The sequence below is a fragment of the Papio anubis genome, chromosome 8 (genome assembly GCF_008728515.1).
Source record: "Papio anubis isolate 15944 chromosome 8, Panubis1.0, whole genome shotgun sequence".
Classification (NCBI taxonomy): Eukaryota; Metazoa; Chordata; class Mammalia; order Primates; family Cercopithecidae; genus Papio; species Papio anubis.
The window spans coordinates 96,734,037-96,806,125 of NC_044983.1; the positions used below are offsets into that span (position 1 = coordinate 96,734,037).

General features: G+C 41.5%; 1 protein-coding gene and 1 pseudogene across 1 annotated transcript; one reads left to right on the forward strand and one right to left on the reverse strand.

Annotated features, from left to right (window-relative positions):
- Positions 1-34,896: 34,896 nt before the first annotated feature.
- LOC101023053 lies at positions 34,897-37,110 on the reverse strand (annotated as a pseudogene).
- Positions 37,111-38,205: 1,095 nt separating this feature from the next.
- On the forward strand, positions 38,206-39,038 carry LOC101023413 (nascent polypeptide-associated complex subunit alpha-like). The gene is given in 2 exon segments (XM_009213447.3): positions 38,206-38,784; positions 38,787-39,038. Coding segments are annotated over 2 exon segments (642 nt in total). The 5' UTR covers positions 38,206-38,276; the 3' UTR covers positions 38,921-39,038.
- Positions 39,039-72,089: the final 33,051 nt, after the last annotated feature.

Consider the following 72,089-nt stretch of genomic DNA (forward strand, 5'->3'; position numbering starts at 1 on the left):
AGATCTTCAGCATCTTGAGGCCTACCCACAGGGGTACTCTGCTGCCCACCCCATGCCAGTTCTCCCAGACCAGGGCCCCGTGAGTCCCCAGGAGTACCCTGCCCCCTCAATGCGCTTTCCTGCTCTCTATGAACCCGGCTGAGGCCTGAGGGCTCTGCCTTGCATGTCGACCTCATACCATGAGAATCCGACTGCAGCCTCACTGGGGCTCTGAGATGCAACCAACTCCACCAGTTTCAGTCCTTTTGAAAGTTCTTGGCACCTAAGGTGTACCCCTCACACGTGCGTATACACACACACATACCCCCTTCAGTGCCTCTCCAGGTGGACAGCAGTACCATTTGCCTACAGATATTCTGAAAAGATTATATTAGATTGAACTTTTAGAACTTAGCTACTATTTTCCTATGAAGTTTCAATAGGTTAGAGATGACCTACCTTTCATTTTTCATTACTTTCCTCATAATTTAAATGTTTCTATGCAACTTTAAGTTGTAAATATTAAAGTGACTAACTACCATTAAAGGAAGCCTTATTAGAGAGTCACGCGATTACTGACCCCTTGCTTATTTATCTGTTTGACAGTATTGCCTATGAGCAGGGTTGCCTGCCTTCTAAGTATAAAAGAATGCTGGTTTTATTTTATCACGAGTAGTACACAGCGTCTAGAGGAAGCCAGCCAATACTCACATTTTGAAAATTCATTTTTGGCTAAGTTGCTATGGAAACTCCTCCCCTCCCCATTGTGCCCTCCTGGCTCCATCCGTCCCTTCACCTGGGGTCCCCAAAGCACATCATGTATGGGGAGCACTGAACCCCCAGCACACCACTAGGGCTCTGTGATCTTGGACCAGACACACAGGACCCACTTACCCCTCAGGCACAGGAAGACCACGCCTAGGGCCCACCACACTCTTAGGAGCCCATAAAAATATTATTTTTTAAATTACAAATATATACATATATATAACTTTAGGTCTAAGAAAATGTTTTAATACATATCAATGTATTTGTCTTTATACCAATGCAGTCAAAAAATAGAACTGGTAATATTTTTGATGGAGGAAGGGCTGGGAAGATCGGAGTGCACGTAGACACACCTTCTCTCTAAGCCCGGTTCCTCAGGGGGATGGTGAGTGTGATCGTTTTTAGTCCCTGAGGCTGTTGTAAGGATTCAAGGAGCAAAAAACTGGATGCATGGTAGGTGCTCAATAAATGCTGCTTCTCTCATATCCTCTATCCCTTTCTGAGCTCCCAAGAAACGCTCCCAGGCCCCACCCTATGAGTTAGGCATTCTTTCCATTTAGGGGATAAGGAAGCGGAGGCTGTGAGTCAGAAAGTCCAGATTCATCCCTCTGTGTTCTACCCTGTCAGACATGGAGGTCCTTATATAAGAAATATTTTTGACTGGGCACGGTGGCTCATGTCTGTAATCCCAACACTTTGGGAGGCTGAGGTGGATGGATTATCTGAGGTCAGGAGTGTGAGACCAGCCTGGCCAACATGGGGAAACCCTGTTTCTACTAAAAATACAAAAATTAGCCAGGAAAGGTGGCGGGTGCCTGTAATCCCAGCTATTCAGAAGGCTGAGGCAGGAGAGTTGCTTGAACCCAAGAGCTGGAGGTTGCAGTGAGCCCAGATCATGCCACTGCACTACAGCCTGGGCTACAAGAGTGAAACTCTGTCCTCCACCAAAACAAAATGAAAGAAAGAGAGAAAGAGAGAGAGGAAGAGAGGAAGAGAGAACGAGAGAAAGAGAGGAAAGAAAGAAAAAGAAAGAAAGAAAGAAAGAAAGAAAGAAAGAAAAAAGAAAGAAAGAAAGAAAGAAAAGAAAAGAAAAGAAATATTTTCAGGCTTGAGGATTGCCTGAACCTGGAAGGTCAAGGTTGCAGTGAGTCGTGAACATGCCATTGTGCTCTACCCTGGGTGAGAGAGTGAGACCCTGTAAGGAAGGAAAGAAGGAGGAGGGAAGGAAGGAATGAAGGAAGGAAGGAAGGGGGGAAGGAAGGGAAAGAAAGAAAGAAAGAAAGAAAGAAAAAAGAAAAGAAAGAAAGAAAAGAAAAGAAAGGAAGGAAGGAAGGGAGAAAAAAAATATTTTGTACCACCTTCCTCCCCCATTTTACTAGGTTGAATTAAAATTAATAGATAATAACCTAACTATATGCCTAATTTCAAAAAATCAACACAATGCCCTAGAGAAGAAATAAAAAGACAGTAACTTCCAACAAAAGCATATGTATTTCAGTAGACAGAAGTGGAGGCCCGATTTTGCCAGAAGCCAACAGGAAGTAGGCAAACACTTGGCCCCCTACATGGAACCCCACAAATGGAGCGGCTGCACATGTTAACCTCAAGTTTCTTTGACATAGTGAACAACTCCCAACAAAGCTCTGAATAAAACTAAGCCTAGTCTTTTCCCCAGTTTGCATGGTACTTGCATTGCTGAAAAATTCAGTGTGCATTAAACCATGTGAAAAATACTTTGTTTACATCCAAATTGAATTAGCTTTTGTGCTCAGAAGTTTTTCAGCAGGTGGTTCATGTACATAAAATTTCAGTGGGACATTCCAGAGTCATGCAGGAGAAGGGACAGTTTCGCCTGGCAGGACTGTCCTGCACATTGCACGGTGTCCAGCAGCCCTGGCCCGGTGAAAAGCCAGTAGTGCTCAACATCATTAGACCAGCCACGAGCAGCCCTGAAGAGCACTGTGGACAGAGCCCACAGGGAAGCAGATCCTGGAAACACCGCTTCCTGTACGGAGGATAGAGTGAGAAACTGTAGAGCTGCCAAAGGGGGCAGCTCTGAGGCTGCTATAAATGTCTAAATTTTTTTCTAAGCTCCATTTCTAAGAGTATTTCTTACCATTAAACCAACTACAGATCTTGATCCTCTGATATAAATCTTGATGCCTATTAGCTGGTTGCACTGGTGAATGCTAAATGAGTTTTAGATTTTAATCCTGTAACATTCAGTCCTCTGAAGACCTGCTTTGTACTGAGACCTTATATGCAGAAATTTACCTACATGCAAATGGACACATCTGCTGAAGCCACATGCAAAGCAACCCTTCAGACACTCAGAATCAGCAGATCCTTGCCCTGGGGAAATGCTATCCGATTGCTCTCTAAGCCAAGGCGTCTTCTGGTACTTTCTCATGAGATCCCTGGTTTGTTTATTGTGCTTTCCTATGTGCGACTAACCTCACATTTGCATAGCTGATTACCTACATTTCCAGTGGGCTTATATTCCTCTGGGGTTTTGAAGAGCCCTTAGAATTTGTCCTCTTTGGAGCAAGATTTTCAGGCCACGAGCAACCGGGAGCTCCCAAACTCGCCACTAGGGGACTGCTTTCCCCGGGCCCTGCTCAGCGGCAGGTCTCGGAAGTTGTGACTGCGGAGGTGCTGGCTCCTTCCTGCTGGGATTTGTATCAGGGCAATCAAGGTCTTTCCTGCCCTAGTCCTGCCACGCTCTGGACTCCCACTCCCTTCTGTACACTGCCTCCCAGAATCCTATCTACACAGACCTGAAAAATAAAAAGCAGTAAAAACTCTTGGTTTTTGTCCACTCTGATCTTTCTGCTGCTTTTCTGTCTGACAGAAGCTTTCTCCTGCTTCCAGGCCTCAGAGAAGCTGTGCTGGCCCCAACCCGGTAATACTCTATCGCATAGCGCAGCATTTAATATACAGCCGGAAGTGGGATCGGTTCTCCGCTTCTGCCTGCCTTCCTTTGGGATCAGGAATAGCAGCTGCTCACAAGTGTCCCTTAGCACCCTGGGCATGAGGTCCACCGATGCACTTACTTTGCTCCACCACAGTGGTCCCTTTGTCACTGGCCAGGCTAGGAGCTTCTGGAGAGTGAGACCATGCTTTTGTTTGTTTTTCTAGTTTTGTGGCTCCTATCTTTAGCAAATCACTGTACAGGTAATATGCACTCAACTACAGTTGATTGAATTAATAAATTACCACTTTCGGCGCTAAAAGATAGATCACCTACTCTATGGATCATCACGGGCCCAGAGAAGCATAACCACTTGGCTAAACTAAACCAGCAAGTTGTGGTTAGGACTAAATCAAGTTCAGTGAGTAAATACATTGTTTCAGACCCTTGGTTTTTAAAAATGTAGCCCTGTGCACAAGAACTTTTTTCCCCCGTGAGAAACACCGCAATCCAGTAAGAACTAGTGCTCCAATGATGTTGCAGCCAACTGATACAGTTTTGATATGTGTCCCCACTCCTCATCTCATACTGAAATAGAATCTCCAGTGTTGGAGGTGGGGTATGGTGCAAGGTGATTGGATCATGCAGGTGGATTTCTCATGAAAGGTTTAGCACCACCCCCCTTGGTGCTATCCTCTCAATAGTGAGCGAGATCTCTTGAGGTATGGTCGTTTAAAAGTGTGTAGCGCCTCTGGCTTTGCTCTCCTGCTCCCGCTTTTGCCACGTGAAGTGCCTGCTTCCGCTTTTGTCTTCTGCCATGAGTAAAAGCTCCACGAGGCCTCCCAAGAAGCAGATGCCACCATGCTTCCTGTACAGGCTACAGAACCACCATGCTTCCTGTACAGGCTGCAGAACCATGAGCCAACTAAATCTCTTTACTTATAAATTATCCAGTCTCAGATATTTGCAGCAATTCAAGAACAGACTAATACACCAACCCTCAGCAAAGGTTTATTGAATGAATCAAGGAATTGATAGAACAATGAATGAATGAATGACTTATCTCTTTGTATTAAACTCTTTAATATGAAGAAGACACACACAGAAAAGCACACAAGTTATAAGTAAACAGCACAAAATTCCCACAAAATGAACACACTTAACGATCACTCATGTCTGGGCAGGCGTAGTGGCTCACACCTGTAATCCCAGCATTTTGGGAGGCAAAGCCGGGCAGATCACTTGAGGTGAAGGGTTCGAGACCAGCCTGGCCAACGTGGCGAATCCCAGTCTTTACTAAAAATACAAAAATTAGCTGGACGTGGTGGCGTGAGCCTGTAATCCCAGCTACTTGGGAGGCTGAGGCAGGAGAATTGCTTGAACCCGGGAGGTGGAGGCTGCAGTGAGTGAATATGGCACCACTTGCTCTCCAGCCTGGGCGACTGAGCAAGATTCCATCTCAAAAAACAAACTAACTAACTACCAACCATGCCAATAAATGAAACAACACCAGCACCCCAAAGCCCACTTCACACCCTTGCCCAATTACTGCCTATTCCATCCTCTCCACAAGCAACCATTTTCCCAACTTTTATCATAGATATGTTTTGCCTGTTTTTGAGTCTTTATGTAAATGGCATAATACAGTATGATTTCTTTATGTTTGGCTTTATTTTTTTGGCTTAACATTGTGTTTAGGAGATTCATGTATATTATAGTATATTAGTTGTGGTTTGTTCATTTCATTGCTAAGTAGAATTCTACTGTATGATTACAGCATAGTTTATCCATTCTTCTACTGATAGATATCTGGGTTCTTTCTGGTTTGGGGTTATTATAAATAATACAGCCTGTGAACATTCTTGTCCAGAGATTTGGACATGGACATATAATTTGCACTTGAACAATATATTTCCCCCAAGAATATTCATGGGCATAGATTTGCTGTCACAGGGTATGTATGTGTCTAACTGTAGTAGATAACGCCAATCTATTTTCCAAAGTTGTTGTATCAGTTTGCATGCTCACCAGAGTGTGTGAACATTCCCATTGGGTCGCATCTTCACCAGCATTTGGTATTGCCAGTCATTTTTAACTTCAGTGATTCTAAGGGGTGTGAGTCATAACCATTGTTGTTTAACGGTTTTTCCTTAATTACTAATCAACCTGTTTACTGACCATTTGAATATCCTTATTTTTGGAAGTTCCTGTCCAAATCTCTTGCCTATTTTTCTATTGGTTGTCTGTTTTTTGTTTTAATTGATTTCTAGGGACTCTATATAATTTAGGCACTGTCTCTTTGTTGCTTACATATGTTGTATCTTTTGTTACTTAGTCATTTGCCCTTTTCACTCTTCTATGTTGTCTTTATGAAACAAATTCACATACAAAAATAGAGGAAACTAGCATAATAAACCCACATATTTCTATCACCCAGTTTCAACTCAGGCCAGTCTTATTATTAACCCATTTCCTACCCTCTTTCCCATCCCCACTCCCACAACTGCAAAATATTTTGTAGCAAATCCTAGATACCATATTCTTTCATGTGTAAATATTTTAGTATACATCACAAGGATGTAAGGACTCTTAAAATATAACAACAATACCATTATCAAACCTAAAATTATTAACAAGATTTCCAGCCAGGTGTGATGGCTCATGCCTGTAATCCCAGCACTTTGGGAGGCTGAGGCAGGTGGATCATGTGAGGTCAGGAGTTTGAGACCAGACTGGCCAACAGGGTGAAACTTCGTCTCTACTAAAAATACAAAAATTAACTGGGTATGGTGGTGCACACCTGTAATTCCAGTTTCTCAGGAGGCTGAGGCATGAGAATCACTTGAACCCAGGAGGTGGAGGTGCAGTCAGCCGAGATTGTGTCACTGCAGCCTGGGCAACAGAGTGAGACTCTGTCTCAGAAAACAAAAAGAAAAAATTCATAGTATCTATCAATGAATGCCAGTTCATTTTCATAATTACTTGATCATAGTTTTTTTTCCCCCTCTGTACATTATTATTTTGCTTCAGAATAAAGAATTTTCTTTCCTTTTCTTATTACACTGAATAGCTCTTCCAGTACCATGTTGAATAGAAGTGGTGAATGTGAGTAGCCTTTAGTATTCAGTTTTTATCTTCACTATTGGCTTTCTAAAAAGTGACTGCTTTAGGACTTACAAAATGTATCTTGAACTTTGTTTTCTGTGCTTTAGTTTGGATAAGTTTACATTTTTATGTCTTCAAGTTCAGGATATTTTCTTCTACAATTTCTAATATGTTATTAATCCCATCCAATAAAAATTTCATTTTAGATACTGTATTTTTATTTCTAGAGTTTCCATTTATTTTATAAATATCTTCCATTTTTCTCCTTACTATGTTTATGGTATTCTTTATATCTTCAAGTATATAAAACATATTTACATAGCTATTGTAATGTTCTTGTCTGTTAAATTTATCATCTCTCTCATTTCTGGGTCTGTTTCTATTCACTAGCTTCCTCTTGCGTGTGGCTCACAGTTTTTGGCTTCTTTATAGGTCTACTGATTTATTATTGGATGATGGATACTGTGAATCTTGTTGTGGATAGATAGATATTGTTATTTAAAGAGTGTTGAGCTTTGTTAGGGCAGGCAGTTAAATTCATTGAGGATCTCTTTGATACTTTAGTAAATTATGTTGAGCTCTGTTCTTGGCGATCAGTATCTAGAACAGTCTTCACAGCTGTTTTAGCCCCACTACTAAAGTAGGAATCTTCTGCAGTCTATAGAATGGTGCATATATTCAAGAAGACTTTTCCACTCTGGTTGGCGGGAGCTTGAACATTCCCTGGCCCAATGTGAGCTCTGGGAATTAGGCAAGCTTTTACAAAATTTTCACTTAGTATTTCTAATTTCTTGAAATAAGAGAATTCAGGGAAAAGTAGAGTACGTTTGCCAAAAATCAGAATTTCTTGTTTATGAGATTTAACAAAAAAAATCTGAAAAATATCCCTCCTCCTTTTCTCCTACGTATCCTTCACATTCAGGCCTGTAGATTCTCTACCTTAATATTTTTCAGATGCATTTCTTCATCTCCATTCCCACCACCACTAACTTAGTTTGAACCCAAAACTGCCTGGTTTTAAACACTAGCTTCACCACATAATACGTTTGTGATTTTGGATAAATTGAGAAATTTCCTGTGCCTCAGTTTCTTCATCTGTAAAATGGGGATCATACTAGTGTATAATATAAAAAGGATTATATTAGGCTCAAAGGTCTACTCCTTGATTTTTTCCCCCAAATACCCCAACTTCAGGGAGATGCACCTTGCTTTTTAAAGTTAAAAAACTTGTTTTGGCTATTTTTACTGTATTTGTACAGATGTTGCACAGATCCACATTATTTAAGAAATGGGCTCTCTCTTCCTTTTTCTGCCATCATGGCATGTGCTTGACTCCACTTCTTGTCATGTCTTCTCACAAGACTTTCAGGATTAAGCATTTCCTGGTCAAGTAACAATAGCAAAGTCACCTTATTCCCCAGTGGATTTAAATGAAAACTGGTAATAAAATCAGGTACAACTCCAAAAAGAACCATTGGAGAAGAAGCAAGCTGGGTCTCTAAGGAATTGCACATGAAATGGCACACATTTATGCATGACCATCTTACCACAGCAAGCTGAAAATGTCACCACTATCTGGACAGTTGGACATGTTTTATTGGGACTATATATTTTCTCTTTTTTCTTTGTGTATGTGTTGTATGTGTGCTGGTAGGCTTGGTTTAGTAATAAATATGTGAGACCTTTAGTTTCAAAAAAAAAAAAAAAAAAAAGAAAGAAATGGTTACACAGCATTCCACTGCATATATCAATCATAATTTATTTGATAGTCTCTTATTGAGAAGCATTTTAGGTTGTTGACAAATTTTGGTATTATAAACAATGCAAGAAGTATTATAAATAAACTTTACTGTCCTTTTGCAAACATATTTTGTGTTAAATTTATAGTAATATATCACCAAATTAAAAGGCATGTGCATTTTAAATTTTGATCAAATTTTTCTCCATAGAAGGGTACCAGCTTACAACTTCAGCAACCACATGTGAGATAATCTGCATTCTGATCAACAATGTACACTCTCAAACTTGATTTTTGCAAATTAGATGGGTGTAACATTTTGGTCTTAATGTTTACTTTTACATTTTTAAAATTAGAAGTTGAGTGTTTTTACGTGCTTACGAGCCATTTGTATCTACTTGCTCTTACTTTCAGCTTGTTTTTCTACTGGAATGTTTTTCAGTTTTATAAGAAACTTTAAAAACTCTTTGTAAATTACAAAAGCTTATAAATTAAGGAAATATATGTGTTGCATAAAGTTTCCTCCAAGCTTGTCATTTTACTATTTTAAACATACATAGTTTAACTTTTTTTTTTTGAGACAGAATCTCACTCTGTTGCCAGGCTGGAGTGCAGTGACTCGATCTCAGCTCACTGCGACCTCCGCCTCCTGAGTTCAAGTGATTCTTGTGCCTCAGCCTCCTGAGCAGATGGGACTACAGGCGTGCACCGCCATGCCCAGCTAATTTTTGTATTTTTAGTAGAGACGAGGTTTCACCATATTGGCCAGGATGATCTCGATCTCTTGACCTCATGATCTGCCTGCCTTGGCCTCCCAAAGTGCTGGGATTACAGGCCTGAGCCACGCGTCTGGTGTACAGTTTAACTATTTTTTAAGACTTTATTTTTGTAGAGCAGTTTAAGGTTCACATCAAAATTGAGAGGAAAGTATAGAGATTTATCATAAGCCCCCTACCCCTACACGTGCATAGCCTCCCTCATTATCAATATCCCACACCACAGTGGTACTTTTTTTTTTTTTTTTTTGAGACAGGGTCTCACTGTGTTGCCCAGGGTGGAATGCGGTGGTACGATTGATCTCAGCTCACTGCAACCTCTGCCTCCAGGATTCAAGTAATTCTTGTGCCTCAGCCTCCTGAGCAGATGTGACTACAGGTGTGCGCCACCATGTCTGTAATTTTTTGTATTTTTAGTAGAGACAGGGTTTCACCACGTTGGTTAGGCTGGTCTTGAACTCCTAGTCTCACGTGATCCACCCGCCTTGGCCTCCCAAAGTGTTGGGATTACAGGCATGAGGCACCAAGGCTGGCCCAGAGTGGTACCTTTTTCTTACAATTGGTGAACCTATATTGACATACTTATCACCCAAAGTCCATACTTTATCTTAAAGCTCACTCTAGGTGTTGTACATTCCATGGGTTTGGACAAATGTTCAGTGGCGTGTATCCACCATTACGGTATAATAGAGAGTTGTTTCACTGCCCTATAGATCCTCTGTGCTCTGCCTCTCGCTCCTTCTCCCCACAGCCTCCCAACCCCTGGTAACCACTGATCTTTTTACTGTTTCCATAGTTTGGCCTTTTCCAGAATGTCATATCGTTGGGATAACGGAAGCTTTTTCAGATTGGCTTCTTTCACTTAGTAATACGCCTTTAAGTTTTCTCTGTATCTTTTCATGGCTTGATGGCTAATTTTCTTTTTTTTTGAGATGGAGTCTCGCTCTGTTGCCCAGGCTGGAGTACAGTGGTACGATCTCGGCTCACTGCAAGCTCTGCCTCCCGGGTTCATGCCATTCTCCTGCCTCAGCCTCCCGAGTAGCTGGGACTACAGGCACCTGCCACAATGCCCGACTAAGGCTTATTTCTTTTTAGTGATAAATAATAGTCCATTGTCTGGATGTACTACAGTTTATCCATTTACCTATTAACATCTTGTTTGCTTCCAAATTTGGGCAATTACAATTAAAACTCCTATAATCACCCATGTGCAGGTGTTGTTTTGTTTTTTTATTGTTATTTTTAGAGACAGGATCTCACTTAGTTGACCAGGCTGGTGTGCAGCGGCTATTCACAGGTGTGATCAGAGCTACAGCCTCAAACTCCTGGGCTCAAGTGATCCTCCTGCCTCAGCCTCTGAGTAGCTGGGGTTGTGGCACATGTCACTGTGACTGGCTCATGTGCTACATTTTATGTGGATGTAAGTTTTCAGCTCCTCTGGGTAAATACCAAGGGGTGCAGTGGCTGGATTATATGGTAAGGGTATGTTTAGTTTTGTAAGAAACGGCCAAACTGTCTTCCAAATTGGTTGTATCCTTTTGCATAATCAGTAGCAAGGAATAAGAGTTTCTGTTGCTCTACACCCTCACCAGCATTTGGTGTTGTCAGTGTTCTGGATTTGGGGCATTTTGTTGTACAAGTTATCAATACTTGCCTTACGGTTTTGGGTCTTGTATTTCACCATGCCACTCAGATTGTATTTTATTTTTCACGTTTATAGTTTTTTTTTTTAATGTTGAAATCTCTGTCCATTTTATTTGGGATTTATTTTTATATGAGCAGTAGGACAGGAATCGGGCTTTATGTTTTTTTCCAAGGAGCTGGTCAGTTTCCTCACAATTTCTTGAATAATCTAACTTGTCCAACTAGTTTGGAATGCTACTTTTATAAGATAATAAATAAGCATAAGTGAGTTTCTTTGTGGATTCCCTTTTCTGTTCATTGAATCTCTGATTATTTCCTCTCCAGAAGAAAATGGGACCTTATTCATTTATAGGCTTTAATATCTGTTAGAGTCTCTCTCACTACTTACTCTTTTATTTCCCTCAGGAGTTTTCTTTGCATTCATTCCTTTTATTTCCAGTATCATTCTTTAAAATTCCTGCTATTAAAAAATACTATTTTATTGAGGTAACATAAAATATACAAACTAATTTAGAAATAGTTGACTTTGGGAGGGGGAAGGGTTTGCACTGGGAGTTATACCTGATGTAAATGACGAGTTGATGCGTGCTGATGAGTTGATGGGTGCAGCACACCAACGTGGCACAAATATACATGTGTAACAAACCTGCACATTATGCACATGTACCCTAGAACATAAAGTATAATAAAAAAAATTTTAAAAAAATTTAAAAAATTAAAAAAAAAGAAATAGTTGACTTTATATTACTGTTTTCTTTTCCAAGAATAAGATAAACTTTCTGTTACATTACGCAGTCATTTAAAATTTTTCTGTGTATATATTTTCTACATTTCTTGTATATTACCTATTTTTTTTTTACTTGCTGTGGTGTATAAGGTAGTTCTTGTATTATATTTCCCATCTGGTTATTGTCTGTTTATAGTAAAATGATTGTGTATTTTAATTTAATAAAATAACCACTTTTTGATGCTTTCTCTAGTTTCAAAATTTGGGGCTGATCATCCTGAGCTATCTAAAAATACAATTGCAGTCTTAATACATGATGATCATTTTGCTTTGTTTCCAATTTTCATCTCTTCTTTCCCTAACTGTGTTGGATGGTGCTTCTAGAACTCTGGGAAATGGCAGTAGGAGCCTGCGTCCTCAGTCTTGCTTTTTGTTGTTTTGCTCCAGGGTCTTCAGCACTGTGACCAAGTCTTGCTCAGATTCTAACGTCTTTCTCTTTGGTGTGTGGGAAGGTCTGTGGTTGAGTCAAGGTCAGAGCTTCTTTGCCTTGTTTCTAGGCCATTCAGAGAAACTACACCTTAAGGTAAGGGAGTTTTCCACAGGGACCAGTCACCTCCTTGGAGTTATGCCCCAGGGTTTGAGCCCCTGCAGCGATGCATGATGTGAAAAGAGTAGCTGCCTGAGACGGAATGTGGGTATTCCTGTTCTCCCATCCAGGCGGTTTCCCACCCAGTTACGTCATTGCCAAAGACACATTTTTTATGTATTAACTATAACTCATTTGCCATTTGTACCTTATATGTGTGCTTATCCAAATAGTTTGTTTTTCTAATTATAATTTAGGTTTTTAAAATTCTGGCAACAAATTATGTACTTCTATAAACACCCGGTCCCTGGCATAAAGTCTTGCACTCAGTAGATTCTCAATCAATGATTAACTGAACTTAGTTATGTGAGGCACTTCGAAATGAGGAAAGTACACTTCATATAAGACATAAGTTCTTAGTAACGATGAGGACAGTCGTCTTAGTCATCTCTCAGTGCTGTTTCCAGATCAAAGAGATAATGGATGGAAGAAAACTTGGAATATTCGTAACATTGCTAAGGCTGACTTTCCATTCCACATACCATATTGTAATGAAATGATGATTATTGTTTGTTTTCTTAACTAGACCATGAGCTCTTTGAGGACAGGAGCCAAGTCTTATTTATCCTTACATTCCTGGCACCCACTCCAGGTCTTGACATGTAGTGAGTACATAATCAATGTAGAACTGAACAGAACTACAACCCACAGCATGTCTTCTGATATGAGGCCAGTTACACTCTTGTCTGAAGGTCATGAGATACAGCTTCTATTCTAAATGGCCAAAATGGACCAAACACCAAAGATGAGACCTGGCTCCAGGGACAGCAAGCAAAAGTCCTTGGAGCTCCCTAGCTCTAGTTTCTGATGGTTCCTCTGATAATTAATCACATGCTTCTTGGGGCTGTCTCTACTGCTGTTCAATTATTTTATCCTCTTATCTTTTTTTTTCACACATTTAGGTTAGCAACTTGTGGGGACTGGGATATCATTGTATTTTTAAAAAAGATTCCCTTGCTCCCAGTACAAAATATTGTTTCTACTCCTGACCCAGGCTCATCTAAAAGTCTTTTTTCTCCTCTTCTCTTCCTAGACTGATCTCTTTACTTCCTCTGCTAGATTCTTTTTTTGCTACCCTCTGGATTCCTGGGCCAACTTTTAATGATGACAATAATTGCCAGGCACTGTGTGGGGCACTTAACATAGAGAAGGTATCACCACACACATATTGCAGATGAGGATGCATTTGAAAGTTTTCTTTTTCTATTCTCTTCAAGTAAGGCAAGACAGGTTGGCTGCCTGGATTTTAGGAGGTGTGCAGGTCTCCATGGAGAACACTGGTGAGAGAATGCACTGGTAACTTTACCTCATTATGCGAAGAACCTCACTGAATTTTAAACAATTATTAGATGACCTTGGTGACTTATAAGCACTTGGAAATGTGCATATTAAAAGTACCAGCATCTGTAGTTTTCTGAAGTGCAGATCTGCATGTGGGAGTTTTGAAAGCACATCCTCTGCCTTTGCCTTGTCTAGATGAAGACCTTATTTGAAGACCAAACTTTGTGCGAGATTTTATCATCAAAGTCTTCAAGGACCTTGGGGAGGTCCCAAGAGAGCAAAACTATAGTGAGTCTTACTGGGAAGAGTCTGCTTGGGGCTTGAGTCTTAATGGATAGAAGCAATGATTGTTAAACTTTTTGACTTATGTTCCTTATCAGTAAAAACTGAAATTAAGCAACATTTATGTCCTTGCCTCTGTATTTGTATGTCTATTTCAAAATCATACACATATATGACTACAGCATTATATTACATAGGATAGAAAATTTATACAAAAATGGAACATTTTAAAGGATGAGAGAAAACTGAAAAAATAATATTTTAATAATACTTTTAATTATTATCTGTACAAGACCAAATTGTAGTGTAAGTTGTATAATTGAAAGTTTATTATTATTATTATTTGAAAATATTATTTCAACATAGCAATTCAGTACCTGGGCCTAATGTTAATTTAGGTTTTAGTAGCTATCTGAATTTTAGAAAGGTACCTCATAGAGATATATAAAGCTAAGCACAAGAAGTGTGTCATTGGCAACACTTACTGAATCATGATGTTTGCTTTTCAACCTTTCTGTATTGTCCGTTTTCACATATGAGAAAATGAAAGCCCAATGAGGTTTGGAACTTTTCAAGGGCCCCCAGCTGGAATCAGTTCCCAGGTCTCCTAATACCCAGGACACTTCTTCCACATTCCAAGGAAAAGCGTTTCCCAACCCTCGACATCCTGCTTTGCAGATACTCTCATGTCTTTTCACACGTATGTGTGGGCTTCCATCTTTCTTCAAGTAATTGGAGGATTTTTCAAGGCAAGGACCATGACTTTATTTTTTGTATTCCCCCAGTACCTAGTGGACAGTGGTGAGAAAGAAGGAGAGAGAAAGGAATCTGCTTCCACACTTCCAATGGAGAGATTCCACTAACTTTGGATTCCCAGTGTATAGACGTTCTCTTCTTGGAAGAAGAGGTAACTCCCCGCACCAGAGACTTTCTTTTTTTCGCAGCTCTTCCCATCTGAAACTGTCCAATAGATTTCTGGCACCCTGTACCTGGCATATGAATACCAAGTATTAAACTAACTTTGTTTACCTTTTTGGTCATAAACACTGAGACGGTTTTCTCCTTGCTTGCAATTGCTTATTAAATCATACACTTTTCCAGACTGCAGGTCTTTGGTGGTGGTGATGGTTGGGCACTGCCATCTCAGTTGACCAAATTGGAAAATATACTAAAGAGCCTCGGCAACCATGGTTCCCCTGTGTGGAATGAGTCCATCAGCCTTTGGTGCAAGAAAAGAAGAGCTTGGGCCGGTGCGGTGGCTCACGCCAGTAATCCCAGCCCTTTGGGAGGCTGAGGCGGGTGAATCACAAGGTCAGGAGTTCAAGACCAGCCTGGCCAACGTGGTGAAACCCTATCTCTACTGAAAAAACAAAAAAATTAGCTGGGCATGGTGGCAAGCACCTGTAATCCCAGCTACTCAGGAGGCTGAGGCAGGAGAATCGCTTGAACCCAGAAGGCGGAGGTTGCAGTGAGCTGAGGCTGAGATTGTGCCACTGCACTCCAGCCTGGGCAAAGAGCAAGACTCCATCTCAGAAAAAAAAAAAAAAAGGAAGAAAGAAGAGCTTGTAAGTATAGAAGAGGAAAAGAAAAGAAATGCACTTATTAAAACCTAAACCCTGCACAGCTAAAAGTTCGAGAGACAGATTCAAAAGATCATCTATTCAAGTAAAATCTCAGGAACAAGACTAACCAGGATTTAGTGTGCTCCTGCAGGAAGCCTATGAAAAGATCCCCCCAAACATCTTAGGGTGCTGTTTCCTCTATTTTCTGATATTTTTCTTCTTGTTTCTTATGACATGCTGATTCCAAGAATTCATGCGATCACACTTCACTATCTTCCATTGGCCTGAGAGTGGGATTCAGGTAAGGCCAAAGCTTCTCTAGAGACAGAAGAGAATATGGGGTCCAATTCCAGTGGGGCTGGCACAGTTCCAATTCCATTTCAGTTCCACAAAACTGAATTGGAGCCCTGTGGTAGAAAGAAATTGTTTTATTTGCCTAACACTCTTGTTGGCTTCTAGCAAATTCACCTCCTACCATTTTGGGGATAATTCCTCCTCCTCCCTGACTTCAACTGTGCAGTTCTAGTCATGACTGCAATCATCACACTTCAATCGATCACTTCAGAAGTAGGGATGTGACTCAAACCATGCCAAGGAATTTTCTTCCCCACCCCAAGGAGACTTTTGAAGGCTGGAGGTCTTTAGTGGTGGTGATGCTCAGGCACCACCATCTCAGTTGACTAAACTGGAAAATACGCTAAAGAGCCTTAGCGGCCATGGTTCCTCTGTGTGGACTGAGTCCATCAGCCTTTGGAGCAAGAAAAGAAGAGCTTATAAGTACAGAGGAGGAAAAAAAAGAAAAAGAAAGCTGAAAGTTCTTGTTAGCTACAACCTTGGCCTTTCCTAGTTACGTAAACCACTAAATAATGGCTAAAGTAGTTTGAATTTAGTTTCTATTACTTACAATTAAAACTGCCCTGATGATGACAACTGTCCCTTAACATGTACTTGGTCCCATTGCCGGTGTTGAGGAAACAAAGATACATATGATTCTGTATCTGTTCTCAAGTTGCTGAGAATCTGTGAGGAGAGAAAGATACCTCAGCAAATAAGCACAAAGCAATGTGATACGATAGAGGGCATGAAGACAGGGGTAGGTGTGAGGGGGAAAGAGCTCAGGAAATGCTAACACTGAAGATGGAAATTTGAACCAGGCTGTCAGGGCTCTGGAATCAAGCAAATAAGGACTTACTAGAATGAGCATTTGTAACCAGTCCCCTGCACTTTCTAACTAGGCAATTTACTTAACTTCTCAGAGGCTCCGTTCCTTATATGTAAGAGGAAGATCATAGTAGTACCTGTCTCACAAGTTTTGGTGAACATTAAATTATATAATGCTTATACAATGTTTAGTACAGTAACATTTTTGCAAATGTTAAAGATTACCATCATCCTTACCCTCAGGGCAGAGACCATTATCATATATTTTTAGGATTATATTTCCTAAATGTTGCCAGTTAGGGCAGAGCTACTAGGGGAGAAAACATTTTATGCTTTGCTTGACAAATTCACTGCTTCATAAAGAGGAATACTTACATCATCTCCCGTATACACTCAAGGCATATGTACGGTTTCTAGATCACTGGCTTTTTGGAGAGGAGAACCTCAGAAGAAGAGATACTTGCTTGGAACTTCATGAGCTTAGTGTAACATCTGATATAATCTGAAGGGAGATAGAAAGCTCATGAATTTACAACCTTTTATGTATGGTTTTTAATAACCTCCTGCTTGTTATTCTTCACAAAATCCATGGTGCTGGTTTAATTTGTTCAGCTTTGCAAATTAATAAACTATGAATAAAAAAGCACAGTGAGCTGAAGTTTCAAATTTGACTCTTTAATAGCCATTCTCAAAATTCTAAGACCAGAGGAATCTAGTCCTGATTTTTCTTGTTGGATTCTCCTGGAAACTGGAGCCTGAAGAGATTCTAATGAACCTTGGTGACTGGGTGATTAAGTTTTGCATACTGTGAAAATCCAGGTACATGTCTTATGTTGCCAACTATTGTAATTTATCAGAAAGAGAACAGAACTGGAAGCCTGGCTCTGATGACAAGATAGATTGAGCTAATATGAATGTTCCTCCTCCTATAACACATAGAAATGCTAGATACAATAAAATCACCACCTCCTCTAAGGTAATTACATGGTTGAACTGAGAGGAGAAAGGGAGGAAGGGAGGAGGAGGAGAAAAAGGAGAAAAGAGAAAAGAAACCCCCAGGTGCCTGAATTGAAGACGGTGTTTAAATCAAGAGCCATAAATGAAAAACAATATAAAACAACTGTGACAAAATGCTAACATTTATCCGGCTGGTGATTACATAGGTGTCTGTTATATTATTGTATTAATTTTTTCATCATTGCAATATTTTGTGATTGAAAATGGTGATTTTACAAAGAAGAAGAGAGAGGAGAAGAAGGATTTGGATTTGGTGCATCTGAGTCTAATGCCAGCTCTGCATGACCTTAGGCAAATGATCTAACTCCGTCTCCTCATCGGTAAACTAAGGACAATGACATCTACTTGAAACATGATTTCAGTATTAAAAGGGACAACATATAACGCCCAGCACATAGGCTCAGCATCTTCACTTTCCTGTTATCCCTTCTAACCTGAGGAAGAGCCTCATGAGTCACGCTCTCACTGAGTCTTTCTGGGACAAGGATGATGTCAGGCCACTGTGGACACATTGATTGCTGATCTGTAACACTTATGACCGTCAGAGGCCATTGCAGCCTCTTTTCTCCTTTTATGATACAAACATTTTCTAAAAGTCCAGGCCAGTATTATGGAATGCCTTTAAATTTGGTTTGTCCAGTTATTTCCTCAAGGCTAGGGTCAAGTTAAATGTTTCTGGTGAGAATCCAACAAAGATGGCTTTGTATTCCTCTCAGTGCATCCTATCAGGGGCTCCATAAGTTCTGCTCACTTCTTTATGAATGATGTTACATTAGCTCTTTTGGTTAAGGAAATGGCCACTAGATCTCTCTGTTGTGAAGGTAGCTTTTCCCTTTCAGAATTAGTGAAGTATAGATGTGGTTGGACTTTTAGACTAAGTTAATATATTGTCCTCGGTAACATTTCACATGATGGTTTTAACATCAATGAATGATTTTTACATGAATTATTTCAAAGGGGCTGTAACGTTCTCTGGCTTCCTTTTGTCTGATTGCCTGGTGCCTACATAGCTTTCCAGTTACCTGTTTGATTCAGTCCCTCCCTTGAGTATCAGCACTCCCTAATCCTTCACTGTAATTCCGAGATTCATTTACTGTCTTGTCTTCTTGATTCACCTGCTCCTCTTGCCTGTAATCCATGATCTCATCTGGTTGGTGGTGGGTCTCCTGCTTCAGAGGTTAGCATTGTTCATTGTATACCTGATACTTTGACTGGCCTGGGTTGACCTGCAGTCCTTCTCTGCTTAGCTGTATCTCTACTTTGCCAGGGACTGCCCTGCACAATGGGAAATGGTATTTGGGGGACTCTGTCTAGCTTCCAAGCTTTCAAAATAAATTTTTTTATCCTAGCTTCAGAGTAAATAATAAACACATACACATTCGCTCACATTGACCCATCCTACTTGTGATGCATTCTGTTTCTATTCAATTTCATTTTTTAAAGTGCTAGTCAGCCCACTTGATTTCATAAGCTGAAATGGCTGGCAATCTTGTACTTTGAAAAATACTGTGTGAGAGCTTAATGCACCAAATCATCCGAGATCCCCCCTTCCTATGAATACAGAGCGCCCCTTTGGTGATCATTTTGCCCCTGTCTTATTTGAATTTGAATTGTGGAACTTGAGGGCTGGAAGGGTCCTTTAAAAACTCATCCAGCTTCATCACTCATTCGGTGCTTGAACTCCTTCAACAACATCCCTCCTGCTTGGAATATTACCAGCTTCTCTTTGAACATCCAGCCATGTGGAAATTACCATTGTCCCAGATACCCCGTTCCTTTTTTGGGTAAAGTTCCAGATCTTGGTTAAGGTCTTTTCTCTATTTAGACTCCTGGAGGCTATGTAGGACAAACCGACTCCCTGTTCCACTTGAGAACTGACTGGAGACAGCCATCGATCATTCTGAGTCCTCCTTTCTCCAAGTCCTTCAGGGGATCCTCGATGGATACCACATGGTTTCTACATTTGTAGCCACCCTCCTCAGAGCACTTTGTCAATATCCTTCCTGAATTGTGACTCCTGTCTTTGACACATTATTCTAGCTCTTTTCTTCTGTTGTCATGCTAGCTTCATCTTATATTGATATCTAACTTCTCGTGGTTCTATGCCTTATCTGCCTTACTAAGTTCTATCCTTTATTTATGGTGATGGCATTTTGTACAGTGTGATTCCAAAGTAAGAAAGTCTTTATTCCCTAGTCAAATAAAGGTACATGCAAATGAATGATGTGTTTCAGGAGTTATGCACTTATTCCAGTGATGCCTTAATCACCCACATTATCCTTTAGAAATTGTATTCACCCCAGGAGAGAGGGAAGGAGAAACATTTGGGGCAAGATGCAGAGGAGACTTCTAAGTTCAGGGTTGACTTTATGTGTTCAGCCTGTACCATCACATGGAGCCCCTTTCACAGAAGGGCCCTGTACTAGGTTTAAGGCTTGGCCATCGTGGTTGGAAATTCTTGATAATGTTATCTTTGAGCTTGTGTTTTTTAAGTAAAGGATTTTTAAGTAAAGGCACAATGGAACATGTGCATGATCAGAGGAGAAACATGAAAGAAAGAAAAAGCTTTATGTTTTAATACTTTTAATAGTACTTTATTCCTGCTTTTTGAGCAAGGGAGCCTCGTTTTTATTTTGCACTAGGCCTTTTAATTATGTAGCCAGTTTGGGGTAAGGTTCCTTTTCTTAACCTGAGTGGTAAGTACACAGGTGTTTATTTTATCATTATTATTCCTTAGGCAATTCATATTTGTTTTATGTTCTTCTGAATGTATGGTACTTTTTATAAGAAAAAGAAAGAGAAAAGAAAAAAGTCAAAAAATGCTCTCAGAGCCTGAGACTCTTTTCTACAACCTCATGGAGGGTTAATCTTTCTTTTGAGAAATGAATTTTAGTTTTGGAAGCAGTCAAAAGTATTTGGATGATGATTCTGGGCAATGACTTTGATGGAAAATATAACTTTAATTCACACATAAAATTATTACTCAGACTGATTTTATCACGAGGTTCATCAACTGGTTCTAAAGAAACTCTAAACAAATGTTATAAATGTACTTTGTAACACATAACATCATTAGATTGCTTAGAAGCTTCTGAGTTAACTCTTTTGAATAGAACAGTGATCTTTGAAAGTATCACTCCTTATATGATTGTTTAGAAATTAGACAAACCACTTTAAATACATTTCTCCACACAATTCTTGAGCACTGTGAAAATACAATAAATATTAATTTCACAATTTGTTTTTCTAAATAATTTAGGGAAAATTCACTATGCAAGGCAGCATAAATGATATATTAGTCCATTTTCACACTGCTAGAAAGATACTACCCGAGACTGGGTAATTTATAAATAAAAAAGATACCCTTCTGTGAAGTCTCTATGTCCCAGTCTTCTGGGAACTCCACCTCCTCTGTGTTCGAACATTAACAGATGGGACCCCAGCTGGGCATGGTGGTTCACGCCTGTAATCCCAGCACTTTGAAAGGACGAGGTGGGTGGATTACGAGGTCGGGAGTTCGAGACCAGCCTGACCAACATGGTGAAACCCTGTCTGTACTAAAAATACAAAAATTAGCCAGATGTGGTGGCAGGTGCCTATAATCCCAGATACTCGGGAGACTGAGGCAGGAGAATCGCTTGAACCTGGAAAGTGGAGGTGGCAGTGAGCTGAGACTGCACCACTGCACTCCAGTTTGGGTGACAGAGTGAAACTCTGCCTCAAAAAAAAAAAAAAAAAAAAAGAAAGAAAGAAAGAAAAGAAAAGAAAAGAAAAGAATAAAAGAAAAGTGCATTTATTACTTTGTTATAATGTATGTGGAAAACGTGAACATATGATGTATAACTTGTCCTAAATTAATAACACACCCCACCTGTAGATCTGAGATAAGGTTAGGACATAAAGTTCTTGACTCTTAACTAATTAGCACCTTTTCTTCTGCTCTGCTTGATATTCTGTAGGACTGTAGGTTTATTTTTCTTATTCTTGACAATTTAATCATTTTTGCTTATTAATTTAGATCGAAATGGTCAAACCACTTCCCCTCCTGTCTGAATACAAATATAGCCTCTACCACATTTAACCTATACACCATGCTCTGGGTAATGACTTCTGGCAATAATGACACAGGGGACATAATTACAGTCAACCCTCCATATCTGTCGGTTCTGCTTCTGTGGATTCAACCAACCACAGATCAAAAGTATTCAGGAGAAAAATATGGATTTATGTATTAAACGTGTGCAGACTTTTAAACTTGTCATTATTTTCTAAACAATACAGTATTAACTGCACAGTATTACATTGTATTGGTTATTATAAGTAATCTAGAGGTGATTTAAAGTATACAGGAGGATGTGCATACATTACATGCAAATGCTATACCATTTTATTATTATTATTCAGGAGAAAAATAGGGATGTATGTATTAAACATGTGCAGACTTTTAAATTGTCATTATTTTCTAAACAATACAGTATTAACTATTTACACAGCATTTACATTGTATTGGGTATGATAAGTAATCTAGAGGTGATTTAAAGTACACAGGAGGATGTGCATAGGTTACATGCAAATGCTACACCATTTTATATGAGGGACTTGAGCATCTGTGCATTTTGGTATCTGAAGGAGATCCTAGAACCAATCTCCCATGGCTGCTGAGGGATGACTGTATATGCTAACGACATTCATGTGCTACATTCGTTCATGATGCTGGTGTCTTATTTTCTCTGGGGAAGGAGAAGGATGGCAATATAATTCAGGTGATTAAATAAAGCACCATAGCCTATGAGCTTTGCCATCTGTCTTGAGTGCTTTTCTGCTTGGCCAAGTCAGCAGTGGGCCTGAACCCGCCACCTCCCTGATCACCAGGAAGAGAAGGTGTTAGAACTCTGGAACGGTCATCAGGGAGCTGGTCTCCAGGGCTAAAGACAGAGGATGTGCTGGTGCCAGTTCTTGCCGGCTTGCTAGAACCCACTGTGCACATGTCTTCCCAACTCCATATTCAGTGACTTCATGTTGGTAGTTAAAAATTGGCCATGGTGCGTGGTGACTCATGTCTGTAATCCCAGCACTTTGGGAGGCCAAGGCGGTGGATCATCTGAGGTCAGGAGTTCAAGACCAGTCTGCCCAACAAGGTGAAACCCCCGTCTCAAAATACAAAAACTTAGCTGGGCGTGGTGGTGGGCGCCTGTCATCCCAGCTACTCGGGAGGCTGAGGCAGGAGAATCGCTTGAACCCAGGAGGTGGAGGTTGCAGTGAGCCGAGATCGCGCCATTGCACTCCAGCCTGGGTGACAAGTGAAAAACTCCGTCTCAAAAAAAAAAAAAAAAAAAAAATTTGGCCATGGTGGATTTACCTATACTAAGGGAACTAGCAAATCCAACCCTTTTCTTTTTGGAGAGCCTGTGTTAAACATTTACCAGCACACAACTGGCTGAAGCCCTGAGCACTGAGACCTGAGCCTGTTGGGAAAGGAGCAGCAGCAGGTCTTGAGAAGGCTGGGCTGATGTCCCTTCCATCATGATTTCACTGGTCACACTGCAGGAAAAAAATCCAACACAGGGACCAGGCTAGTGGGACTGCAGCCTGGCTGACCCTTGCAAGCTAAGGATAAACTGAATTTATCAAATATTTCTTTCACTTTGCACTCAACTGTTTTGGGAGAAGAGAAGCATTTTTTCTTCCATGTGTGGGCCTGGCCTGTCATGAGAACTCAAGAGATGTCAGTGGGCGTCCTCCAGTGAAAACAGATTCCTGTTTTTTATAAAAATCATATGACCTGTTTTAATATTAGCTATCATTTCTAGTTCTCCTGCATCTTAATATTAAAGAAAAAACCCAGAAAACTAGGTAAAGAACTAAATTTTATTTGAAAAAAGGGTGAAAAAAGTAAAAGAAAAACCTTAACAAAAATTGATATAGAAGATAAGGGCTATATAGCCTTTTTACCTGTCTTTATTTTGTTGTTAAGGTGTATCCCTAATTTTCCCCGTGTTTACACATCCTAGTGGAATGTATAAATGGAAAGCATTACAAGCGATACGAGCACTGTCATCTTCGGTGATTTTGGATAGATGGAATCTGCTGGTTAAAGATAAATACTGTTGAAGAAACACAGCACTAAATGTGTATTGGATGGAATCTGTCCTAGCTGTTATTACCTCAGCTGATTTGAAGTCTAAGCGTGTAGCTTCCATTCCAGTTGACATTATCTGAACTGAACAGACAGGATGATGGATGGAATCCACTTTAAAAAATGACACAGTTGAAGTAATACCTAGAAACTTATAGTTTTAAATATTGTTTTCTCAGCAAAAATGAAATAATTTGCTTTCTCCTTTCTAGCAAGACTAATATTCAATTTCTAGTCTCATTAAATTGTCATTTTCTTTAATGTTCAAAATTGACATTTTTGGTCACATCAATTGTATTCACATTTTGGCCAGGCGCAGTGGCTCATGCCTGTAATCCCAGCACTTTGGGAGGCTGAGGCAGGCAGTTCACCTGAGGTCAGGTGTTCCAGACCAGCCTAGCTAACATGGTGAAATGCCATCTCTAGTAAAAATAAAAAAATTAGCCAGGCATGGTGGCATATGCCTGTAATCCCAGCACTTTGGGAGGCTGAGGCACGTCATCACCTGAGGTCAGGAGTTCGAGACCAGCCTGGCCAATACAGAAACTCCATCTCTACTAAAAATACAAAATTAACTGGATGTGGTGGTGCATGCCTGTAATCCCAACTACTCAGGAGGCTGGGGCAGGAGAATCACTTGAACCTGGGAGGTGGAGGTTGCAGTGAACTGAGATCGTGCCATTGCTCTCCAGCCTAAGCAACAAGAGCAAAACTCCATCTCAAAAAACAAACAAACAAACAAACAAACATATATATATGTGTGTGTATATATTCATGTTTAAAATTGTGAATATATATTTTTTAAGTCACATAAAATTCCCACTACAGAAATGTCTGGAGATTCCTTTTTATTTTTTTATGGAGATAGATGGAGAAGAGTCTTGGTTAGCAGCTGGAGGAAGTATGAGAGATAGGTAGCATTTAATTAAATGTGTTCTGGATGTTTGGGGAAAACATTCTGGGTTTATTCAACATTTAGGCAACGGTGATCTTTGCAGACTACAGCTAATATTTGTCTCTGGAGAAGAAAGCTCCTAATCCCAGAACTTATTAAATACTAAATACCTTGTTGAGGAAAGATTGAGGCTAAAAATGTCAACTCTAAAATGTCAGAAAATTCTGAAGTTTCCATAGCAATGTTAATTTGCTCCTCTCATAAGCCATTTTAATGTTAGTAAAAATGCTGTTAGCTGACTGGGAAATGCAGCTCCCTCTGAGTGATATTGAATAAGCTCATCTTAATTAAGCTACAAGGCTCCTCCATTTCCCGGCTGGACACAGAAAAGACTTCATTGGCTGTATCGAGCAAGAAAAAGAAAACCCTTTGTGATCCTGGTGGATGGCATCTGTGGCTGAGAAGCATCAAGAGGACAGAAATGGTCTTGGAAAGGCTCTGAGCTCACAAGGCTGGCCGTGGCGAACATAAAGCTCAAAGCATAAAGCAAGTTAACAGTGACTGAATTTTAGGGCAGCCATGCCCACTGTGAAAGTGTCTTCAGGACTCTTGGAGGCTTGGAATCCAGGGAGGGCCACACAGTGATAGGGCTTAGCATCCTAAGGTCCATAGTCTAATTTAATGGGCTAAATATTAAAGTTTTGCTAAGCTATCCTTAATTCTCAATTCCCAAATTGCTCCTGAAGCTGTAGTCAATGCCATTGGTTTCAGAGTTATTCTTTTGTCCTGCTTCCAGTAACCATTAGTATATGTGTAACTGCTGAAAATGGCACTCAGGTTAATGGCTAAATCTAAAATAAACCTTTGAGATCGTTTGTTCCAAGTGGCTGAAAGCTGGCCTGGAGAGGGGAGTGCCCGGAGCATGTACAAAGCCACCTGGCACGCTGGGGGCAGGATGAAGACTATTTGATTCCCTGACACCTGCTAGCAAATTGGGTATTCCTGGGCACATCAGTTAAATCTTTGGCTTGTATCTTGGCTGGGCGTGGTGACTCATGCCTGTAATCCAGCACTTTGGGAGCCAGAGGCGAGCAGATAACCTGAGGTCACAGGTTCGAGACCTGCCAGGCCAACATAGCAAAACCCCATTTCTACCCAAAACACAAAAATTAGCCGGGCAAGGTGGTGCACACCTGTAGTCCCAGCTACTTGGGAGGCTGAGGCAGGAGAATTTCTTGAATTCTGGAGATAGAGGTTGCAGTGAGCTGAGATCACATCACTGCACTCCAGCCTGGGAGACAGAGTGAGGCTCTGTCTTTAAAAATGAATAAATACATAAAAATAAAATTGAAAAATAAATATTTGGCTTGTATCTCATGAGAAATGGAGATAGAAATGTCAGAGGTGTTTGAACCAGAGCAACATCATCTTGAATAGGGCTTGGGTAAAATGAGGCTAAAACCTACCGGGCTGCATTCCCAAATGGCTAAAGCATTCTAAGTCACAGGATGAAACAGGAGGTCAGCAAAAGATACAGGTCATAAAGACCTTGCTGATAAAACACGTTGCATTAAAGAAGCCGGCTAAAACCCACCAAAACCAAGATGGCGATGAGAGTGACCTCTGGTTGTCTTCACTGCTACACTCCCACCAGTGTCATGATGGTTTACAAATGCCATGGCAATATCAGGAAGTTACCCTATATGGTCTAAAAAGGGGATTCACCTTTTGTTTAGTAAATAATTTTTAAAAACCCGTAAAAATGGGCAACCAGCAGCCCTCGGGGCTGCTCTGTCTGTGGAGTAGCCATTCTTTTATTCCTTTACTTTCTTAATAAGCTTGCTTTCACTTTACTCCATGGACTCACCCTGAATTCTTTCTTACATAAGATCCAAGAACCCTCTCTTGGGGTCTGGATCCGGACCCCTTTCCTGTAACAGTAATAGCTATTTCACATTTTTTTAAGTGTCAAATTAAATGGACTAATAAATTCTAAATACTTAATCTGGTATTTGGCCTAAAACACTATGATTTATTTATTTATACTCTCCTTTCTGCTCCATATCCTGTTTTCCCTAGCTAGATATATATGTTGTTCCAAACGAATTTAAAATGGGATGCCTTTTACATGTTGTTTGTTTCCTTCTCTTCAAATTCTCCAAATTCTTTCTCCAAATTCCCCAGTAACTCCAAATTCTTTGCTTATCTACCTACCTAGAATTATTTTGTTAAGGGAGAACAACAAACGTTGTTAAAGTGATGTCTAATTGTTTCCTTGCAGCCAAAACCATCTCAACTGCTACTTCGTTTTTCTTTGAATCTTCAAATAATTTCAATTTGGATCAAGTACAGATTAGTGGAGGTTAAAGGCATATTCGTTAAGGAATTGATCAGAAGTCCTCCACACACTCCCACCCAGTGATTCCTGCTATGGCTGCCCCTTGTGATCCCCTGAAAACCTCTACATCAGATTCTTTAAGAATCAAGAGCCTTTAGGGGTGGGTGCGGTAGCTCGCACCTGTAATCCCAGCAGGTTGGGAGGCTGAGGCAGGTGGATCACCTGAGGTTAGGAGTTCAAGACCAGCCTGGCCAACATGGAGAAACCCCGTCTCTACTAAAAATGCAAAAATCAGCCAGGTGTGGTGGCAACACGCCTGTAATCCCAGCTACTGAGGAGGCTGAGGCAAGAGAATCCCTTGAACCCGGGAGGTAGAGGTTGCAGTGAGCCGAGATCGTGCCACTGAACTCCAGCTTGGGCAACAGAGTGAGACCCCATCTTAAAAAAAAAAAAAAAAAAAAATCAAGAGTCTTTAAACATTTCACACCATTTGACTCAGAAATTCCACCTTTAGGAATCAACCTATCCTAAGAAAATAGATGCCCAAAGTAGCTCATTTATTTATATATATATATAAAAAATCTTCCAAGTCCAATTAGAGGAAGAGGGAATGATGGTATAAAATACGTATCTTTAAACTATTGCAGATGTTTTAAAAATTAGACTTACACTGTGGTGTTAGAAGTCAAGATACCAACACCCTTGGGGTAAAGATAGTGACCAGGAGGGGGCATAAAGAAGGCTTGTGAGGTGCTGGTCATATTCCATTTCTTCATCTGGGTGCTGGATGTATGTGTGTATTTACTTTGTGAAAATTCATCAAGCTGTATTCTTTTGAGATTATATATATATATTTGTTAAAAATGATGGCAAAATACACCTAACATAAACTTTATCATTTTAATCAGTTTAAGCGTACAGTTTAGTAATGTTAAGTACATTCACATTGTTGTGATAACAATCTCTTCATCTCAAAAAACTGAAACTCCAAGCTCATTAAACAACAACTCTCATTCCTCCCTCCACCCCAGCTCTGGCAACGGCCATTCTACTTTCTGTTTCTGTGAATTGAAGCACTCTACGTGCCTCATGTAAGTGAAGTTATACAGTATTTGCCTTTTGGGGGCCTTATTTCACTTGGTATAAAGGCCTTACGTTTTATCCATGTTATAGCATATATCAGAATTTCCTTCCTTTTTAAGGCCAAATAATATCCTATTGAATTGGGTATACCACATTTTGTTGATCCATTCTTCTATCAACGGACATTTGGGTTGCTTCCGCCTTTTGGCTGTTGTGAGTGATGCTGCTATGAACATGGGTGTACAAATATCTCTTTGAGACCCTGTTTTAATTATTTTGTGTATATATCCAGAAGTGGAATAGCTAGAGATATATGCATGTTTTATGTGTATGTTATACTTCAATAAAATATAACTTAAAAAATACTGATGCCTGGGTTTTACCTTTAAATAGTCTCATTAAATGGTCTGAGGCTATGAGTCCTGGGCATTAGAGTTTGTAAAGCCGCCTTAGGGATTCTCACATGAAACCAAAGTTGAGAACCCCTAACTCAAAAGATGCATTTAGTATATTTTCACACACTACTTGGAGAGGACTGTGCAGAAGTAGGCGTCAGGGCCAATGGGTCCAGTCTTCACATCAGCCTTTTCCTGGTGGCTTTTCTGACCCAGCTTTATCCCTTCAGTCTTCTAACTGAGAATCATTCTCCTCACAGGGTAACCTGGACCATGTATGTCAGTCAATGCTTATGCCTCCCACCAATTGCAGATAGAGGAGATGACATGCCTGGGTCCTCACGTCAGCCCTTGCCAGAATGAGTGGGCAGGACTGGTCTTTCTGCGCATAGAACAAGTAGGTAGATGCCTCCATGATGAGATGAAAGGAATAGTCAGGAGAGCCTCCCCAACACACAAATACACACACACACACACACACACACACACACACACTCTCCTACTGGCTACCCAAGAGTCTTCACCTCTTTTTTTGCCTGACTTAAAGTCCTGCCAATAAGTGAGAACCACTTTTAAAAGCCAACTGGGCCTGGCAAGGTTATATACGCACTATTAGCTATTCAAAACATATTGTGAGTTAGTTCAAAGAGAGGCTTTTCAACAATACAGCTGTGATATCAGGACATGAAAGCAGGGTTTTCCAGCCTAGTACTGTTGATATTTTGGGCTTGACAATTCTTTGATGTGGGCAGCTGTCCTGTGCATTGTAAGACGTTTAGCAACATCTCTGGCCTCTACCCACTAGAGATGTCAGGAACAGTCCACCCTCAGTTGTAATCACTAAAAATGTCTCCAGACATAGTCAAATGTTTCCTTATTGATGGAAGAAGAGAGGAAGAAGAAGTGTTGCAACACAGAAAATTTAGAGGCAGTTGGGCCTGGAAAAGATTGATATCCTCTTACTTCTCATGATCCACTTGTGTCTCAGCCCCAGAAAACCCTCCTTCCTGTTATTAATGAGAGACAGGTGCACCATGGAAAATAAGGCACTAAAGACAAAGTCCAAGTGTTACAAGATAGTGCCTTGCGCCTACATGGAAGCTGTGTAATTTGGCACTGATTGCTCTCCTCCCAGCTTCCTTACTGCCTCCAAAATGTGAAATGTTGTGAGGTTAGGACTTATTATGGGAACCATTCTGCCCCACCCCTGTCCCCACAAAAATATGACCAGCTTTTCATGATGACAAAGCTACCTCTTGTGAATGCCATAAATGTGGTTAATTCATTGACACACATCTTGTCATTTATCACATTTAAAATCATATGACATATTCCCAGAGTTTTAAAATTTAAATTTGTAGCTGGGCACAGTGACTTATGCCTATTGTCCCAGCACTTTAGGAGGTTGAGGCAAGAGGATCGTTTGAGTCCAGGAGTTCAAAACTGGGCAACTTGGTGAGTCCGCATATCTACAAAAAATTTTAAAAATTATAAAAAATTTTAATTTGTCCCAATTCTAAAGGACTCTGCGTTGCTAACGTGGAGGTATTTTTAAGTATTACACACAGATGGAAGGCAGAGGAACAGTGCTGGCTGAGGGCTGAGCTCTGCTTTCAGGGGAGACCCCGAACCTCTGACCCAGACTTCCAGCCACTCTCTTCCTGTCGGGCTCTTTTTTGTACCTTGGAGCAGGAATCTTAAAGGCAGCCGCAAGCGGTGGCTCACTCCTGTAATCCCAGCACTTTGGGAGGACAAGGTGGGCGGATTGCCTGATCTCAGGAGTTTGACATCAGCCTGAGCAACATGGTGAAACTCCGTCTCTACTAAAAACTAAAAAATTAGGGGGGCATGGTGGTGCATGCCTGTAGTCTTAGCTACCTGGGAGGCTAAGGTAGGAGGATCGCTTGAGCCCAGGATGTCGAGGCTGCAGTGAGCTGAGATTGTACCACTGCACTCTAGCCTAGGTGACAGAGGGAGGCCCTGTCAAAAACAAAAACAAAAAAAGGAATCTTAAAAGCTACTTTCCAGGACTGTCTGTAAATGACAGAGCCTGTTTCACGCCTTTGTCTTCTTCCATTTTGTCCTCTTCACCTGAGGCTTCTGCTTTATTAGGGTTATGGGGCCTAAGCCCCTCTTTTGTGAGGAACATTCAGCCAACACTTCGTTGCAGGCAGGGTAGTCGACTGGCCTGAAGGTGCAGACACCACTCCAAGCTCGAGTGTCCTCTGGCTGCTGCTCCACCAGCTCAGCTCACGATCCTCATGGGCAGCCGTCTTGCAAAGAAAGGCCATGAGTAAACAAAGCATTTGCCACAGGAGTTTGGCTCAGATTTAATAGAGGACGTGTGCAGTCTTTGCTCCTCGGCCCACAAGCTTTAACCACTGTACAAACTGATTTAGAACACTAAAGCTCCACTGTTTGTTTAATGCCTTTATTGACTTAATTCCCGCCTCTTAGGCAGGTGGCCCCGGCAGGCAGCGCCGTCATTGTTCTGAGTCGGATCTCCTCAGTGACACCGCGGCCTTCCTGCTGAGAGTTCCTTTCTTTATTTCATTTTTTCTGGTCCTTAAAAAGTTGGGCAATCAAATTACAGTTACAGGTGTAGTGTTTCATTTTGAAAGAGGTGTAATTCACTCCAGTCAGTATTTGCAGCGGTCGAATTAGGTTTGTGGTGTAATACGGACTTTTCCACTTTCCCCTTGGCTAAAGCGAAGGGCTGATTTCCTGGGTGACCGTGAGGAGTGCCGTTAACTCTTCTGGTGTATTAACTCTTTCTGAACCTTGGGCCTCATTTGTCAGTGACTTTCAAGGTGCCCTCATGTATAATTAAGATATACAATAAGATACATGCAAAGCGTTTGCAAACTTCCTGTGGTGCCTTGCTCCACTATTGATTTGGCCCAAAACAAAAAATATTTTCATTGTTCATTGCAACAACAACATCATTTATTAAACATACACTGTGCAAAGTACGTTATCTAGCGAGGTTTTTCCTTAGATGCCTGCCTTGGCTCCTTTGAGCAGCACCATAAACTTTTGTGCTGGGTATTACTGCTGTCTTTTATCAGACAGGGACAGTGAGGACTGGAAAGGTGAAGTGGCCTGCCCACAGTCCCTTTGTGTCTGGAGGCGGAGCAGGAATTTGATCCCAGTGACCTGACCACTTCCACTCATCAAGGAGAAAAGGAAACCCCACAGGCTCTAAAAGGGAGTCAGAGTCACGTGAGTGGTCCGGTGAGCTATGCCTATAGTGGCACAAGTGGGTTTGCTGGGCTCGTGCCTCTCAGAGGCCACTTGACAACTTCTCCCGATGGCACAGAGCTGTTCTTGGACAACTTCCTTAAGCTTTCTCATCAGAGGGCAGAGCTTTTGTGTCACCTGATCTTGTTGCCGGTAAGGAAGTTGGGAGCAGCATATATGCACACACATTCTCTCAGACACAGCCACACGTCCATTCACACAATGCACATTCCCATAACCACACACATGCACACTATCAGGCACACAGACATGCACACGCACACATTTAATCGGACACACACATACACTCTCAATACACTCACACATACACCCACACACCTGTCCACCCTCGGTACACTCACGCATACGCCCACACACCTGTCCACCTTCAATACACTCCGCATAACCCACACCTGTCCACCCTCGGTACACTCACGCATACACCCACACACCTGTCCACCCTCGGTACACTCACATACACCCACACACCTATCCACCGTTGGTACACTCGCATACACCCACACCTGTCCACCCTCAATACACTCACACATATGCACACTCACATTCACACACTCATGCATGTGTACACCTCTTGCTTTCCTGCATAGAAGCTGAGTACACTCTGGGGTGCAAGATCAGGAGACCAGCACCCAATATAATAAACTGCCAGAGGGGCGGGTGGTGTGCTGTGAGATTTTGTGACTTTCCAAGGCTTGAAATAATCTGAGAATTTACAGCAAGGACCAGGAATTGTTGTAAAGAAAATTGGTCTCTATTCTAACTTTAATTGCCCCCAGCCTTCATGAATCAGCTTTTTGGCACCAGCCCCTTAGCTCGAAGCATGCCCTTTGAGGCCTCATGCATTAGCGCTGAGACCTTGGGCAAGCAGCCTACCTTCTCTTTTCCTCCATTTCCTCATCTGTAAAATAGGGATAATAACAGTGCTTGCCTTATAGTTATGAGTATTAAACAAGCCAGTATATGCCAAGCTCGTGGACCAGGGCAGGGCACAAACTGTGAACAAACATGTTCACAATCAGTGGGGTTTTAATGGCTTGGGTTGGCCTGCCATTATGAACCAGTAACAATGTGTACTAAAGACACACATTAAGTTTGAGACTTCATAATGGAAATGCGGTCTAAGGAGAGATGTACCAAGCTTTGAGGGCTTTCTGTCCTAGTGTCTCAATCTATATAATCTTTCATTTGAAAAAGTTTCAAGACAGAACGGTGATTTTTCCTTCTGAGTCTCAGAGCCTTCTTGACTCCCTTAGGCAGTGAATCACCATCTACCTCCTGGGTCAGAGAGGGAGCATCACAGAGTGCTAGAAAGATCAGGATTGGCACTTTGCTATCTCCCAAACCCTTAGTTAAAGGAATCCTCAACTTGTGAGAATTTTGCAAAACCCAATTGGAGAAGGAGCCATACAACAAGTAAAAATCTTAATTTTGGGCTGGGCTTACCTGTAAGTAGGTAGAATCTATGCATCAACGCATTTAATCTGTGATTCAAACAGATCTCCTTGGTCGGGTGCGGTGGCTTATGCCTGTAATCCCAGCACTTTCAGAGGCCGAGGCAGGCGGATCACGAGGTCAGGAGTTTGAGACCATCCTGGCCAACATGGTGAAACCCCTTCTCTACTGAAGATACAAAAATTATCTGGGTGTGGTGCTGCGCGCCTGTAATCCCAGCTACTGGGGAGGCTGAGGCAGGAGAATCGCTTGAACCTAGGAGTGGGAGGTTGCAGTGAGCTGAGATGGCACCACTGCACTCTAGCCTGGGTGACAGAGCAAGACTCTGCCTCAAAAACAAAAAACAAAAAACAAATAAACTCTCCTTTTAAAAGTTATAGAAGAAACTGAAATTATTCTAATTAAGAATAGCCAGACCTATGACACTATTTTGTTCTATTTCTTTCCTTTGATTGGGTTTGGGATGATCATTTTTCAAATCTTCCAATCATCATTATCTTAGTCACTTTTCCTGTGTGTTCATCTGCACAGGCACCCCGGCAGTGGTTGCTTTGTTAATGGCTCTGGGCCACACCTTCTCTCTCCTTTGCTCTGTGGTGGTCTACGTCTTGATTCTATGTGAATGGCTCCTTTCAGAAAGTCCCACCATGATCAAACCAACTAGATGTGGTTCCTCTGTTTTCCAACCCACCTCCCACCCAAGTTAGGCCAATGCTTGATCAGAAAGGCACTATTTACTCACCTTAGAATTTCAACAATTTCCTTATCAGAGCACTCATCTCATCAAAGGAGAGGCCAGAAAGATTATTTTATAATCTGTGGAAGTAAAAGTTCTTCTCTCTCCTTCATCCTCTAAGAGATAAATGGAGATTATGCAAGTGATTTTCCTTTATAATTTGCTTTTTGTTTAAAATTTCCCCCATGTTTACAAAATAATTCCTATCTATGCCTAGAGAATTATTGGAATGAGAGTCACTGAATGCTAATATTAGTTTCTTAGGGAGGTGGCATGTAGGGTGATTTTTATTTTAGATACTGGTTCTTGCTCTTTAGTTTTCTGTATTGATTGACTTAAAATTGAACATGTAAAGTTTCGTTAAAAAATAAGGCCATTTAAAACATTTTTTTTTGGTTTGTTTTAGAAATGGGAGTCTCTTTATGTTGCCCAGGCTGGACTCGAACTGCTGGGCTCAAATGATCCTCCCCGCTCAGCCTCCAGAGCAGCTGGGACTACAGGTGCACATGACCATGCCTGGCTTAAAAGAAAGTCATTTTAAGAAGGAATTTTTAAAAGCACACACACAGCAACAATGCCATACTTTTTCAAATGATTTTGTGTGTGTGTTAGTTTCTGAACACCTCACTCAGCAGACCAGTTAACCTTTCAGGCCAGGTTAACACATTTCTTCCCAAGCTCTGTTCAAGGCATGTTTTGAGATGAAAAGAAAGTTTCTATGAATATGGAGGAAATGTTCTCCTTCATTTCAGAAGGCATAGTTGAATTATATTATCAGCTCACGAAGCCTTTGTAAAATACACCTAATGGGTTTTTTTTTTTTTTTTTGGTCAGACTTCTCTAAAGACAACCAAAATGGTCAGTTGGGAAAACTGTTCAGAAGTTACAGCATGTGGGCTCTTCCCAGCATCTTTAAAAAGAAAGAAACTAGCCAGGTGTGGTGGTGCCTGCCTGTATTCTCAGCTACTCGAGAGGCTGAGGCAGGAGGACCATTTGAGCTCAGGAGTTCGAGGCTGCAGTGAGGTATGATCGCTACACTGCACTCCAGCCCGGGGGACACAGCAAGAGCGCATCTTTAAAAAGTTAATAACAAATAATAAAGTAATTGAAAAGAAAGTGAGTCTTGCTATAAATAAATGCCAGTTCTCCCTTGTTGAGCATCATCAGCTATGCTTTGGATATGCATTCTTGGAGTTGATTTCAACTTTCTTTTTTCTTGTTTTGAGGAGCATGCTTAGATTTAAACTTTTAATTGAAGTGTAATATGCATGGAAAAATGCAGATCTCATAAATACACAACTCAATTAATTTTTAAACTCAACATTCTTCTGTAACCATCACTCAGATCAAGAAACAGAATTTTATACACCTACTGTGTACCTACAAAGATTTAAAAAATAAAAAAGGGGAAAGAAAGAATCAGTATACAATATATCAGCACCCCAGAAGTGCCCCTCATATCTTCTTACAATCGCTAACCCCCTACCCTCCACCCCAAGGGTAACCACAATCTTTTTATTATTATTATTATTATTATTATTATTAAGTTTATTTTCATTGTCTCAGGTCTGCTGAACTCTGGATCCAGGTTGTGTCAATAGGGTAGTGTGGTGCCTCCTGTACCTATCTCTGCCTCCTACAGTTATTTTTATTTATTTTTGATAGTAGAGACACGGTCTTGCTATGTTGCCCAGGCTGGTTTCAAACTCCTGGGCTCAAAAATCTTCCTGCCTCGGCCTCCCAGAGTGCTGGGATTGCAAGTGTGAGTCACCGCACCCGGCCAAGTCCTTTATCATCTCCCAAGAAGACTATGAAAGAGATTTGGGGCCCAAGTTGATAATATCAAATACACTGAACTTGACTGTGTTCACCATGTTCTGGCTCTAGAGAAATGAGAGCTGCTAGTGAGGGTGGTGCCATTCTGTGTATCTTCTGTACCTTGAAGTCTCTCAGAAATCTTGCCCCTGGTCTTCTTGTTCTAAGGACACAACAGGTTCCCTTTTTCTCTGGAGATGAAATCTAGATCTTCGATTTTGGAACCAAATTTGGACTCTTGACTCTGGAACACTAATTTCTTTAGCAAGTTGCTTCCTGGAATCAGTCCTAGAGTATGGGTTTTTCAAAAATGCCTTGATGAGAGGGCATAATTGAGAGGCACTGTAGGTGGTACAACACCGTCGGGCTTCTCTGCTTTGAAACTCTGCACCAGGTAGATCTTCTCCGTGGCTCTGGCTTGATTCTAAAGTCTCTGGTTCTGGTCTTTTCTAGAATCCACGCCTAGCTCTTCAATTCTGAAACCAGATCTGGATTTTTGACTCTTCTGTATTGATTTATAAACCAAGTTTTTGTTTGGTACAATAACCTGAGCAAAGTTTTTGATTGAAGGTATTGATGAGGATTTTCAATTGATCTATGAATTTGCTGCAACTGTACCTATAATTTGTTGCTACCATCTTGTGTGAAGAGGTGTCTTTGGTCATGCTGGAAGAGAGTCCTGGAAGCTGAACTACTGTCTGGGAGACTCATAATCTCAGCTTCTTCATTCTGCCAGTTTTGTACTTTATGTAAGTGCAGTATTGACTCTTTCTTGTTTAGCTTTTCATTCAAACTCATGCTTGTGAAATTCATCTAATTTTGTGTGTAATTATAGATAATTCATTTTCTTTTTGTATGGTATTCTACTGTGCAAATATATTACAATTCATTCTACTGTAGATGGTCATTTGGGTAATTTCAGTTTTGAGCTAGTATAATCAGTTATTATAATTATAATCAGCTATTATAATATACTATGCATATCTAGTACATGACTTTTGGTAAACATTGTAAACATTTCCGTTAGGTATGTGCATAGGAGCAAAATAGGGTATGCAAATGTTTAGTTTGCTAGACACTACTCAACAGTTTTCTGAAGTGGTTGTACCAATTTACCACCAGCCATACATGAGTCCCAGTGGAATATAAATGTAGAATTTCAATTTTTATAAGAGTTGTGCTGAATGGTAACTCTGGAACTACCCTGAGCCCCAAAGATGATGAGGCAGAGGAGTTTTTCCAAAAAGTTCAAATCACCATTACTTCTTCACGTTCATTTTCAGGTCAAAACACCCCTATGTGTCAGGTATGGTGGTGCATGCCTGTAGTCCCAGCTACTCAGGAGGCTGAGGCAGGAGAATTGCTTGAGCCCAGGAGTTCGAGGCTGCAGTGAACTATGATCACACCACCGGACTCCAGCCTGGGTGACAAAGTGATACCCCTGTCTCTAAAAAAAATAGTGAAATAAATAATAATAATGATAATCATAATAAATCCTTGTAAAACAGACAGAGGTATGCCTTATGCCATTTTCTCCTGAAGCTGAGGAAATAAGACAAAAGAGATCAAATGTTTTTTCTAAGAGCCCTACTAATCCTGTATTTCCCACTCTAGCTCCAGAGCTTTGATTTTAGGTGCATGTGCCTACCTGTGAATTTGTTACAGAAAAGGCATGCTCAGGCTGAGGCTGGGATTTCTATAACATTGCTAGTTTCAAACCATAAGTCTGAATGCCATGAACCCTCATAGCATGTGAGGGTTTATTCCGCTGACAATTAGCCAGTTAGAAAGGGCATATTCATAAACTCTCTTGCCTGCACTTGGAGCTTTTCTGACAGTTTTTTTGTTTGTTTGTTTTTGAGACAGAGTCTCACTCTGTAGCCCAGGCTGGAGTGCAGTGGCATGATCTCAGCTCACTGCAACCCGGCTTCCCAGGTTCAAGTGATTCCCCTGCCTCAGCCTCCCGAGTAGCTGGGATTACAGGCATGCGCCACCACGCCTGGCTAATTTTTTTGTATATTTAGTAGAGTCGAGGTTTCACCATGTTTGTTGGCCAGGCTGGTCTCGAACTCCTGATGTCAAGTGATCTGCCCACCTCGGCCTCCCAAGGTGCTGGGATTACAGGTGCTGACAGTTTTAAATGGAAAAAGGAGCCTATCCAGGTTTCCTAGCCTGGTTTCTCATCAGACTCAGCTGGGCAGCTTTTTAAGCTACAGGTTTCCCCATCCCCACTCAAGGGCAATTGAATTGAGGTCCTCAGAATTGGGACTTGGAAATCTGTATTTTATGAAGTTCTCAAGTGGTTCTGATTTAACTGGAGGCCAGTAGCAAACCTTTGACTGGAATCACTGTTGCTCTCATTTTTTAAAAAAATAATCATCCAATACACTTTACCAAAATCCTGAGAACAAGAAGAGAAAATGAATTTAAAATCAGACTTTCCCCCCTTCTTTAAAATACTATATCAAAAGTATTTTGGGCGCCAGGCTTCCTTCTGCAACAGGCGTGGGACTCGCTCCTGCTCGCTCTCTTTCTGCCGCCATCTTGATTCCCCGTTCCCTCCACAAAATGCCCGGCGAAGCCACAGAAACCGTCCCTGGTATAGAGCAGGAGTTGCTGCAGCCCCAGGCTGAGACAGGGTCTGGAACAGAATCTGACAGTAATGAGTCAGTACCAGAGCTTGAAGAACAGGATTCCACCCAGGTAACCACACAACAAGTCCAGCTGGCGGTAGCAGCTGAAATTGATGAAGAACTAGTCAGTAAAGCAAAACAGAGGCAGAGTGAAAAGAAGGCACGGGAGGCTGTGTTCAAACTGGGTCTTCGACAGGTGACAGGAGTTACTAGAGTCACTATCCGGAAATCTAAGAATGTCTTCTTTGTCATCACAAAACCAGATGTCTACAAGAACCCTGCTTTGGATACCTGCATAGCTTTTGGGGAAGCCAAGATCAAAGATTTATCTCACCAAGCACAACTAGCAGCTGCTGAGAAATTCAAAGTTCAAGGTGAAGCTATCTCAAACATTCAGGAAAACACACAGACTCCAACTGTACAAGAGGAGAGTGACGAGGAAGAGGTGATGAAACAAGCGTGGAAATTAAGGACATAGAATTGGTCATGTCACAAGCAAATGTGTCTAGAGCAAAGGCAGTCCGAGCCCTGAAGAACAGTAATGATATTGTAAATGCTATTATGGAATTAACAATATAACCATCTGAAAGCAACTTTTTTCGGTGTCTCAAAGGAGTAACTGCAGCTTGGTTTGAAATTTGTACTGTTTCTATCATAAATAAAGCTGTGGCTTCCTGTTGGATGAAAAAATAAAAAAGACAGTATTTTGCCAAATTAAACAGAAAAGGGAGTTCAGTGGAAGATGGCTCTGATTTCAGGGTAATAATAATGGTAGGTAACAATTAAATGGCATTTAAAAAATTGCTGAATGCTTGCTGGGCACAGTGGCTCATGCCTGAATCTCAGCACTTTGGGAAGCCGAGGCAGGCAGATCACCTGAGGTCATGAGTTCGAGAGCAGCCTGGCCTACATGGGGAAACTCTGTCTCTACTAAAAATACAAAAATTAGCTGAGTGTGGTGCTGTGCACCTACAACCCCGCTACTCAGGAGGCTGAGGCAGGAGAATCACTTGAACCTGGGAGGCGGAGGTTGCAGTGAGCTGAGATTGCACCACTGCACTCCAGCCTGGGCGACAAAGTGAGACTCTGTCTCAAAAAAAAAAAAAAAAAAAAAGGTTGCTGAATGCTTTCACATATTTTATTTCACTTAATCACTCAGGATCTCTTTAAGGTAGACATAATAATTCTCAATCTACAGAAGATGATATTGAGGCTTGGAGGTTAAATGCCTCATCTGAGGACATATATGCATGAAATGGCATAACTAGGACACAAACCCAAGTTTCCTGATTCCAAATTTTACCTACTTCTCACTATCCCGCAGTGCTCTGGGAGTCAGGAAGCTCCCTCAAGGTCAATAGGAACTGAGTGTTTTGACAACTCTGAATAAGCGCCGTGAGTCTAACTGGACTCCATTCCATTCTCCTCCCCTCCCTCTCTTTGCCCTTCTCCCTTCCTTCAATATCCTTTTAGTGTCTCCCAAGCAACAGGTTATTTGCAATGTGCTAGGGAATCAGAGATTAAAGAAAAAGTCCCTACCCTAAAAAAAATTCATAGTCTGGTGGGGAGATAGACAAATCATTGTGTGGTGATGCACTAAACATCAACCCAAATAGGTCAAAATTGGAAGGGGAAATTATGCACTGATCACCAATGCAAGTGGCCATGTAAATTTATAAGAAGCCTACATTCCTAAAGGTAAGAAGAACTTGCTTTGATGAACTCTCACTTCAAAGGAGGCTGTTTTATTTGGAAACAATTCCTCTGCCTTCAATATCCTATTAGTATATCCCTCAAAATGTGTGTTTAGATCTTTAATTCCGTAACATGTGTTTACCCTTTCATGATTAAATTCAGAAGCATGCCATCTTATTAGTGGTTCATTTGCATACTCTTTCAGGAATGATAATGTTCAAAGAGGTATAGGGGCCTTAAAGAAGTAGGGGAGGGCTGGGCGCAGTGGCTCATGCCTGTAATCCCAACACTTTGGGAGGCCGAGGTGAGTGGATCACAAGGTCAGGAGTTTGAGACCAGCCTGCAGCCTGGCTAGCATGGTGAAACCCCGACTCTACAAAAACAAACAAAAAGTCTAGGGATAGACTTAGAGATTTCCTTCTAGTCGTGTGTGTAGGAAAAACAACTTCCAAGATACTAGGGAGATAATTCTGTTTGTAGTCAGCAACCAGGCTGGATAGAGCATGGATAGGTAGATGAGTGTGTTCACAGGTGTGTGGCAGAGGTCAGTAGCAGACAAACTTTCCAATATACTGCTTCAATAATTGTCTTCATTAGTGGCAATAAACTATGCACTTTGCTTTCAAACACCTAAGAATTATTCAACATTAATAAATAGTTGCTGGCTGCTCCCTGGGTACCAGCAGCTTCTTAGGCATAGGAAAAGGAGACAGATACATTTCTGCCCCATGCTTCTCCAAATAGACTACTGATGACCAATGAAACATTCCTAGAAAATTGAGTGTGAGCATTGCTCTTGAATCTAACACTTTCCATAATTGCTTAACCCACTTGACATTTCTGAAGCCTTGCACACTCTTGATGGCCCATTTCTGAGTAGTAGTCTCCTTCTCATCTTCATTATGTCCCCTCTGAGCAATTGTGACATCCTCTCCACTTCCCTCTCTGCTCCAGGGTCTCCAACTTTGAATCCAGTCTCATCTTTCAGTTATCCATTGAGGTTATCTTTGCCCTGCTTTACAACTATAATGATAACTGAGAATTGCATGGGCTTTTAAAACATTTACAGAGAAAGTTCCATCCATTATCTCAATCAAAAATCACTGAAAGCCTCATTGAGTCCTGGCCCCAGCCCTCGAGGGGAGCACTGAGGTTCATCCCAGACAACACAGTCATCGTGTGATGGACTCACACTCTCTTCTAATCCTTGATTCTTGTTCTTTCTATCTGTTTCGGGGGGGTTCCTAAGAAGCACACCATGGGATGAAGGTTCACATACAGGAGGTTTATAACTAATATTTTTGGGGTCAGTGCTGTGGAAGAAGAGAAGGGGAGGAAGCAGGATTGGGCAGAGGAAGAAGTCGCGCTGCAGTCCAATCTCAAAGAAAGTCTCGTTTGACCTGACTTAGAATTCTGAAGATGGGATGACTCTTCTGAACTGTCTGCTTGTGAAGTTAGACTGACAGCTGAGGGTCGTGGGCCGGCAGCACCCTCAGCAGTGAGGCAGGTGAGTCCTTCAGTCGTGGATGGGCATCCGGGCAGTACATCACAGCATCCACAACACGATTCCTCGTGCATGACATTCACTCAACACAACTGACTTGACTTGCTGTCTTGAGCCTCAGTATCTAGAGCAGGGAGCTCATGGAGAAGGGGAGCTGAGAGCCTGGGGCCAGGACCACTACCCTTGGTGGTGACAGAGCAAAAAAGAGGCTAGAATGGGTCTGATCAAATCCCAGCAGATAAATGAGCAAAGGCTGAGGTCAGAGCAAAGCAGACAACCATATTTCTTACCTCAAGTCTTTATTTATTTAACAGATTCTCACAACTGCTATCCTGGAAATTCACCATCACCCCTAAAATATCTAACCACATTGTCAATTGTGCTGCCTGGTCAAGGACTGGGGACCTGTCTCAGAGTGATCTTTCTTAAACACAGATCTAGTCATGACTTGGTTTTGCTCAGAACGTTTCAATGGCTCCTGATTGCCTGAAGAATAAATTTCAAATTTCTAAGTAGACTCTCCAGCTCTTCAAACCTGTTCTCATCAGCCTCTCTAGCACCATCTCTGGTGACTCCTCTTGGGGCCCTGGGAGAGCCACGCCAGGCTGCTGTTCTTATCTCCTTCAAATGGGCAGCCTGTTGTCCTAGCCCTTTGGCTCTGCCTTTGCTGATCCTGTCACTTGAATGAGCCTCTTTCTCTTCTGGGTCTGGTGAAATCTCTCTTGTGTAAAGCTGTTGAGAATGCCTGCTCCATAACCAGCTGCAAGTCATCACTCTTCCTGACTGCTTTGTTTATACTGTTACAGTAGCACTTAGCAAACTTTACTGCACTTCGCTGCATGCAAATCTGATAGGTCGCTCTGATAGAATGTAAACTCCGTGAAGGCCAGCCTGGGCTCCTCCATGTCAGCAGAGCTCCATAAATACTTCCGTGTTTTAAATGAGTAATGAATAAACCGTTTTTAAAAATGCTTTCTCTTTTACTCCTATCAGATCTTTCCAGGAAGGATAATCTAGAGAGAAATTGTTTCTACTGAGAATTCACTTTAATATAAGGCTCCCTGAGAAGAGGTTCTGAAATAAACAAAATAGCTGGCACCATCATGAGATCCTAGAAATGCTCCTTGGACAAACCTGAAAGTCCTGAGGAAGTAAGATGCCTAGTACCATAGTCTTGGGTGATTTGCTATAATGCTCTCTCTGTTAGAAAGAAAGTTTTAAAAATAAAAGCTTTTTTTTGGAGGGGGGGAGGACAGAGTCTCAGTTGTCCAGGCTGGAGTACAGTGGCACAATCTAGGCTCACTGCAACCTCTGCCTCCTGGGTTCAAGTGATTCTCCTGCCTCAGCCTCCCGAGTAGCTGAAATTATAGGTGCCTGCCACCATGCCTGGCTAATTTTTTTGTATTTTTAGTAGAGAGGGGTTTTTTCCATGTTGGCCAGGCTGGTCTCGAACTCCTGACTTCAGGTGATCCACCGGCCTCAGCCTCCCAAATTGCTGGGATTACAGGCGTGAGCCACCGCACCTAGCCAGAAAAGCTTTGACATACTCCTTTCAAATGATTTTCAAATGAGAAAATATAATTAATGTGTATCAAAAGGAAATTCATAACATCCATTTTCTCCTGTGGCTGTTACCTAGCCAAAAACCTTTGGCAACTATGATTTCAATATTCTTTACTTTGCCGTAAGAAGTCGATGTGATCTAATGAACAATTATGAATTTATTGACACCAGGAGACTGGGCTCTAAAAGGACAAGCAGGTGCTTTGCTAAGCAACCCTAACAATCTCTGCTGACGGAAAAGAAAAGAAGACAGTCACTGCAGCCAGGTGTGCTTAACCCCACATGCTATTCTCAAGAAGAGTTGACACAACCATCACAGAATGGGAGACCCAAATCCCCTCCCACAAAAACCTTTTGGTCACTCAGCACTTACCACGTGCCGGGCGCCATGAGCTTGAGCTCCATGCTTACAAGTCTCATGTAATCTTCGCAAGAACCTAAGAGATAAGAAAAACTTTCATGACTTGCATTTTATAGCTGAGGTTTTCAGAAGTTAAGGAACTGCCCAAGATCATGGGTCCTCTCAGCTGCAAGGCAGGACTAGAATAGAGTTCTGAGTAACTGAAGCCTGCGCCCTAAACCTGCTCCTTGTGAACTTGACTGCATGTTAGAATCATCCTGGGACTGTGGAAAGATGCAAAATAAATCAGACAAGCAACAACAACAAACAAATAAATATATATATTGTGACATGGTGTGAGGGCTCTCTAGAGAAATACAGGACAGAAAAAGAATAGTGATGTGTGGAGAAAGGGTAGGTTGCCATGTTAAATGATGTCAGGAAAATGGCTAGGGAAATAATCAGTGAGATTACACATTAACAAAGATATGAAAAAAATGGGGGAGCTGTGTATGTATGTCGGGGAAGAGGTTCCCAGACAGGGGCTATATGGCAGGCAAAAGGCCCTATTGTAGAACAATTGGCCAGTGCAACTACAGAGACTGCGACTGGGGGTTGGGGAGCGGAAGATGAGGTCAGAGAATCACATGAGAGTTTGTAAACCACGGACAGACTCCTCCCCTCTTACAGTGTAAGTCTACTGGTTAAATTATTGATATTCCACTTTTTACAAACATTTAAAACATATATAAAACCACATTAAAAACATATCTTCAAAGTTGGAACACCTGAGCCAATGTTTGGGACAGAGAATGGAGGGGCTGGAGAACCAGGAAAGATGGGAACCAGGAGCAGCAGCGCCACAGTTCCTCTGTATATGTCTTCACCTTGATCTCCGTGTCCCCACTCCTAACTCCAATTATGCTATTGTCTTGTTTGGTGACCACGTTCCAATTGTGGCCTCCGCCCCACCTCATCCCCGCACTATATTCCACTTTCACGTCCTCATCTCACCCGTTTTCTGGTCTTGGTCCCTGTGGTAGACAGTTAGATTGAGGGCCCCAATAAACCACAGCCCAAAAGAGTCATAACCTGTGTAGCGCCTCCTGCATTGACTCTGGAATGGGCGATGTGAATGTTTCTTTGCTTTGGCCAAAGAAACATTGGCAAATATGATGCAAGCAGGGACCCCATTGGTGCTTATGCATTGAAGTCATCTGCCGTATTGTAATATTGCTCAGGTGGTTTCTTGAGTATTAATAGGCTGCGTGGAGAGAGACGCTGAAGGACGAGATGCCATCTTGGACTGTCAGCCCGAGCCAAGCTCCCAGATGAAGGCAGCCATATGACTGCACGCGACGGCAGCACGTGAAGCAGGAAGGCTGTCCAGTGGAGTCGGTTCAGCCCTCAGACTCATGAAAAATTAAGACATTTTGCATGTCTGTATTTGTTTTAAGCCACTAAGTTTTGTGGATTTGTTTGTTTGTTTTTTAAACACAGCAATAGATAAACAAAGCAATCCCCATCTCATCTGGACCAAACCTCTTACTCCCAGGCCTGGCAGACCATCTCCACATCTGTGACAGCCTGAGTTGCTGCATGTCTATGCAATTCCACCAAGACCTGCTGATCCAGCTTCACCTGAACTTGGCGTTACCACAACATCTGGCTTTGGACAGATTGGCATTTGAACTTTCTGAGCAGGAAACAAATTGAGAGAAAACTGGGTGTACAAATATTCATTACTTTCATGCTGTGTTATGACCTGTGTATGACTCTCCTCGTTCAATCCTGGGCCTACATTATATCTATGATTCTGCTGAGTCATTGTTGGGAAATAAATTCCTATTTGCGTTGTCTATCAGCCAGTGAGCACAGTCCTTCTGGTTCCCTTTCATAAATACACTCTTTCCTCACATCCTCGAGGGTGAGAGATTGTTGGCAGCTTCATTTATTTACTTTTCTTAGCTGTTTCAAGACAAGACTCAAATTTTTAAAATTTAGTTCCAGAAATAGTTGAGAAAAGCTGATATGTTACTTTTCAGGAAGAGAGTGACTTCCTCATTTCCGAAGGACTGCTTGCACACTCCTGCTAATACATTTGCTTCTGGTGCACTCAGTGTGCGCTGAAGGGCTCAGGAATTTGGGCGGAGTGGTCTGCATTTGAAAATTGCCCACGCTGTGGCCTGAGTGATGGATCGTCAAGTGTGACGCATCTGATAGGAGAGACCTTGGACCTTGAACCCCACAAGGGCAGTGGTGGCTGATCTAGTCCATCACTGTATTCTCAGTCTTTGGCACAGGGCCGAACACAGAAATATGCCTAATAAATATTTATTGCATGAGTGAATAGATTACCTTTACGAGAAATTTCGTGCCTTGGAAATGATGTTCAATATCCTACAGAAAACCACTTATCTCGATAAGCTAAAAAAATTAGAATAAAAAAGCTGCTGCTCCAAATGTGATAAAAACAAGTTCAGTGTTTTCTTTCAATTTCCATGTCAAATATTACTGTGAAAACAAGTTTACTATATGACCAAGTGAACTCTGCAGAACAAGGGCCAGGTAAGTAAGCAATGAATTGTACATACGCTTCCTCTGCATTTCATTTGAAATTTGAAAGCAAAGGTAAAAATTTCAAAACCAGAAATTTTTTTTTAAGCACCATTTTTCTGATGAAAAGTAACATATATTGGGCAGCAGGGTGGCTCACACCTGTAATCCCAGCACTTTGGGAGGCTGAGGTGGGTGGATCACTTGAGCTTAGGAGTTTGAGATCAGCCTGGGCAACATAGTGAAAGTCTGCCCCTCCCCCCCCCCCCTCCCTCCCCTCCCCTCCCCTCCCGTCCCTCCCTCCCCGTCCCCTCCCTCCCCTCCCTCCTCCCTTTCCTTTTTTATTTAAGCAACACGGGTTTGCTTTAAATGTTTTATAAAATACGGTATTTCACAGTCTACTTTATTCCCTTACCAATATTTCATGCATCACTTTTCATTTTGCTGAATATTCTCTCATGTTATCATTTTTAATAGATAAGTTGTGTTCCTCTACTCTGTTTATGGGTATGAAATGTTTTTAACCTTCCTAATTTTGGATATTTATATAGTTCACTTTTTTTTACTATTATTACAAACAGTGTGATAATATGCATACCTGTAAAAACATCTTTGTATGTATCCATGATTATTTCCTAAGGCCAAATTCTAAGAAATGAATTTCCTGAGTTGAGTGGTTTCCATTTAAGTCTTTTGATACATATTGTTAAATTTCTCTCTGGAAAAATAGCCCCTTTTTTATACCTCATTCTATACCTCACACATAACTCCTGCGCACTCATCATTCACCACTGATTATTATTATTGCTTTTGGGGTTTGTTGTTGTTGTTTTGAGACAAGGTCTCACTTTGTTGCCCAGGTTGGTGTGCAGTGATGTCATCTCAGGTCACTGCAATCTCAGCTTCCCAGACTTAGGCAATCCTCCCACCTCAACCTCCTGAGTAGCTGGGACTACAGGCATGTGCCACCCTGCCTGGCTAATTTTTAGTTTTTTTGTTTTTTTTTTTTTTTTTTAGAGATGGGGTCTCACTATGTTGCCCAGACTGGTCTTGAAATCCTGAGCTCAAGCAATCCACCTGCCTCAGCTTCCCAAAGTACTGGGATTACAGGTGTGAGCCACCATGCCTAGCCGCTTTTGGTTTTATTGTAAGTATAATCATGCTTGAAAATAAAAGCTCGTATTTGAAAACTCTTTGTTGTCAGTGAGATTAGACATTACTCTATTTCTTGGATTATTAGTGAGATTATGTATTTTAATATGTTTATGAACCATTTATGTATCTTGTTTTTGCAAGTGCCGGTACATGTCTTGTGGCTATTTTTTTCTATTGCAATGTTTTCCTTTTATGTATTGATTTTGCATATGCTCTTTGCATAGAAATGATACAGACTTCTTGTCATATAATTTGCAAATATTTTGCCTGTGTGGTCATTTGTCTTTTAGTATTGTCTGTGGTGATTTTGACATAGATTTTTTTAAAAAGTAAATAGTCTAATTGCATTATCTTTTTCCCTTCATAGTTTCTGTCTCTGATGCCATATTTAGAAGGGCTATTTGCACCCCAACTATTTAAAAAACCTCCTATTTTCTTTAAGTACTATTGTGGTTTCTTATAATTTTTATTTTATATTTAACCTCTTTTGGCCCTGCTCTTTAACATGTCTTTTCTTATACTTTATTTAGGTTTCATTGACTGTACTTCACCAATTTCTTGAGATGAATGCTAAGAGTACTGATATCCAACTCATCTTCTTTTTTAATATGTGCACTTAAGGATATGTATTGCTCTCTAAGCATAGCTTAAGCTGGATCTTAGAAGTTTTGGTATGCATGACTTTTCCATTGTGATTTCTTCTTTAACCCATAGATTATTTAATGTGTAGTTTTAAATGTCCAAATACAGAGAGGATTTCCAGCTAATCTTTCTTTTGAAAAAAAAAAATTGATTTCTAGCCTACTTCCACTCCAGAGAACATAATTGGTGTGATTTCCATCTTATGCCATATAGACAATTTTTGTTTATGTGACATGTGAAAAGTACACATGACACATAAACAAAAATTGTCTATATGCTGCAAGATGGAATTGGCAGATAGATACCCTTTTTTTTTTTTTTTTTTTTTGAGATGGAGTCTCACTGTGTCATCCAGGCTGCAGTGCAGTGGCCTGATCTCCGCTCACTGCAAGCTTCACCTCCTGGGTTCACGCCATTCTCCTGCCTCAGCCTCCTGAGTAGCTGGGTCTACAGGCGCCTGCCACCATGCCCGGCTAATTTTGTTTTTGTATTTTTAGTAGAGTCGAGGTTTCACTGTGTTAGCCAGAATGGTCTTGATCTCCTGACCTCGTGATCCACCTGCCTCGGCCTCCCAAAGTGCTGGGATTACAGGTGTGAGCCACCATGCATGGCCTAGATACCCTTTTTAAGTACACATGACACATATCTTGGGTGCAACATTCAGATATGTCAATTGGATTAAACTTATTAATTAGGTGCTTCTTCTATAAGAAATGTGGAAAATCTCTTACTACAACTGTGGCTTTTTCTGTTTCAGTGCTATTCAAAATGTGTTCTGCTGGCCAGTGGTAGTCTCCAAACTGTCACCTGTCCAAGAGCACATAAATTAGCATATTCTTAGAACACATTGTAAATTGAAACAACTATTTAGCAACTTTATTAGCAATTTGACATTGCTGTGACATCTATGCATTATTAGTGAATTTGTATTTTGTGTGGTTTTCACTTCTCTATTAATCAGTTTTTATTGTAATTTTATAGAAGTATTAAACTGCAGCAGTTTAGAAAATTTTAAATGTTCCTTCACCACAGATACTTTGGAAAACAGTTTTATTTTGTAGTTCTGTTAAATTTTGTGCTGTGTATTTTCACCTGTTATTAAAGACATACAATCTTAGAAGTGCAAAATCTTTGCAGCGAACTGCACATTTTTGTCATTATGAATTATCTCTCTTTATCTGTAGTAACACTTTTGCCTTAAAAATCTACTTTTCATGATATTAATATAACTACTATAGCTTTCTTTTTCCATTTGTTTCTATATGTTTGCACTTTATTTTATTTTATTATTTTATTTTATTTGAGACAGAGTTTCACTCTTGTTGCCCAGGCTGGAGTGCAACGGTGTGGTCTTGGCTCACTGCAACCTCTGCTTCCCGGGTTCAAGTGATTCTCCTGCCTCAGCCTCCCGAGTAGTTGGAATTATACGTGCCCTACACCACACCCAGCTAATTTTTATATTTGTATATTTTTAGTAGAGATGTGGTTTCACCGTGTTAGTCAGGCTGGTCTTGAACTCCTGACCTCAGGTGATCCACCAGCCTCTGCCTCCCAAAGTGCTGGGATTACAAGCGTAAGCCACCACACTCAGCCTTTTTGTACTTTAGATGAGTGTTTTGTAAGCAATGTGTTGTAATTTTTTTAAAATCCTGACTGACAAACTTTAATTGGATGTTTTAGTTTGCTTATATTAAATATAGTTATTAATGTGTTTAGATCTAATCTGCCCTTTTACTTCTCCTTTCTCTTATTGATCTATATTCCTTACTTCTTTCTTGCCTTTTTGGGGACTCCATATTATTTATTATTCCATTTCCCTCTTCTATTAGCTTGGTAGTTTTATATAATTTTGCTTTTCTATTTGTGCTTACCTCAGTGACTACACTTAAAGTCTTCACTTAAAGTCTAACGTTGCTTGGTATTTCTACTCTTTTCCAAGGTAATGCAAAAACCTTAGAAGCTTTTAACTTCATTTATTCCCTCATGACTTATGTGTAATTATTACTGTTTAGTTCTTTATGTGTATTTTACCCTAAGGGATTACTATATATATTGCATATAAAAATATATTATTATTGTATTTTACCCTAAGCCACTATTATTATTGTTTTATATAGTCAATGGTCAATTAAATTAGTCACATATTTACCATTTTTGTGCTCTTTATTTTTTCTTGCATCTCTGATCTTCACTCTGAGTTGACTTTTCTTCTGTGTGAAGAACAACCTCTTAGTTTTGATCTGTTGTAACATAACATGTCTCACTTCTTTTTGGTAACATTTGGAATTATTCTTTGGCAATTATTTTCCTTCAGTATTTTGAAGATACCATTCCATTATCTTCTAGCCCTTGTTACAGTCAAAAAGTCAGGGAACAGTTTGTTATGCCTTGGAAGGTATCTCTCTTTTTCCCTGGCTACTTTCAATATTTCTTCTTAGTCCTTACTTTAAGAAGTTTTACTATGGTAATTTTACTTTTATTTTTCATGCTTTGAATTTTGAGTGATTCTGAAATCTGTGGCTTGATTATCTTTCATTAGTTTTAGGCAATTATCAGCCATTATCTCTTCAGATATTGCTTCTACCTCATTTGGGCTTCTCCTTACTTTAAGAAGCCTCATTTATACATATGTTAAAACGTTTTGCTATATCCTCTGTTTTTAATGCTCTTTTCCATGTTTTTCCATTTCCTCCCTCCTTTCTGTGCTTTATTCTGAGCTATCTTCCAGTTCACTAATTCTCTCTTCAACTTTGTCTAAATTCTGATTAAATTCATTCACTGAGTTCTTAATTTCATTTATTTTAATTTTTAGTTTTAGAATTTCCTTTTTTTTTTTTTTTTTTGAGACAGAATTTTGCCCTTGTTGCCCAGGCTGGAGTGCAATGTTGCGATCTTGGCTCACCGCAACCTCCACCTCCCAGGTTCAAGTGATTCTCCTGCCTCAGCCTTCCCAAGTAGCTGGGATTACAGGCATGCACCACCAAGCCCGGCTAATTATTTTTGGTAGAGATGAGGTTTCTCCATGTGGGTCAGTCTGGTCTCGAACTCCTGACCTCAGGTGATCTGCCCACTTTGGTTTCCCAAAGTGCTGGGATTACAGGCATGAGCCACCATGCCTGGCCATAGAATTTCCATTTATTAAGGGTTTTTCTGGTTTCTAATCCACTACAAAATTCTCAGTCCTGTATTTTATCTCAAATAAAGTAAGCACACATTTTAAATCTGTGGTAACTGTATTTTCTGTTTCTTCTCTGGATCTGTTTCTATTGTCTCATGTTTTCCATAAGTTTTAATAAAATCATCTGGTATCATTGTGTGCTTGGTTATTTTTTTAATTGGGTTTCAGATGTATATGCAATATACAATAATTTGAGACTGACAAAGTGCAATTTTTCCTAAGAAAATTATTTATATTTACAGGCATACTTCAGAGATATTGTGGGTTCAGTTACAGATTATGGCAATAAAGTGAATACTTTAATAAAACAAGTAATACAATTTTTTTGGTTCCCAGGGAATACATAAGTTATGTTTATATTACCATGTAGTCCATTAAATGTACAATAGCATTTTATCTAAGAAAACAACATGCATATATTGATTTTACAATACTTTATTGCTAAAAAATGCTAGCAATCATCTCAGCCTTCAGTGAGTCATAGTATTTTGTGCTGGTAAAAAGTCTTGCTTTGATATTGATGACTACTGATTGATCAGGGTGGTGGTTGCTGAAGGTTGAGGTGGCTGTGGCAATTTCTTAAAACAAGTCGACAGTGAAATTTGCTGAATTGATTGAGAGATTTCTCTCTAATGTGCCATAATGTTTGATAGCATTTTACCTACCATAGAGCTTCTTCAAAATTGGAGTAATCCTCTCAAACCCTACTGCTGCTTTATCAACTGAGATTATGAAACATTCTTAATTCTTTGTTGTCATTTCAACAATGTTCACAACATCTTCACCGGGATACTGCATTCCATCTAAAGAAACCACTTTCTTTTCTTATCCATTAGAAGCAACTCTTCATCTGTTCAAGTTTTATTGTGAGGTTGCAGCAATTCAGTCACATCTTCAGGCTCCATTTCTAATTCTAGTTCTCTTGCTATTTCTACCACATCTGCAGTTACTTCCTCCACTGAAGTCTTGATCCCTTCAAAGCCATTCATGATGGTTGGAATCTACCTTTTATAAACCCCATTAATATTATTATTTTGACCTCCTCCCATGAATCATAAGTGTTCTTGATGGCATCTAAAATGGTGAATCCTTTTCAGATGCTTTTCAATTACTTTGCCCAGATCTAACAGAAGAATCATGCTTTACGACAGCTATAATCTTACAAAATGTGTTTACTTAATAGTGAAACCTGAAAATCAAATTATTTCTTAGTCCAAGAGGTGCAGAATGGATGCTGTGTTAGCAGCCATTAGAACAACATTAATACACATCCCTGTACATTTTTTTTTTTTCTGAGAAGTAGATCTCAAAAGTGGGCTTTAAATATTCAGTAAGCCATGCTTACTGAATGTAAGCATGTAATGACAGTGAATAGATATGCTGTCATTCAGGCTTTGTTGTTTTATTTATAGAGCACAGGCCAGATAGCTTTAGCATGCTTCCCGAGGGCCCTAGGGCTTTTGGAATGGTAACTGAGCATTGGCTTCAATTTAGTCACCAGTTACATTAACCCCTAAGAAGAAAGTCAACCTGTTCTTTGAAGCCAACATTAACTACTCTTTAGCTAAGTTCTAGATGGCATCTTCTTTCAACAGAAGGCTGTTTTTTTCTTTTTTTTTTTTTCTTTTTTTTTTTTTGAGACGGAGTCTCGCTCTGTCGCCCAGGCTGGAGTGCAGTGGCCGGATCTCGGCTCACTGCAAGCTCCACCTCCCGGGTTCACGCCATTCTCCTGCCTCAGCCTCCCGAGTAGCTGGGACTACAGGCGCCCGCCACCTCACCCGGCTAGTTTTTTGTATTTTTTTAGTAGAGATGGAGTGTCACCGTGTTAGCCAGGATGGTCTCGCTCTCCTGACCTCGTGATCCACCCGTCTCGGCCTCCCAAAGTGCTGGGATTACAGGCTTGAGCCACCACGCCCGGCCAAGGCTGTTTTTTTCTACTTCAAAAATCTGTTGTTTTAGCATGGCTACCATCATCAGTGATTTTAGCTAGATCTGAATAATTTGCTGCAGCTTCTCCGTCAGCACTTGCTGCTTTACCTTGTACTTTTACATTATGGAGATGGCTTTTTTCTCTAAACCTCATGGACTAACCTCTGCTAGCTTCAAATTTTTCTTCTGCAGTTTTTTTCCACCTCTTAGGCCTTCATAAAATTGAAGAGTTAGGGCCTTGCTCTGGGTCAGGTTTTGGCTTAAGGGAATGTTGTGGCTGGTTTGATCTTCTACCCAGACTACTGAAACTTCCTCTATAGGTATCTCGCTCTGTCGCCCAGGCTGGAGTGCAGTGGCGCAATCTCGGCTCACTGCAAGCTCCGCCTCCCGGGTTCACGCCATTCTCCTGCCTCAGCCTCCCGAGTAGCTGGGACTACAGGCGCCGGCCGCCTCACCCGGCTAGTTTTTTTTTTTTTTTTGTATTTTTAGTAGAGACGGGATTTCACCGGGTTAACCAGGATGGTCTCAATCTCCTGACCTCGTGACCCGCCCGTCTCGGCCTCCCAAAGTGCTGGGATTACAGGCTTGAGCCACCGCGCCCGGCCTGGAGTAGCACTTTTAATTTTCTTCAATAACTTTTTTTTTTTTTTTTTACATTCCTAACTGGGCCAACTATTTGGCACAAAAGGCCTACCTTTCAGCCTATGTTGGCTTTCAAAATGTCTTCCTCTCACTAAGCTTAATTATTTCTAGCTTTTTAGGTAAAGTGAGAGACATGCAACTCTTCCTTTCACTGGAACACTTAGAGGCCACTGAAGAGCTATTAATTGGCCTATTTTCAATATTGTTGTGTCTTAGGGAATAGAGAGGTTGAAGGAGAGGGAGAGAGATGGAGCAACGGCCAGTCATAGCAGTCAGAACATACACATTTATCAATTAAGTTCCCCACCTTATATGGGTGCGATTTGCAGGGCTCCCAAACAATTAGATCTTTGATAGTAACATCAAAGATCACTGATCACGGATCACCGTAACAGACATAATAATAACAGCAAAATTTGAAATATTGCAAGAATTACCAAAATGTGGCACAGAGACATTAAGTGAGCACATGCTGTAGGGAAAATGGCACTGATAGACTTCTTCAATGCGGCACTGCTACAAACCTTCGATTTATTTAAAAAAACAGAGTATCTGGGAAGTGCAATCAAGGGAAGTCCAACAAAACAAAGCACATGAAACAAAATATACCTGTACTTCTAGGAGGCTGCTTAGGGTTATAACAATCCAGGATCAACCCAATCCAATCAGGGTTGGAAATGACTGGAAACTGTTCAATATGAGGGCTCATCTACTTCCGCATTCACTATTCAGGCACAGCCCTTCAGGAACCCAAACCAATGTACTGGGAGTTTACTAGAGGCTTTCCTTTCCGAATTATCCTTTACTCCAGTTTTCATTCTCTTAGCTCCTTCAGGCTCTCAAAAGTATTGTAGTCTACAGTTTCTCAGCCATCTACTTTGAAATTGCCCAGCACCTCCAGGGGTAAAGCATCCCCAGATGCTGTGTTTACCTCTCTGAGTTTCCTTCGTCTCTTAGATCTTGACTTTATTATTCTTCACGGACTTTTTGACTCTCAGATACCTTCAAGGAGATGTATTTTATAGTTTTTCAGGTTTTCTGATGGTTTTCAGCAGGAGCATTGATCTGAATTGCCTAGCCTCTTATTGCTAGAAGACGAAGGTTCTTTTTTAAAACTTCTCAATTCACTTGGAATGTATTTAATTTGAGGGTGAGTTATCCTGTTATTTCCAAAATCATTCCTTGAGTAATATTTTCATAATGATATAAATAAGTACCATTATCATACTCTAAATGATTGTATAAATATTTGGGTCTGCTTCTGGAATTTTTATTCTGTTCTGCCCCTCTTTATATTTTTACACAAGAACCAAGAACCATGTCATTCGGTGGTTAAAGTCAATTGCTGTAATTGTGTAATACATTTTAATATCTGGTGAGAGAAGACTTCCTTCTCTCTGTTTCTCTTCTCTCTAAAAATAGTTCTCTATTTTTTTTTACAAATTTTTTTTGGAAGGGGTGTTTTTACCTTTATTGTTTCGGATAAATTTTAGACTTTTAATTATATCTACTCCCAAAAATTCCATTAAAATTTTGATGGAAATTTTATTCAATTTATATATTAATTTGAGAACTCACAATTCTCAATATTAAGTTTTTAATGCAGCAACAAGGCATAAATCTCTATTTACACACACCTTTTAAAATTTATCCCAACCTCAGGCTAGGGAGCTGGGCTTTCATACTATCAAACCAGCTTATCATGAGATAAGAGTGGCGTGGGGAGGTGCAAAATTCCAGGTACTTCTGGCTCTCTGCATGTGCAGGTAAAGTGTTCCATAACCTGAGGGAAGTATTCCAAAGAAAAGTTCATAGTCACAAGTTGTTAGTGGTACAAACACACAAAGGCCAGGGAAACAGCACACAGAAAACAGTCAAGGGGTCCAAGGGGATCTGGCGGAGTCAGTAGTGTCTGTTATAACATGTGTTTATTTTTGGCATGTGTACATTTATCAGTCAAAAAATTTCATCAGTTGTGCTTGTTATTGTTTCTGGAAATCTGCCATGCCTACTCAGAGTGGCTTCTCCAGTGTTGTTCCCTGGGTAAACACTAGATTATTTCAGTTTCCTTCTTCCTTAACTTGAGCATTACCTACAAACAAAGTATTGTAAACCTTACTTTGCTGTACACCAATGTCTTTAACTTTTCACATTTTAGCACAACTTTGACTCTACAAGTTCCCCCAAAATGTTTTGAAACACAAAATAATGAAAAAAAAAGACCCCAAAACCAGTCAAGTGGAAATACTGGCAGCAATAGAAGAGCATGGGGTTGGGGGATGGAGGCTGGGAGCTGAAGGAGCAGGGAAGGCCATGGAGGCTGTGACAGATGGGGGTGTCATGAGGTGGGAAGGAGAGGCAAGATGGGATGTAAGAATTACACTTGTTTTGCCACACACACATGTAACACACATACAAACAGATGAATCCACAAAACCCCACATGGAGCAACCCAGAATATGGTAGGCCCAGTTTGAACCTTTGCTATCATCACTACAGAATTAAATATGTACTGGGGACTCATAAGAAGATTCTTTGAATGAAGGACTAAGGAGTAAGGAGTCTTGTAGGAAAACATTCATCCAAAGAGAGAGAAGTCAGACTCTTCTAGAGTCAGAAAAGAAGAATGGTTTAAATATAGCACATCTGTCATCAAGCTGTTCTTTCAGCTCAGGACTGAGTCTATGTTCTAAAGGAAGGGAACTGTGGGCAAAAACTGAATGACCTCTTCTCACAAAAAGTAATATGTGACAATGGGAGCACCATCCAGCTCTACATGGGAACCCTTGTAATGAACGAAGGTAAGGGACTTATCATAGCACATAGGCTTAGATGCATCCATCTGCAGTGGGCATAGGTTCAGATCATCAGAGGGTTCTGGTATACTCTGACTTCTGATACATCTGCAGGAAGTGGGTATCAGGGGCTCCACAAATAGGAGAAGAGGTGTTAGCAGCAGTGAGGACCCCACGAAGCTTGGGAATACCAAAGACTGTGATGCAGGCATCACTCCAGGAAGGTGGAGCAGCACAGGAGGGGAGGAAGAGGGTGAATGTTGCGTAGCGCATGTTCATGAACACGTGTGAGATGCTTGCTGGAAACAGCTGGGAATGGGGTGGAGCCTGACTTTAAAGGAGAGAAGGCTACAGTTTCTTGTGTTAGTTCAGGTCTCCCAAAAAGCGGACACTAAGTCAGGATTAGATGAGCAAAGCATTTATTGAGGGCACTGCCTGTGAAGGAGAAGAAGGAAGAAGCCAACTACATTGGGGAAACCATCAGACCATGATGCAGCTCTGATCCCTGTGAAGGAGAATTAAGTAGGAAGAGTCTCGGAATGTAGCCTTATTCCAAGAAAGTTTCAGCCAGGCTTCTGGGGAGTTCTTGAGGCAGCATCTCCTGGTTGAGGAGACGCAGGTCCTGCAGGAACGCCACCATGTTCAATCATTGGTTGGGAACAGACTATGAGAAACCTGGCCTTGGTACAATGTCCAGAGGGACAATCTTGGAGCCATCAGACAACCACACTCCCACTGAAGGAGATGAAGCAGCTCCTCTTAATGTTCATCACAGTTTCTTGCCAGCAGATGGGACTCAAACAGAGAAATACTTGTTATGGTTTGTGAAGCCACATTTTGAACCCCGGATCTGTGCTGAACTAGATAAATAAACTTGGATTGCAAAGGGTTAAACTTTTTGGAACTTAAATAATTACACTCTTAGTTTTCAGAACTCCTTCATCCAGAACTATACCCTTCTTCCTCTGTGATACCCTTCTTCCTTTGTGATGCCTATAAACTGAGGCATATCTAGAATGGGGTTTATTAGAACGCATCAAAGAGGTCCTGGAATTGCCAACAGCTTGTGCAGAGGCCATCAGAATGAAATTTTTCTGGCCTCAGTATATTGAAATATAACAGATTGCTTAAATTTGTCTAAATGTACATATGTTGGCTAGGGAGACAAAGGTGAAGATATATAAAAGAACTCATGTAACAGATGGGAAGCAATCAACACTCCTTACTCCAGCCACTCATGCCAAGCCTCTACCCATGACAAGGGTTTGAAAGTTGTCTGAGGATTTAAAAGTTGTCTAAATAATAGAAAAACTGCTCAGCATGTCCAAAATTCCAGAACATTGGTGACCCCTCCCCTAGAAAGGATTTTACCGGACTGAAAACCTGGCCAATATGCATTTATGATGATGCCATTTGTCAGGATCGTCAATTCAAGAATTATTTGCTAAACTAGTGCTTCAGCCACAGCAGGTTGAGCATGTTTACCAACACATAGCACCCCGGGGGTTACCCCTGGAAAGTGAGAGAGGTGAATATAGGGCAGGTAAAAGGAAGTGCCTAGGTGGTGGCAACTTACTGAACTTGTTATGTCAAGAGGTAATGACAGCCAAAAACATAAATAGCACCTCTATTAAAAAGTTGAGATAAGTTTATGCCTGATAGATCACTAGCTGTGATTTAAAGGTGTTCTTCTTTAATCTTTTGAGGGTGACTTCAGAGAGATTATCCTGTTTATCCCACAGCATAATCTACTGGGGCCTCTGTAAAAACCAGATTGCCGGATCAGATGTACAGTGGTTCTAATTTAATGATTCTCAAGTGAATGAATGAATGTGAGGAAATTCTAAGGCAGCTATTAACTTCTGTGGTTGTACTAGGCTTAGCTTTTCACACTTTTATTGGTGGTGCAGGACTCTTCAGCCAAGAAGACAACTTCATGAGCACTGCCCAGACATCTTTACCTGCTTAACTCTAGGGCAGTTCCCTTTTATGCAAGGTATTGAAGCAGAGGCTGGAGCTCCTGAAAGAACTGAGGTTGTCTAAACCCTTTCCCAACTCAAAGAAACAGGTCACTCTGGTTGAAGGGATGGGGGTTCGAGGGCTGACTGGAAACAGCAGGTAACCTGTGTCCATCCTCCTTCTTTGTCCCCACTGAAATTTCTGAGGCCCCTCTTCAGGGCATGATGTGAGAACTGCTGTGGCCAATGAAATCAATGTACTTAGAGTTGGGCTAGATGACTAGTGGTGTCCTTCCAGCCCTAGGACTGCATAGTTGGCTGCGTGACGGCTGCCACATATGTCAGTCTGAGTTCTCTGGTAAACACAGATTGACCTTTCTAGAGGGCAGCATGGTGAACTGGATAGAACATGAGCTGTGGAGTCAGAAGGCTTGGGCTCTGGTCTTGACTCTGACATTTACAGGTGTGTGACTTTGGCAAATAACTTCACTAAGACTCAGTTTTCTGGCCTTTGAAATGGGGAGAATAACATCTACCTCAAATAATTGCTGAGAAGCTTCAGTGAGACACCCACATGGTCTTGGCAGAGACAGGACAGACCGGCACATACACACATTCTCCAGGAGCTCTTGTCTGGTTTCCGACACTCTTTTGTATCTTGGCTCCCCACATTCCCCTTATGGCTTCTGCCTTTGGCCACCCACTTTGTGTATACCACTGGAGCCCAATATCATTGGATCCTAGAGACACAAACCTCATAGTCACCCTTTGACTCAACCTACAACCATGGGTGTAAGGCACCAGGACACTCCTCAGACTGGCCTTGCAGACTCGGACTCCAGCTGCTGGAGAGGAGAGTGGTTGGGGTCTCCAGGCCCCAAGGCCCTCTTGGTTTCTGGTTTAGTTCAGAGTTGGCTTTTCTACTGGAACTTGGGTTCTGAGCCTTCCCAAAACTGAGAGAACATGTCGTGGCTTCACGCTCCACACTCCAAATCTTTCTGCCATTTAGATCCAGGCAACTGAATTATTCATCCCAAATAAGCATTGGTTCTGACCACAAGCCACTGGGGGAAGTTTGCAGAGAATGGCATGCACAGAGAGGACCAGACATTAGCTGATACCCAAGAGTAAGAAGACAGATTAGGCTCACCCCAAATGAGCCACGGCTGCACAGAACAAAAGGAAAAGGCACCGAGGAGAATCCACTCCTCTAGCTGGGCATGATGGCATGCATCTGTAGTCCTAGCTACTCAGGAGACTGAAGTGTAAAGATCCCTTGAGCCCAGAAGTTCAAGACTACAGTGAGCTATGATCACACCATTACACTCCAACCTGGGTGACAGAGCAAGACACTGTCTCTAAACAATACATTTTAAAACAGAGAGAAAATCCACTCCAGCTCTGAGCCTGGAAAGCAACAAAACTTTAAGGAGGAAAGAGCAGTGGCCCGAGAGTTGGGAGAGCTAAGCTCCTATCTTGGCTTGACTAGAATCCAGCTGTGAGTTACAGCTTCTTGATTTCCTCATCAGTAAAATGAAGAGGTGAGATGTGATTCTTACAGGAATGAACCTAGGAATACAGGGCCCTGAATTTCCTGCATTATTTATTCTTTAGTGTTCCACCCATACAGGCACATGGGGAAATGGATGGAAAGCCAAGTCTACCAATCTGGCTTACTTGGCAGAAGAGATCCTCAGTTCTTAAAACTAGTGAAAACAATACCTTGGACTTATCACAAAACGTGTGCTAAATAAGGCACCACTGATACCTATAGTACATGTTTTTATAATTCCTTAATCTCAGCTGACTGGCTCCCTTCTGTTCATTGTGAAGGAATCAGCAGGTGTGAAAGGATGCAGGGTAGCAAGTTATAGAGAGAGCAAGTTTGTCAAGCCCATCGGAGTGGAAACTGGGTAATTTAATCTGGGAATATTAGATAAGCAAACAGATCTGTTAATGTAGGAAACAGTATTGGTTCCACAAACTAAGAAGGGAGATTGGGCCAGATATGAAGGCGCCCTTTCCTCCTCAGAGGCAATGGTTTCTACCTGATTATTGATAAAGATGAGACTGGCATTTACCTCTTACGTGGAACATGAGGCAGTATGGTGGCAGTGAGTTCCACACGTTGAGAAGCCTGGCAGCAAACAAGAATAACAGAATTTAGCAGAAAGAAGGTGAGCAAACAAGAAGCAAGAACCCCAGTGATTCTGAAGTAGGGAATCCAGGGAGCACCTTCTGGGCTTGCCTGGAGGGTTTTGGGGCAGGCAGGGTTGGCCCTGGAGTCCTTCTCACTAGCGTCTCACTTGGCCTTTCTAATGTATATGAGGAACTTCAGTGGATCAAATCACTTATGTAAAAACTTTTAATATTCTGTGTGCCACATAAGCATCTTATATCAGGCTTCCTGTGTTGAAGGCTGTCTTCAGAAGATTTCTAAACACAGAACCAACCAATTAATAATGATGATGATGATGATGATAGTGATATCTAAGCGCTGGAAACTCTCCCAAGCATTGTAAGTATATTTTTTCATTTAATCCTCACAACAACCCCTTGAGGTAACTATTATTATCACTTTTTTACAGTAGAGAAATTGAAGCTCAAAGAATTGAAGGAATTTACTCATGATTACGAGGCTACTCAGTGGTGAAGCTGGGACTCCAACCCAGAACTATTTGCACCTAAATCCATGCTCTCAGTTAATATGTCATACAATGCAGCCAACAGTGAACAGAAGGCATTTAATGAACACTTATTAATGCCCAACATCTCTCAAGCACTTTACCTCTAAAATCTCATTTAAATACAGTAGTCCATACAGTAGGTGCTATTATAATTGTTCTTATTGGCACTACAGGAGAAGACAAGGAGGCTTGAGAGGTTTAGCAACCTGTCCAGAGTTGCATGGGAACACAAGCAGTCGATTTTGGATGCAACCCTGGGCAGCTTGTCACTGAGTTAAACTGAGACAGTAACGTTCTGACTCTCACTGACTCTGTAGCACCTGTATTGTATGTTGTAAATAATCCGATGTTCCAGGGTAAATCCTATTTGGCAAGTTCAATTTTATTTCATTTTATTTATTTTATTTCATTTTAGTTTTTGGAGATGGATGCCTCTGTCACCCAAGCTGGAGTGCAGTGACGTGATCTTGGCTCACTGCAACCTCCACCTCCCGGGTTCAAGCAATTCTCCTGCCTCGGACTCCAGAGCAGCTGGGATTACAGGTGCCCACCACCATGCCTGGCTCATTTTTTAGTAGAGTATTTTAAGTAGAGACAGCGTTTTACCATTTGGCCAGGTCGGTCTTGAACTCCTGACCTCAAGTGACCCAACTGCCTCAGCCTCCCAAAGTGCTGGGATTATAGGCGTGAGCCACTGTGCCCAGCTTTCAATTTTATATTTTAACTGTCTAAGGCCCTTCCTGCAGGGGTAATGTTTGGTACCTAGTGGACTGCCAACAGTTTGGATGTTGGAGCAGTTTCATCTCGCCCCTATTTATTTATTATGGAATATTTATTATGTACTACCAGGAACTTCCCAGGCAAAGGCAATCTGCCCTGTATAAATTGAAGGGCGAGGAGCTTTATCTCCACATGGAACTTTGTCTAAAGCTTTTCAAAACTGCTGTGTTGCCAATGCAACATTTATTTTGCTCCTATTTAACCTCTTGCCAGGAGGTTAGTAGGGGCCAACCTCAGAACAATGCTGGCTCTTCTAAGTTGAGCCTCTGTGTCATAAAGGGCTTTAGGGTTTCCTAACACTAGACCTCCATCTGACGAAAATTCTAATCTAGTCCAGGCTTCCTGTCCCCAGATGTTGTATTGCCTCATCCCTTCCAGACCTGCACTTTTGAAAAGACCCACTAAAGCGTTTCTAATGTCCACCTCCATTTCCTTCAGCAATTGTGAATGTAGGCTTCCTGGAGTGTTATCAGTATGAAGAATCTTGAGCCATTTCTGATATAATCTATCCCTTCCCAAATCCTCTTCACCAACCCATTGTCATTTGATTCCAGATTAAGAAAATATCAGTTCTTCCTCACAAATGATGTGGGGTGCTGGAAGGGTTTCATATCTTTGTCCTTATCTGTTGTAGAACACATTATCCTTTGGCATTTGAGGAAGAAATTACTTTTGCATCCTTAATCTTGGCTTATTGTTAATTGTTTTTGTTCCTTTGGATGCTTCAAAATGGCCATTTGCCTTTCTTCCTATAACTATACCTTGTCTTTAAGAACTAGGACCTTGGCCAAGTTAGTTCACTCAGCATTAATGTCCTCATCTGTCAAGCAGTTGGACGAGAGCAGGGGCCAGCAACCTTTTACTGGAAAGGGCCAGATTGTGAGTATTTTAGGCTTGTGGGCCATATTATAGGCTTGTCTCCATGGCAACTACTGTACACTGCCATTGTCGTGTGAAAGCAGCCGCAGACAATACACAAACAAGTGAGCCCGGCTGTGTTCCAGTTCAACTTTATTTATGGACACTGAAGTTTAAATTCCACATAATTTTCATGTTTCCCGAAATACTATTTTTTCCAACCACTAAAATTTGTAAAAAGCCATTCCTACTATGTGAGATATACAAAATCAGGCAGTGGTCCAGATTTGGCCCTGGACAAAATGACTCTAACTTTCTTCCTTATTCAAAGTCTCATGACACTCCAGAGCTAGAGGGGGCCTTAGAAACAGGCAAGCGCGGTCACTTCGTGAGCCACAGAAGGAAACGGTAGCCCAGAAAGGTGTAGTGACTGACACACACCTATGTAGCTGGCAGGGCAGTGGAAGCTGAAGTCAGGCGAAGAGCCTGACAATAAAGAGTCTACGACTGTGTGTGCCTCCAGTATGTCAACACATATGCTGGGCTCCAGTTATTAGCGGAATGAGATCGTTTTAGAGTTACAAGTTTGGGAATGACTCTTTACTCCTGCCTGGAAATAGCATTTTATATCTTTGTATTTTGGTAAAAACATGATTGTGAGCACTTTGTTTGAGTGAACATAGAAACTCCTCACTTCGGTAAAACTCCAAAGAGTTTTTGTCGTGTATGCTTTTTTTGTTGTTGTTATGATTAAGGCCAAATTAGACAACAGCTTAAATCAAGCCAGTGCAATTTACAGAAGCCCAACATTTTTTAGGCTGGTCAAGTGATATAGAAAACCAACATTTGTGATACTTGCACTAAAAAAAAAATTAAGTAAATTTATCTTGAAAATTTGGGGGGATGAATTGGACTAAAATATTAGATGGAAGAGTAATCACAGACACACACACACACACATACACACACACATACACACACACACTCATATACACACACACACACCTACACACATACACTCACATATACACACACATTCATACACACATACACACTCACATACACACACACATACAGACTTACATACACACTCCCATACACACACACACGCACACACATACACCTGGAAGGGAAAATTTTGGTTCATCCCCCTCCAAAGACTGGTAAAATTAGCATGAATAAATTGAACACTAGGCGAGCGTGGTGCAGTGTATGCCACCTCTATTCTCCCAGGAGCCCTACAAGGTATTAGTGATAAATACTTTCTTTGTTTGCAACAAGATGGAGTCAATCACAGTGCAACACCTTAAACTATGAGGCTCCATTTTAAAATCTGTCAGTCATCATCCAAATGGATTGACCAGGAAATAAGATAGACCACTGCAAAAGTCTGCTTTCTGCCCCACGCCCCTTTTGCTTGCTAAAAATGGAGAAAATGTCTTGGAGGGCTGTGTGTGTATGTGTGTGTGTGTGTCTGTTGCTGTGGGGGTTGGACAGCTGCTTTAAAAATTCAGTGCTCTTCCTTCCACTCTGGTGACCAGAAGGGTGGGAAGCAGAAGTTGGAGACAAGAAGGAATTTCATAAAAACAGCCCATCAAAACAAGTTTTAGGATGGTAGTAGAAGGAGGAGGAGATCACCGAGAAAAAGAGGGTTCCAGGAATTCCCATCTGGAACTTGGTTTACACTTCTTGAATATTCACACTGTTTCTTAACTTCCAGGCAAGTCTCTGCATTAGCAGCCAACTCTGGCAAGCACTGTCTAGGGATCCAGGGAGATTTATTGCAAAGAGAGAGATGAGAGATGCCTTGTGGAGCTTTTCAGATGGACCATATCTTCTCATGTCATCATGCAGGCTCACTCTCCTTCCTGAACCCTTCCCTGAGCCTTTTGCACTCACACCTGGGAAGAAAGGGGATTGGAAGTTCCAGCAAAAACAACCACAAATGATGCGTGGTAAGGCCTCTATCTACCAGACAGGAAGGCAGCAGCATAACTAGTCAGGCCCTTGTGATTCAGGGACTCGCCAAGCGGCACTAAAGCTCCCAGCCAAGAGTCTAGGATCCACTTTTATTTGTGGAACCCTGATCCTGCAGGTTGCTAAGCCATTTTCCCCAGCTCCCCAGACTTTGCAGGAGCTTAAGGCTTCATCATGCAAAAGAAAAGGATCCCTGCTTTACACTTTGCAGAGTAGGAAATAAATGGCTTAGCTTTCCTTCTAGGATAAAGAAGATTTAGACTTGGTCAGTCATCTCTAATATGATGGCATGCCTCCCCTGTTCGCTTAACTACACCCACCATGCAGTCCATTCCTGAAAAGGAGATTCTAGGCATCCCACATCTACTGATACAGAAGTCCTGTGCTTTCTCACTTTCTGCTCGCCTAACTCGGTTCTTGGACATACTGAATTCCTAACCTCTTGGTTTTGTCTTCCTTTTTCTACCCACTTCTATTCTTTGGACCTTTATTCATGTTTGTTTATTCACTTATTATTGATTTCTGCCAACAATGTGAGTACTGTTATGTGTAAATCTGTGCCAAAGATATACGTGATAGAGAACAAAACAAAGGGGGTTCCTGTGCTTTACAATTTACAACCTAGCAAGGAGGAAGACAGTCAATAAAGAATTATCTGGCCGGGCGCGGTGGCTCACACCTGTAATCCCAGCACTTTGGGAGGCTGAGACGGGCGGATCACGAGGTCAGGAGATCGAGACCATCCTGGCTAACATGGTGAAACCCCGTCTCTACTAAAAATACAAAAAATTAGCCAGGCGTGGTGGCGGGCGCCTGTAGTCCCAGCTACTTGGGAGGCTGAGGCGGGAGAATGGCGTGAACCTGGGAGGCAGAGCTTGCAGTGAGCCAAGATCGCGCCACTGCACTCCAGCCTGGGCAACAGAGCAAGACTCTATCTCAAAAAAAAAAAAAAAAAAGAATTATCCAAGCACTTACAGCCTTCTGATGTAGTGAGTGCTGTGAAGACTAGTGGCTCACAAAATATGAATAGAAAGCCTGTTAGTGCCAGGCTGAGGACAAACAGGGAACATGAAAGAGCCCCTTCTCCCATCCCTATTTTCATGGAAACAGACCTTTAACCAAACAATCACGCTCATGAGTGTCATGAGTAGTACAATCTGAGTATCTAACAGGGGAGCTTAACATATGCCTGAGAGTGATTGGGTGACTTCTGGGAGGAAGTGGCACTGAAGCAGACACCTGCAGGTTAGGTAAGAGGTGACACAGCCCTGCTAACTCCTTTGGCTTCTCTGCCATGTACCCACCTGTAGGTGTGACTCTAGGCACCTCTCCATGGATGTGAATTCTGCATCTGCCTTTTGCTTTTATCTGGTCTTGCCAATAGACCACACAGACTAGTCCAAATGCTCCGTGGGATTACACCAAGGCATCAGCCTACCTGACCAGCATCCCTGGCCCCTGACAGTGGGTATTGACATGTGGGAATGCCGTGGCTTTGCTTCCCACCTAGCATGGGCCTTGCACACAGTACCACTCACTAAATAGCAATATTGAATATAAAGTCACTAATTTCCATTTATTTGATAACTGGCTCCAGTCATCTGTGGATGGGGCCTCTTCTCAAATTCTTCCCACATGCCTTTGCTCTCTAGGAAGAACTTCCTGCCAGCACGCTGCCACCTGCCTTAGTTATGACTATCCACAAACACAAGGCTAATCATTGTATTATATTTTAGCCCTGGGGTGGGTGTCTCACTCGTTTGGTGAACCTGAACCCCATAGCAGTCCATTTTTCCTTGGCCTCTGTGGAAGCTGGAGGAACAATAGGGCTCCATTAGTTTGTCTGTAACAGCAGAAAGGTCAGGGAGTGAGCAGGTGCACAGAAGCATGGCTGCTCACGCAGGGCAGAGCTTGGGTGACGAGTCCTCCTTCCCCCATCACTGTTTATTCTTTTCAGTTCTCACTCGCCTGAAGCCTTGGCTGGGCTCGGTGAGCTAAGAAAAGTATTGAGCCCAGAGGAACACAGAGTTCTTGCTCCAGTTGCCCCAGTGGGTCTCTGAGTAAGCTGTTTAATGACCTGTTGTTACTCATTGTGAAAGAAGAGTCTCAGGACAACCTTTAAACTGGCCTCCGTGGGAGGTGGAGGGGGATCCTCATTAAGGTCATTTGAAAGTATTTAGCAAAGATGAAGTTCAGGGTCAGTGCTCAGTGTGGTTCCTAATAAAACCCTTGGCACTTTCGGGAAGAGCAATGCTGAGGGAGGTCCAGGTGCCGAGAGAACAGGCACAAAAGAGGACCAGGAAGGGGCAGGCCTGCCACAGGAGCCGGCCACGTGTGCCCAGCCTTTTCTTCCATTTCAGAGATTTCATGGCAGTGTTCCTGCAATGGGAACAGGCTGAAAAATCTGATCATGCTCAAGCGGTCACCCAGTTCTCATCTTAGGCTTTATTGTGGGACTATAATTGGTGTCACTGGCCAGAAGTTAGGTGTCCCCTTTGATTTTAACAACTACTTCCTCTGATGGCCTTCTTCGGCCGCAGTTCTTGAGTATTTTCTTCCTTTTGTACCTAAAATCTGTGATAACTTGGGGACATCCCAGAAACCACCCCAGCTGCTTGGGTGTGAGCTTCAGGAAGAAGAGTTGCATTAAATTGCCTACATAATATAGCCACATTTTAGAATTAAAAGAGAGAAAATTAGGGGGAAACATACGTAGTCCCATTAACCTAACACATTATTATTATTACCATTTTGATGTATTTTTCCCATGTTATTCCCAAATGTGTTTTTCTGTTTTTTTTTTTTTTTTGTTTTTTAAAGATGGGCTCCCACTGTGTTGCCCAGGCTGGAGTGCAGTGGCTATTCACTCCAAGGTGTGATTGCATGACTGCGCAGCATGAGGGTTTTGACCTGCTCCATTTCCAACCTGGACTGGTTCACCCCTCCTTAGACAATCTGGTGGTCCCTTGATCCTGGGAGGTCGCCATATTGATGCCATACTTAATGCAGACACCAGATAGACATAGCTCTCTATAGCCCAGAACACCTAAGCTCAAGCACCCCTCCTGATTCAGCCTGCTGAGTAGCTGAATCTACTGAGTAGCTGGGACTACAGGTGCACACCACCAAACTCAGTCCAAATGTTTTTTTTTTTTTTTTTTTTTTTTTTGAGACAGAGTCTCACTGTCACCAGGCTGGAGTGCAGTGGCGCAATCTTGGCTCACTGAGACCTCCGACTCCCTGGTTCAAGTGATTCTCCTGCCTCAGTCTCCTGAGTAGCTGGGATTACAGGCACGTGCCACCACACACAGCTAATTTTTGTATCTTTAGTAGAGACGGAGTTTCACCATGTTGGCCAGGATGGTCTCGATCCCCCGACTTCATGATCTGCCCGCCTCAGCCTCCCAACCAAATGCATTTTTTTTACAATGCTATAATAATAGGCATTAAAATCAGTGTTCTGTTTTACTTTATATTTCTACCTAGTCTTCACAGAATCTATTTGAAGTCTAGATATTATGTATTGAAAAATAGATTGGCTTTATCGTAATTGTTCCTTAGATTTTACATTTTCTTGCATCCAGTCTTCCACTAGTGGACTGGCACTGGACAGATCAGTGTTGTATGAGATCCATGGTACAGTTCTAGGAAAGGGACTGAGTCACGCGGCAGGGTAGCTCTCTCTGCTGAAGCTGGCTCATATCAAGGGTGTCTTCTCGGGTATCTGGCCTGAAGCTAATTGCATGTCAATCAGGCAATGCACTATATCATAGATAAGATTCTGGTTGCAAAAATCAGTATCTCAGTAGAGTTAAATTTAGCAAGAAAGAGATGTTTATAGTAAAGACAAAGGGGTGTTTGATGGCATAGAAGAGATTCTCCAGGCAGACCTCAGGGAGGGCCTGGACTTGCAAAGCCATCAGAAGCCTGTCCCATTTCTCCTCTGTACACACACCTGCTTCATGCTCTCTCTCTATATATATATATATACACACACTAGTTATACGTGTATACCTAGTACCTTCTGGAAGCCAATGCTGTTACTACTCTATATGATGTATCCCTGCCCCGTCCAAGGTCAGCCCCTCCAACTGTACCCTGCATCCTATTCCTTCTCACCTTCTCAAGGACATGACTCCTGAAACTCTCCCCTCCCTATCTTGCATCTCAATTTCCTCCATCATTCATGTCATTTTGTTTGTCAGCAAACACGTTCCAGTATCTTCCAACTTAAAGCAAATAACAAACTACCCTTAGCACCATGCCTTTCTCCATTTAACACCCAATCTCTCTGCTCTTCTTGACTGACCTCAAAAATCTCAAGAGAATTGTCTGTATTGTTGTCTTCATTTCCTCATCCTTTCTTCTCTTCTCAGTCTTTCTAGTTGGATTTGCATCCTTCCAGTTCCACTAAAATGTATCTGGTTAAGATCATGATGACCTACATCTGCCACATGTGTATCCTTTAACCCAGCCTTTCAGAAATATTCCATATGGCTGGCTGTTCCTTTCCTGAAACATTCTCTTCTCTTGGACTTGAGGATACGCTGTACACTACATCCTCTGGCATGCTACCCAGATCCTCGCTGCAGGACCAAGGAACTTGTTGCTCTGGCTGCCAGCATTGTTGGTGACTGACAGCTCAGGGCTAAGTCTATCTCTTGGAATTGTCCTCATATGGAGGAAGCTGACTTGACTAAACGTATGCCCCTGTTGCAAGAATAGCCTGCACCTAAGGACTGGTTGATACAGAGGTACGAGTTCCAGCTCCCCCATCTCAGTTTGGGACAATTCTAAAGGATCATGCCAGCTCCAGAGCTGCCCTTTGGATGGGCTGAGGCTCCACTGTAATGTGATCACATTTCAAGCCTCTCTCTGCCCCATCCTGCTCCCCTTACTTCCTTATAGGTGCTGTTCCTGTGGCCTTCCCAAATCTCTCTCTCTCTCTCTCTCTCTCTCTCTCAAACTTTGCTCCCAGGGACCTGCCCTAACATGCTGAAGTCTCCTGGTTTTCCTACAATCTCATTTTCTGTTGCCTGAATGTCTCACAAGTTCATTTAACTGATTGTTTTTTCTGTCTCAACAACTTTAAAATACCTCTTAATTTTTTTTATTTGACTTTATATTTTGACCAGCTTAGGTTCGTAGAAAAATTGAGCAGAAGGTACAGAGATACTCCGCCTACCCTCGCCGCCACACATGCTCCGCATCTCCCAATGTCAACCTTCCCCACAAAGTGGTACATTTGTTGCAATCGATGAACCTGCATTGGCATGTCATTACCACCCAGAGCCCCTAGTTTACATTAGGGCTTACTGTTGATGGGCAATCTATGGGTTTGGGCAAATGTACTACGGCGTGTATCTACCATTACAGTATCATAAAAAGTATTTTTACTGCCCTAAAAATCCTCTGTGCTCTGTCTATTCATCCCTCCCTCTCCTAACCTTTAGCAACCACTGATCTTTTCATTCTCTCCAGTTTGGCCTTTTCCAGACTGTTATACAACTGAAATTGTACAGTATATAGCCTTCTCACATTGTCTTCTTTCCCTTAGTAATATGCATTTAAGTTTCCTTCATGCCTTTTCATAAAAACACATTTTTCTTTCTCCCCCTCACTCCTTCTGTTCTTCACCTTCTTTTCTTTGTTTGTATTATCTGGCTGTTATACAGGTGCTAAATAGAGAGCTGATAAGATAGTGGTCCCACTCCCTAATGGTTTTTTTAGAAACAAACACACTTGCCAATGACTGTGTTCAGGTTTTCTGAAATCTAAGGGAGAAGGAAATTACAGAATGGATTTTGTCCGCTGGGTCAAGTGAAATTAATGCAGCAGCAACTGACTCATTTGTTCTTCTATAATTAGGTAAATAGAATTTACCCGTGGGTACAAGTCTGAAGACTAGATATACCAATCAAACCAGTAATTGTGAAATTATATATGTACTTTGCTACTATTTTGTTGTAAGTACATTTCATTCTTCTCTTGATTCAACTCTAAAATAAAGAAGTAAAAGACCAAATGTTTGGATTTGCCACAGCTGTAAACTTCTCACTGCGGAAGTGGGAAGTAGAACATTTTTTCACAAAGAGCTTCATCACCTGAGACATCAAGAGGAAACTGGATGCCTAGACAATTGCATCCAAATGAGATTACCTAGAAAATCAGAAATTACATAATGTACATTTTGTATCCTATTGCGTATTAAATGTACATATACAACCATTGCTGGTCTTTTAGTTTTGACAAACAGACCATGGATAGGTAAGATGCTAACATTAGGAGAAGCTGGATGAAGAGTATAGGGGACCTCCCTGCATTATCTTTGTGAATTCTCTACAAATCTAAAATTGAGAGTTTAAATAATACACAGTTTCATAGATAAGCTGTTGAGAGAACGTACCTCAGTGATGTTGAAATTGGGTATTTGGTGACTCCAGCCCTTCAGAGGTTAATGGTGAACACTGAAGTCAGAGAAAAAGTCTTTGAGCAGTTAAAAGCTTTCATAAACTTCTCATAGATAAGGCAGAACTGTCTTCAGGCCTGCTGGCAACAGCTATGCATGAAAATACTGAAAAGACTGGAAGCTGCTGAGAAACACTGACTAGAGCAAGCAGTACCGAAAGGAAAACTACCAAAAAGTGCACAGCTGTTTGGGGGACATTTGGTATAGCGGAGAATGATCCTATATACTTCAAGAAGTGAAGCTGAATTATAACACATATCTCAATGGAGGGCATTCATAATGATGTTCTTGGATGACAAAGAAAGTTGGAAGCTATTTTTGGCTTAAGCAGGAAATACTGCTTAAAAGTTTCTGCTCTTTTCTGCTCAGACACCCTCAGAAATGCAGTGCAGATGGGAGAGAATGGGCTTTGGATTTGACATCCTAGCCCATCTGACCTTGGGCAAATTCCTTAGTCTTTTTGAGTCTCTCCTTCTATTAAATAAAAATAATGATACATATCCTGCAAAGATTGCTGTGAAGATGCCATATTAGAATCTTTATAAAACAGCTAGCAAAAGCCTGGCACTCAGCAGGTATGAAGGGTTCAGGGAGATAACAAATGCACACCTGAGATTGAGTCCCGCTGCTCAGATCACCTCTCTGGCTGTGGCACTTTAAGGCCCCCTCTCCATTCTATCTCTGAGGACAGGATGGTTTTATATGGGTCAGGTAGATGACTTTGATAGGTCACAGTGATCAGGATGAAAATTATTGGGTGAAGAGCCAGTAGATTACTAGGAGCCCTGGCATCTTTGTGGTCCTGCCTTTTGCGCTTGACTTTCTGTCATCTTCCCCCTGCCTCCTTTCTCCCTCTTGGAGACCCCATAAGGCTGGTAGAGAAGACAGGTCTGGGGCCTCCACTGGCCTCCAGCTCCAAGAAGGGTTGCTCAGACCAGCTTTACTCTGAGCCTTCAGGAGAAACACTTTTTCAGTAGATAGACTTTTCTTTTGAGTAATCTTCCTGATTTTTCTTACCAT